General features: G+C 40.3%; 1 protein-coding gene across 1 annotated transcript; it reads right to left on the bottom strand.

The window, feature by feature from the left end:
- Positions 1–21,717: 21,717 nt before the first annotated feature.
- On the bottom strand, positions 21,718–50,408 carry LOC129558961 (hepatitis A virus cellular receptor 1-like). The gene is made up of 8 exons (XM_088838356.1): positions 50,363–50,408; positions 48,029–48,361; positions 36,060–36,395; positions 32,875–32,970; positions 27,679–27,734; positions 24,954–25,062; positions 24,044–24,080; positions 21,718–21,820 (listed from the first exon to the last, which is right to left on the bottom strand). The coding sequence occupies exons 1-8, from the start codon at positions 50,406–50,408 to the stop codon at positions 21,718–21,720; spliced, it is 1,116 nt and encodes a 371-aa protein (XP_088694482.1).
- Between the last annotated feature and the right edge of the window lie 21,681 nt (positions 50,409–72,089).

Below are 72,089 nucleotides of genomic sequence, written 5' to 3'. Positions count from 1 at the left end.
CCACAGGACTAGAAAATGTCAGTTTTCATTCCAATCTCAAAGAAAGGCAGTGCCAAAGAATGTTCAAACTACCATGCAGTTGCACTCATTTCACATGCTGTTAAGGTCATGTTCCAAATCCTTCAAGCTAGGCTTTAGCAGTACATGAACTGAGAACCTCCAGATGTACAAGCTGGGTTTCAAAGAGGCAGAAGAGGCAGAGGAACCAGAGATCAAACTGCCAACTTTCCTTGGATCATGGAGAAATCAAGGGAATTCCAGAAAAACATCTGCTTCATTGACTCCACTAAAGCCTCTGACTGTGTGGTTCACAACAAATTGCGGAAAATCCTTAAAGAGTTGAGAGTACCATACCACCTTACCTGTCTCCTGAAAAACAGCAGATCAAGAAGCAACAGAACCAGACATGGAACAAATGACTACTTCAAAATTGGGAAAAGAGTACCTCAAGGCTGTATATTGTCACCCTGCTTATTTAACTTCAATTCAGAGTACATTATGTTAAATGTTAGGCTGGATGAAACAGCTGGAATCAAGATTGCCAGGAGAAATATCAACAACTTCAGGTATGCAAATGATACCACTCTAATGGCAGAAAGTGAAGAGTAATTAAAGAGAGCCTTGTTGAGGGTGAAAGAGGAGAGTGATAAAGCTGGTTTAAAAATCAACATTCAAAAAACTTAGATCATGTCATCTGGTCCCACTACTTTACGGCAACTAGACAGGGATAAAGTGGAAACAGTGGCAAATTTTATTTTCCTGGGCTCCAAAATCACTGTGAACAGTGACTGCAGCCATGAAATTAAAAAACACTTGCTGCTTGGAAGGAAAACTATGACAAACCTAGAAACAGTATTAAAAAGCAGAGATATCACTCTGCCATCAAAGCCATGGTTTTTGCTGTAGTCATGTATAGATGTGAGAGTTGGACCATAAAGAAGGCTGAGCATCAAAGAATTGATACTTTTCAAATTGTGGTGCTGGAGAAGACTCTTGGGAATCTCTTGGACTGCAAAGAAATCAAATAAGTAAATCCCAAAAGAAATCAACCCTGAGTATTCATTGGAAGAACCGATGGGGAAACTGAAGCTCCAATAGTTTGACCACCTGATGCAAAGAGCTGACTTGTTGGAAAAGACCCTGATGTGAGGAAAGATTGAGGGTAGGAGGAGAAGAGGGTGACAGAAGATGAGATGGTTGGATGTCATCACCAACTCAAGGGACATGAATTTGAGCAAACTCTGGGAAATAGTGGAGGACAGAGGAGGCAGGCAGGGTCCCAAAGAGTCGGACATAGCTTAGTGACTGAACAATGACAAAGAACCAATAAGGGGACGGTGAGGAGGAAGTCCTTTGGAAATAAGAAGTTGGAAAGCTGGGGTTGCCACACAAGGAAAAGAAGCCCAGAGGGCAAATGGCAAGGCTCCAGAAGTCAGGTCCTCCTTTCACAGCTGTGTCTTGGCTGACCGTGCATGCCCCTTACCGTAGGCATGAGGGTGGTACCCATGTGATACAGTCTGAACTGTGCCTAGGGTGCGGTGACCACCCAGCGTGTCTCAATCATGGTGGGGAGAGGCGGGCATTTGTGTGCTGAAGACTCCCTAAATCTCTGGGTTAAAAGGAGCAGTTATGTGTTGTTTTACATGTCATTTTTCATTGAGCCCAGGTTTCTGGGCTCCTAATGTTAGAACACCCTAAAGTCAGCCAGACATTCTGCATTTGAAGAAGTTATTCTGGAGGAGCTGAGGAACCTGCAGGAAGCCAAGATTTACATTCTCTTTATACCATTCTGTTTCTGGGGATGCTGTTTAAACATAATTTGCATTGGTTTAATATTAGGATTATTGTAAAGTAATGTATGATCATTATATCTCTCTGTTTTATTTCCTACAAATTAATACAGGACAAATAGCTAATGATCCCACCACTTGCAGATCCTGCCAGTCATAACCACCACCTATGCTCTAGTGACCAGCTTTTTAAATTTACTGCACTATGAACATGTTTCATAGTATCAAATTTTAAATCATCTTTTACTTCATATTTTTAATATTTTCAGGATTAGTTGCACACTGTAAGGATATGTTATAGCTTATTTAAATAATAAATAAGCCTTATTTACTGGATAGTTAGTCAATGCCTTCAAAGGTTTAGTTATTAATTTTAATAACACCACTTTTGAAATACTTTTAACAAAAATATTGATATTGGATCTAATCAAGCATTTAGTTCTAACTTACAATTTAAAGAGAATGAAACAATCTGAAAAGCCCACAAGGAAGAACATTTTACAGAACAACTCATCTAGTTTTTCAACAGATCAGAGGCATAAAAAAAGGGAGAGTCACTGCTCTCGATGTCAAGAAACTTAAAAGATTAAACAAAATGCAATCTGAGGGTCCTATTTGAGTACTGATTTGAATCACTTAATCACAAACAGATACTTGGGAGAAATAATTAAAGAAATATGGGCTGATATTAAAGTGTTACCACTAATATTTTAGGTGCAGTAGTGGTAACTGCACACACATTTTATTTAATATTTTAGAGATGTGTACTGAAATACTTAATAATAAGTAAATGCCATCATTTAAAGAAGTATCCTTGTCCCTAAAAATATCTAGAATTAAGAACAAATAAATGGAAATTACATAATTGAACCAAATGACAACCATGGGATTGAAAAATATGACAAATAAAATAGCTGAAATAAAAGCCATATGGATGAACTCAATATTAGAGTGGAGATAATAGAGGAGAGAAGCAGAGAACTTGAGAACAGATTAATTTACCCAGTCCAAGTAACACGGAGAAAATAGATTTGAAAAATATTTGAAAAATATCTCAGTGACCTGACTGATCACAATTACTTCTGTGGAATTTCAAAAGGATAGGACAGAAAGAGTGGAACTGAAATAATGGACAGAAGTAAAGGCCCAGTGACTTGCCTGGTGGTCCAGCAGTTAAGAATCTGTCTTCCAGTGCAAGGGTTCTATCCCTGGCCCAGGAACTAGAATCCTATATGCCTAGGGAACTAGGTCCACTTGCTGCAACTCGAGAAGCCTGTGTGCTGCAGGTACTAAGCCTGTGCACTCTAGAGACTGAGGGCCACAGCTAGAGAAAGTCTATGTGCTGCACAAAGACCCATAGCAGCCAAAAAAAAAAGTAATGGTCCAACTAGGTGAAAACATAACCTTGCAGATTCCAGTAACTGAGAAAACCTCAAAGAAGGGAAATAAAAAATACAATTCCACACCAAGGAAAATCAACTCAAATTTCCAAAATTATGAAGAAAAGATCTTGAAAGCAGCTAAAGAGATATGATGCTTATTTATGGGGAAACATAAATTTTAGTGACAGTGAATTTCTCATCTGATACCATGGAGACCAAAAATAGTGGGACATTTTGAAGTGACAAAAAAACAACTGTCAAACATGAATTTGGTATCTGGCAAAAAATACTTACAGGAACAAAGGGGAAAAGAAATACACTCTAAAATGAAATAAAATCTGTTGCTAGCAGATCTATTAACAGAATGACTTAGGAAGTTATCTAAGCAAAAAGGAAATAATAAATGAAGGAAAATCAGAGAGAAGAAAGATGTTAACCAAAAGTATTGATGAATATTCTGTTGTTTTACAATTTATTGAATCAAATTTATAACACTATCTGCTGAGGTCCTTCGTTAATGTAAAGGAAATCTTTCAGACAATCATATTAGAAATAGAAGGTTAAGGAAGTTCAGGTTTCTACACTTCACTCAAATTGACAAAATAAGGACAACCGTAGACTGCCATAAGTCATGCATGCACAATGCAATACATAGAGAAACCAGTTAAACTTTATACAAAGAGATACACTCAAAAATGCTATAGATAAATCAATTCTAGACCATGCTCAAGTAATCCACAAGAAGGCAAAAAAAGAAAACAGAGAGAAAAAAAACAGAAGAGAAGGAAAACAAATACAAAATTTGAGATTTAGGCTTTAACATATCAATAATAACACTAAGTAAAAATGGCCTAAATACATATTTTTAAAAAGAGAGATGAGAAGAGAGTAGATTTAAAAAGCAAGACCAGTTTGGAGACTTCCTTGGTGGTCTAGGGATTAAGAATCTGTCTTGCAATGCAAGGGACATGGGTTAGGTCCCTGATCAGGGAACTAGGTAGGATACCACATGCCAAGGAGCAAGTAAGCCTGAGCACAACTACTGAGCCCATATGCCACAATTAGAGAGTCCACATACCAAAATGAAAAGATCCCACTTGATACAACCCAACGTAGCCCCCGCAAAAAGATTTTCTTTAAATATGCTGTCTATACTTCAAATATACAAATATAAGCAGGTTGAAAATAAAAGGATAAGAAAAATACACTGTTATTTGCTGCATTGTATTACCACCTAAGTTAATGTTGATGTTTTAATCCCCAGAATCTCAGAACATAAGAGTATTTGGAGATAAGGCCATTAAAGAAGAAAACTAAGTTTAGAGGATCCGCAGGATTGACCCTCACCCAATATCCTTGATATCACAAAAGGGGGGTTAGGACACAAAGATTCACAGAGGGCAGATGGAGTGAAAACACAGTGAGATCTGGCAGCTATCTGTAATCAGAAGAGACCTCACAAAGCAAAGCTGGTGCTGTCTTGTCCTAGACTTCTAGACTCCAGAATTGCGAAAAATAAATAAATGAATATTTTTTAAGCCACCCAGCCTATGGCATTTTGTTATGACAGCTCTAGCAAATGAATAAAAATATGTATCAAGCAAACACAAATCTAAATGTTAATCAAGACAGAAAGTACTAATGCTTATATTACCATTATATGAGTAGACTTTTGATCAAAGATTACCAGACACACAAAAAGGACACTATATAAAGATGAGAAGACCAGCTCAGCAAGATATAAAAATCTTAAATGCATATGCATCAAATAACAGTGCTGCAAAATATGTGAAGCAAAAACTGACTGAAAAAAAAAGAAAAAGAAAATTTCACAATTCTAGTTGGAAAATTCATCTCCCCTCAGTAACTGAAAGTGAAGAAGAACTATAGAGCCTCTTGATGAAAGTGAAAGAGGAAAGTGAAAAAGTTAGCTTAAAACTCAATAGTCAGAAAACTAACATCATGGTATCTGGTCCCACCACTTCATGGCAAATAGATGGGGAAACAGTGGAAACAGTGTCAGACTTTATTTTTGGGGGCTTCAAAATCACTGCAGATAGTGACTGCAGACATGAAATTAAGAGACATTTGCTCCTTGGAAGAAAGTTATGACCAACCTAGACAGCATATTAAAAAACAGAGACATTACTCTGCCAACAAATGTCCATCTAGTCAAAGCTATGGTTTTTCCAGTAGTCATGTATGGATGTGAGAATTGGACTATAAAGAAAGCTGAGTGCCAAAAAATTAATGCTTTTGAACTGTGGTGTTGGAGAAGACTCTTGAGAGTCCCTTGGACTGCAAGGAGATCCAACCAGTCCATACTAAAGGAAATCAGTTCTGAATGTTCATTGGAAGGACTGATGCTAAAGCTGAAACTCCAATACTTTGGCCACCTGATGCGAAGCGTTGACTCATTGGAAAAGACCCTGATGCTGGGAATGATTGAAGGTAGGAGGAGAAGGGGACAACAGAGAATGAGATGGTTGGATGGCATAGCCAACTCAATGGACGTAAGTTTGAGTAAGCTCCAGGAGTTGGTGATGGACAGGGAGGCCTGGTTTGCTGCAGTCCATGGGGTCGCAAAGAGTCGAACACGACTGAGCAACTGAACTGAACTGAAGAATAGCTTTACACAGATGAACTAGACATTACATGAAATGGACAAATTCCTCAAAAAACATACTATCACAACTCACCCAAATTGGAATCGATAATTTGAATAACTCCACAGCTATTATGGAAATTGAATTCACAATTTTAAAATGCCTCCAAAAGATCTATAGGCCTAGATGATTTCACTGGAGAATTCTTTTTTTTTTTCTTTCTGTTTTTTTTTTCTTTACTTTCTGTCTTTTCAATGGAGAATTCTATCAAACACTTAAAAAAACAGTAACATTAATTCTACATGAGCTTTTCTAAAAAATGAAAGTAGAGAGAGCATCTTCATTTCGTGAAGTTGGTATTGCCCTGATGCCAAAGCCAGGATAAAGAGTACAAAAAAGACTACACTCAAGATTATAGATACATAAATTCTTAATAAAATATTAGAAAATAGAATTCAGCAACATATAAAAGCAATTATGCACTATGACCAAATAGAGTTTATTTCAAGGGTGCAAGGCTGATTCAACATAAAAAATCAATTGGTGTAATCCATCATATTAAAAGGCTAAGGAAGAAAAATCATAAAATTACATCAATTGATTCAGAAAAAATATGATAAAATTCAACACCCATGTATGAATAAAGCTCTCAGGTAGGAATAGAGAAGAACTTACTCAGCGTAGTAAAAAGCATGCGCAAAGGAAAAGAAGTCCCTACGAATAGCATCACAGTCATGGGGAAAGAGTGGGAAGGAGGGAAAGACGCCTGCTCTTCCCATTCCTGTGCTACACGGAGCTAAAGTCCTATCCAGGCGATAAAGCAAGACAAGGAAACAAACAATACACAGATCTGAAAGGAGGAGTGAAAACTGTCCCGATTTGTGGATTATGTGACTGATTGTCTATGTAGAAAATCCCAAGGAATCTTAAAAAAGAAACCTCCTAGAACTCAGAAGTGAGTTCAGCAAAAATGAAAAATACAAGATAAAAAATACAAAAATTGGTTTATTTCTATGTGCTAAGTCACCTCAGTCGTGTCCAACTCTGTGCGACCCCTTAGACGGAAGCCCACCAGGCTCCCCCGTCCCTGGGATTCTCCAGGCAAGAACACTGGAGTGGGTTGCCATTTCCTTCTCCAATGTGTGAAAGTGAAAAGTGAAAGTGAAGTCGCTCAGTCGTGTCCGACCCTTAGCGATCCCACAGACTGCAGCCCACCAGGCTCCTCCATCCATGGGATTTTCTAGGCAAGAGTACTGGAGTGGCTTGCCATTGCCTTCTCCATTATTTCTATGTACTATTTTATTTCTATATACTAGCAAGGCACACAGAGACACCAAACTTTAAAACTGCTCAAAAAAAAGGAATAGGGGCAAATATTATATATATACATATATATGGCAAATATATGTGTGTGTATATATATATGATGAAACTTTATTCATACATGAGTGTTATATATATATATATATATATATATAGTACTTATATGCTGAAAGCTCAAAATGCTGAGGAAAGTAATCAAAGAAGATTTAATTATATTGAGTCATATTGTGTTAATGAGTTGGACAACACAGTAAAGATGTTAATTCTCTTTCCCCAAATTGGTATAAGTTTAATGTAATTCTTATCAATATCTCAGCAAAATTTTTGTAAAAATGAAGATTATTCTATTCTCTCAAATCATTCCACCCTCACCTTCTCCCAGAGTCCAAAAGACTGTTCTCTACCTCTGTGTCTCTTTTGCTGTCCTGCAAAAGGGTCATTATTACCATCTTTCTAAATTCCATATATATGCGTTAATATACTATATTGGTGTTTTCCTTTCTGACTTACTTCACTCTGTATAAACCAATACAACATTGTAAAGTAATTAGCCTCCAATTAAAATAAATAAATAAAAAACAAAAAATGAAGAATATTCTAAAATTTACATGGAAAGACAAAGGAACTAGAATAGTTGAAACAATTTTAGAAAAGTAGAACAAAGTGGGTGGAATCAGTCTATCCAATCTCAGGATTAATTACAAAGCTAAGATTGTGCAATGTTGACAGAGGGCTAGAAACACAGACCACTGGGATCATATAGAGGCCTCAGATATCTGATAAGGGGTTAATATCCAAAATAGATAAAGGACACATAAAACTCAATAGCAAAAAAACAAATTTTTAAATGGCAGAGATCTTGACAGACATTGTTTTCAAAAACACCCAAATGGCCAACAAGTAGAGCAAAGAGGATTAACATTACTGATTATCAGAGTAATGCAAATCAAAACCACAGTGAGACATAGCATCACACCTTATTATGGAAAAGATAAGAAATAACAAGTCTTGGAGAGGATGTGGAGAAAAGGAAAATCTTGAGTACCATTGGTGGGAATGTAAACTGGTGTAGCCACTATGGAAAACCCTTTGGAGGTTTCTCAAAAAAAAAATAATAAAACTACCATATGATCCAGGAATTCCACTCTGGGAAATTATTTGAAGAAAATGAAAGCACCAATTTGAAAAGATATATGCAGCCCGGTGTTCACTGCAGCATTATTTTCAATAGCTAAATTATGAAACAACCTAACAGTCTATCTATAGAAGAATGTATAAAAAGATATGATCCAGGGCTAAGAATCCATGCTCCCAAGGCAGGGGGAGTTCCCTGGTCCAGGAACTAGATCCCACCTGCAGCAACTTTGAGTTCTCATTACACAACTAAAAGAACCTACATGCTGCAATGAAGATCAAAGATTCCATATGCCCCAACTAACACCAGGTGCAAGCAGATACATAAATATTAGATAAATAAAGTCACCTGAAAAGTAAATGATCTATCTGTGTGATTTACACTATACACACACAGACACACAGAAACAGACTGGAATACTATTCAACCGTAAAAAAGAAATAAGTCTTGCCATTTAGAACAATATGGATAGAACTTAGAAGTATTATGATAAGTGAAATAAGTCAGAGAAAGACAAAGTATGATCCCACTTATACGTCAAATTAAACAGGAAAGATAATAGATACAGAGAAGATTGGTGGTTACCAGACATGGGGGTTAGGGGACAGAAGAAATGGGTAAAAGTGAAAAAGATACAATACAAACTTCCAGTTACAAAATAATTAAGCTATGGGGATATAAAGTAAAGCATGGTGGCTACAGTTAATAATATTGTACAGGACATTTGAAAACTGTTGGAGAGTAGATCCTAAAAGTCCTCTTCACAAGAAAAAATTCTTTTCTAACTGTGTATGCCATTTTGCAATATATAGAAATATTAAGTCATTATCTTGTACACCTGGAGTTAATATAATCATATGTTAACATTATCTCAAAAAAATAGAAGACCTAGAAATAGACACACACGGATAAGCCCAATAGAGCTGGAAAAGCCCAGTCAGAAGTTCACAACTGGGCCTAAAGCTCAGGAGAGAGATATGACTGTAAAAGAGATTCAGAGACCTCCAGCAAAGAGGGAGAAGATAACAAGAAAGAAGCAAGTAGTGGATTGAGTTCTGGGGATACTAACACTTTGTGAATTAGAGAAAAAGGATCCAGCCACAGGTAGTAACAACAAACGCATAAAGGTAGGAAGAAAATCTGGATAAATGGCACCACTTCCTGAAAGCAAAGGGAAGAGAGACTTGTGAGAAGCATGGCTTGGTCAGTAGGGTCAAATGCTACAAAGAGGTCAGAAATGGTGAGGATTGAGAAATAACCACTGCACTTACACTGAACTTTTGCTTGATGGCTTCAATGGAGGAGTAGAGTCAGAAGCCAAGTGCATTAGCTTAAAAGTAAATGGCAGGCAGGAAAGTGGACATTTGGAACAGAAAAGCTGGCTCAGATATAAAGGAAAGAGGAAGGGCAGTAGCTAAATATGGTCAAAGCATCAAATGGTCAAGGGATACTTGTTAAGAGCCTTTGTCATGCTCACAGCAGAGGGGATGATTCCAATAAAACACAGAAGGCTAGAGATACACATGAGACTGGATTGTGCACATGAAGATATCTTATAAAGTTCTCATAGTCATGGCTTTTGTTCAAAACCTGAACAAGGTGTTTTTCCATTAAGTTAAGAAACAAGGTAAGGTTATCCGCTCTTCTTTTCAACATCATACTGGATATTCACGCTAATGCAGAAAAACAAAAAGAGAAAATAAAGGGTATACAGATTCAGAAGAAAAACAAATCTCTCTTTGTTCACATATAATATGATAGCTGGTATAGAAAACTCCAAAGAAGTGATCAAATAATCCCTGAAACTAATAAGCAATTAAATCAAGGTTATAGGACACAACATTAATGTCCAAAGTCTGTTGCTTTCCTATATAACTGCAATGAAAAATTAACAATTGAAATTAAAAATACAACACCACTTATATTAACAAACACAGAAATACTTAGGCATAAGCCTAACAAAATATGTAAAAAATCAACATGAGGAAGGATACAATACTCTGAAAAGAAATGAGACAATTATATAAACAGAGATCTGTTCCATGTTCATGGATCAGGAAGCCCAATACTGTTAAAATGTCAGTTCTTCTCAACTTGATTTAGACTCAATGCAATTTCAATAAAAATCCCAGAAAGTTATATTATTGATAATAACAAACTGATTCCAAAGTGTATATGGAAATGTAAAAGACTCAAAATCAGTTCAGTTCAGTTGCTCAGCCATGTCTGACTCTTTGCGATCCCATGGACTGCAGCAGGCCAGGTTTCCCTGTCCATCACCAACTCCTGGAGCTTGCTCAAACTCATGTCCATTGAGTCAGTGATGCCATCCAACCATCTCATCCTCTGTCGTCCCCTTCTCTTCCCACCTTCAATCATTCCCAGCATCAGGGTCTTTTAAATGAGTCAGTTCTTAACATCAGGTGGCCAAAATATTGGAGCTTCAGCTTTAGCATCAGTCCTTCCAATGAATATTCAGGACTGATTTCCTTTAGTATGGACTGGTTGAGTCTCCTTGCAGTCCAAGAGACTCTCAAGAGTCTTCTCCAATACCACAGTTCAAAAGCATCAATTCTTCAGTGCTCAGCTTTCTTTCTATTCCAACTCTCACATCCATATATGACTGCTGGAAAAACCATAGCCTTGACTAGATGGACCTTTGTTGGCTAAGTAATGTCTCTGCTTTTTAATATGCTGTCTAGGTTGGTCATAACTTTTCTTCCAAGTAGCAAGCGTCTTTAAATTTCGTGGTTGCAGTCACCATCTGCAGTGATTTTGGAGCTCAAAAAAATAGTCTGCCACTGTTTCCACTGTTTCCCCATCTATTTGCCATGAATTGATGGGACCGGATACCATGATGTTAGTTTTCTGACTATTGAGTTTTAAGCCTACTTTTTCACTCTCCTCTTTCACTTTCATCAAGAGGCTCTACAGTTCTTCTTCACTTTCTACCATAAGAGTGGTGTTATCTGCATATCTGAGGTTACCGATATTTCTCCCAGCAATCTTGATTCCACCTCGTGCTTCATCCAGTCCAGCATTTCTCATGATGTATTCTGCATATAAGTTAAATAAGCAGGGTGACAATATACAGCCTTGACATATTCCTTTCCCGATTTGGAACCAATCTGTCGTTAGATGACCAGTTCTAATGGTTGCTTCTTGACCTGCATACAGATTACTCAGGATGCAGGTCAGGTGGTCTGGTATGCCCATCTCTTGAAGAATTTTCCACAATTTGTTGTGATCCACACAGTCAAAGTCTTTGGCATAGACAATAAAACAGAAATAGATGCTTTTCTGGAACTCTCTTACTTTTTCAATGATCCAGTGGATGTTGGCAATTTGATCTCTGGTTCTTCTGGCTTTTCTAAATCCAGCTTGAACATCTGGAAGTTCACGGTTCACATATTGCTGAAGCCTGGCTTGGAGAATTTTGAGAATTACTTTGTTAGCGTGTGAGATGAGTGCAATTGTGCAGTAGTTTGAGCAATCTTTGGCATTGCCGTTCTTTGGGATTGGAATGAAAACTGACCTTTCCCAGTCCTGTGGCCACTGTTGAGTTTTCCAAGTTTGCTGGCATACTGAGTGCAGCACTTTCACAGCATCATCTTTCAGGATTTGAAATAGCTCAACTGAAATTTCATCACCTCCGCTAGCTTTGTTCGTAGTGGTGCTTCCTAAGGCCCACTTGACTTCACATTCCAGGTTGTCTGGCTCTAGGTGAGTGATCACACCATCGTGGTTATCTGGGACATAAAGATCTTTTTCATATAGTTTTGTGTGCTGTTGCCATCTCTTAATATCTCTGTTGCTGTTAGGTCTATATCATTTCTGTCCTTTATTGTGACAACACAATTTTGAAGAACAAAGTCTCAAGATTGAATTTACTCAATTTTAAGATTTATTATAAAGCTACAGGAATCAAGACAGTATGCTGCTGGCCAGAGAATAGAAAAATACATCATTGGGACAGAATAGAGAGCCAAAAAAGAGAACAACACAAATAAAGTCAAATTATCTTTGACAAGGACCAAAGGGAATTCAATGGACAAATGACTGTTTTTTTCAATAAATGGTGCTGGAATAACTGGATCTCTACATAAAAAATAAGAGTCTAGATGCAGACCCTACACCTGACATGGATTATAGTCCCAAATGTAAAAGTTAGATTATAACACAGGAGAAAATCTAGATGACCTTGTATATGACAATGGCTTTTTAGGTCCAACACCAAAGACATGATCCATGAAAGAAAAAATGGTAAGCTGGACTTCATTAAAATTAAAGACTTCTACTCTGTAAAAGACACTGTCAAGAGAATTAGAAGACAAGCCAGTGATCAGGAGAAAACACTTGCAAAAGATCATGTCTGATAAAGGACTATAAAGTAAACTATTGGGCTTCCCAGGTAGTGCCAGTGGTAAAGAATCCACCTGCCAATTTCCAAGATACAAGAGACTTTGGTTTTGATCTCTGGGTCAAGAAGATCCCTCGGAGTAGGCCATGGCAACCTACTCCTTTATTATTTCCTGGAAAATTCCATAGACAGAGAAGCCTAGCAGGCTATATAGTCCATGACGTTGCAAAGAATCAGACACGACTGAGCACACACGTCTCTATCTCTGTAATGTAACATACACAACAATGTTTAAAACTCAACAATAAGAAAATGAACAACCTCATTAAAAAAATGGTCAAAAGATCAAAATAGATATGTCGCCAAAGATAAAAAGAAGGCAAATAAACATAGAAAAACAGGCTTAATATCATGTGTTATTGGGAATGCTAATTAAAACAATGAGAGGACATCCCTGGGGGTCCAGTGGTTAAGAATCCACCTGCCAGTGTAGGGACACAGGTTTGATCCCTGGTCCAGAAAGATTCCACAAACCATGGGGCAACTAAACTCATGTCCACAACTACTGAAGTCTGTGTGCCCTGCAATAAGAAGTCAGTCACCATGATGAGAAGTTCATGAACTGCAGCTAGAGCATAGCCCCTACTCACTGCAGCTAGGGAAAGCCTTCACACAGCAACGAAGACCCAGCACAGCTAATAAACAAAACAACAACGACAAAAATTGGACACTGCCACATACCTATTGTTATTAGTCAGTCGCCAACCACATGGACTGCAGCATGCCACATTTCCCTGTCCTTCACTATCTCCCAGAGTTTGCTCAAACTCAAGTCCAGTGAGTCTGTGATGCCATCCAAACATCTCATCCTCTATTGCTCCCTTCTCTTCCTGCCTTCAGTCTATCCCAGCATCAGGGTCTTTTCCTATGAGTAGGCTCTTCATATCAGGTGGCCAAACCTATTAGAATCATTATAATCCACCACCAATTGCTGTCAAGGATGTGAAGCAACAGGAGTTCTCATTCATTGTTCATAGGAAGAAAAAATGCTATTTTGCTATTTAGCAATTTTGGAAGACACTTGTGTAATTTCTTACAAAACTAAACACTTAACATACAGTTCATCGAACATGCTCATTAACCTGAACATGAATGTTTATAGCAGCTTTATCCATAGTGACCAAAATTGGAAGCCACTAAAATATCCTTCAATAGGTCAAAAAAGTGACCTATTTGTGTATAGTTTATACACAAACTGTGGTATAAACTATAAAATATTATTCACAATAAAAAGAAATGTGCTATGAAGCCACAAAAAGAAACAAAGGTAACTGAAATGCATATTGTTAACTGAAATATGCTTTTGAACTGTGGTGTTGGAGAAGACTCTTGAGAGTCCCTTGTACCGCAAGAAGATCCAACCAGTCCATTCTAAGGGAGATCGAGCCTGGGTGTTCATTGGAAGGATTGATGCTAAAGTTGAAACTCCAATACTTTGGCCACCTCATGCGACGAGTTGACTCACTGGAAAAAACTCTGATGCTGGGAAAGGATGGGGGCGGGAGGAGAAGGGGACGACCGAGAATGAGATGGCTGGATGGCATCACCGACTCTGTGGACATGAGTTTGAGTGAACTCTGGGAGTTGGTGATGGACAGGGAGGCCTGGCGTGCTGTGATTCATGGGGTTGCAGAGAGTCGGACATGACTGAACGACTGAACTGAACTGAACTGAAATAAGTCAATCTGGAAAGGCTTTATACTCTATAATTCCAACTATACAAAATCTTGGAAAAGTAAAACAATAGAGACAATTGAAAGGTCAGTGATAATCACAGGTTTGTGGTGAGGAACAAATGAATGGGTGGAACCTAGAGGAATTTTAGGGCAGTGAAACTATTCTGCATGATATTGTAATGGTGGATACAGGTAGTGATACACTTGTCCAAAACTGTAGAATACATCTCACAAAGTGAACCCCAATGTAAACTATGGACTTCAGTTGATAATGGTGTGTCAATATTGGTTTATCAATTGTACCAGACGTACAAGGCTTGGGAGAGATGCAGATGGTGGGGAGGCTGTGTATTCTGAGGAGAGGGAGGCAGGCATATGGGAACTCCCTGGACTTCCCGCTCAGTTTTGCTGTGACCTTAAAACTGCTCTAAAAAATAAAGTCTATTGAGAAATATGTGAATCATTTATTACCCAAGTATTTTTTGGCTCCAACAGGTGCAGAAACTGCCAGACAGAGCACACCCCATCTCAGCAGTCGACAGCACAAAACACAGAAGGTTACCTTAGAGCACTTCCTCACAGGCCAAAGGGGACTTTCTTCTTTGCTTGTTTTTACAACTAGTGAAAGAAAACATTCAGTTCTTCAGAGGCCCAGGGACGGTCAAAGGAGACAGCTGTAGGCCAGCTTCCTAAGAAGCCTTACAAAAGCATGGCAGCATCCAGACTTTTGATCCACGGCTGCACCAGCATCACGCCATTGCCAAGGAAGCCACATGGAGGACAGATCTGCTGTCGCAAGGTGTCCTGCCCTTTCCCTACTTGATGACTCACCTGTCCCGGACCAGGCCAGTATTGATGCACTCCTGTTTAGTTTGTATCTTTCAGGCTTTTCTAGAGTGCTTGGCACAATAAGAAAATATGCTGTCATCTCCCTTTTCCAGTCAACTTCAACTACACATTGAAATCATCTTGGAAGACTGAAAAGACTAATACTACCTGGGCCCCACCTGCTGAGATCCTAATTTGTTTGGTCAGGGCACGGCTTCCCAGGTGATTCTAGTGTGTAATCAAGGTTGAAAATTACTAGTCTCAGAGTCCAGTGGAATTCACACAAACTCCTACACTCCAGTCAGTCATAAAGAGGGGTAGTTTCTAGTTTTGAGACACTCTTCCACTCTCATCCCAGCCCCAGAACACACAAGAAGTTTCTAGGAAACATTATTTCAGTCTATTCTATTCTATTCACTAATTGTCATGAATAAGTATCGTGTAAACTGGATGCTAGGAAACTACATACACTTCTCTCAAAAAGCTCAGTATAAAAAGCATCATCAACCTGAACACCTCTCATACACAGGACTAGGTTACAGGGTCACTATTTATGGTTACAGTTTGTAGAGACTCTATTTGACAGGTCTCTCTGCCTTGGCTCCAGAGCTCTATCAGGCAGGAGGAGGAGGCCTCTCTGTAATTCACCCCTAGGTGCAACACAAGTTAGGTGGGTGCTGGCCTCCTGCAGAGGGGCCTGAGCTAGGCACTGGCACCATGCCTGGCACATGGGAGGTGCCCCATATTATTTAGAGAGACTAAAATGGGCTGCACAAAAGTGTTCGGAGGAGGGGATCATTCTATCTACAGGGATGAGGTGAGAAAGTGTGAAGAGGTTAAGGCTGAGATGAACCTTGAGGGATGGCACGCCTGGTGGAGAGACAGGAGACAAGCATCTCCCCAAAACATGCTGCCCTACAGAGTGGAGAGTGGGTGTGTGAGGCATTTCTATCTGCTGGAGGACCGCGTGGAGGGGCTGCATGAAATGGACAAGGGGGAAACTGTGGGGGCTTGTGATGGAGTAGGGACTCACACCCACTGGGGAGCAGTGGGAGGGCTTTCAACTCCCATAGCACAATTAGATCCTGGTTCCTTTGATTACACTGGTGGCTGTGTGGAAAAAATTTAGGGGATATTGGGATCACCATAAACACCAACAGAGTTGCAAAACTTCTTAGGTTCTTTGAGAATTGCCAAGGGAAGTTTACAGTTAGATCCTTGGGAATTCTAGTGTTAGAATTATTCCTCTTGCAGCCCCGTATCCACCCTGCTCACATTCTACACCAATGCTACTAAAGGCACTCTGAATTTTTCTCAGCTGTCACTACCTTTGCAGTAGGTGCAGCAATGACTTTGTCTTACTTCTTCAGATCATCTGATGTAATCAAGAATCAAAGAAGAAACAAAGTCTAGAGAAGCTTTGTATCCTAAGACTTCCTCCCTCAAAGCTGTCCACAACCAACTGCAAAAAGACTGGTCAGACAGAGAACAAAGGATTAACTGTTATTCCTTCTAGAGAGTACTAGGAACCTAGAAGAAATAATTCTGCAAACCTAGGCTATGAAAACCAGAGAGAAAATACGCTTCCCCTACATTGTTAGGGTGTTCCTAAATTTTAGGGACTTGGAGCAATTTCTTTTACCTTCTAAAGTCCATCAGAATACCCACTCAATCTAAATATAAAGGGTTCATATACATTTCCTGAAATTTACTGTTCAAATAAAGTAGAAATAAAGGATTATTGCATGCTCTACTGTATATTCTTTCATGAAATCTGAATGTTTTTGTAAAAATGTCAAAAAAATTTGTAGACACTTACATTCTGTAATTTAAACAAACAAAAAACAAATTCCTAGGTCGCATCTCTCTTACTGAATCAGAATCTCTAGGAGCAGAGACCAGGAATCTGTATGTTAATGAGCTCCCAGTTGATCTAACTCATTGCCTCTCTGACTTCAAACATCTACATAACTTTTGCCATACTCACATTGTCCTTTTGCCTTTGTTCACTCAAGTTGTTTTAGGTTTACTTTAAAATTGTAGTCATCCTAAGTGATGTCCACTAAATCATAGTTTTGAAGCATTGTTTTCTAAAAATGCATGTTCAAACACAGAACTATTTAAAAAATCCACTGTGGACTAACTGAAGGTAGTACATAGTCCACTCCACTGATTCAAAAGTTGTAAGTTTGGGAAGAGTGGGTGTAGCTGCTCCTGGGTCCCTTTGATCCAAACTGTGCCTTCTTATTTCGGGGCCTACCTTCCTAGGCCTGGGCGCCCTCACACAGCTCTATGGATAGCGCCTCACTGCCAGGACCCTACCCTCTCTTTCCACACGTACTCTCTCCTGTCACCCCAACCAAACTGGATTTTTATATCTGAACTAAGGACAGTATCACTAAAGCACATCAATAAATGTTAAAATATAATCGGCAGGTTTAACCCTTGATAGCAAAAATGCTTTGATTTTCAAGAATGGGATTCTCCTCATAGACATTCACACAGCTCTTTGCATCAGCCCCTGAAACAGCGTACATTTCTGCAGCTTCATTTCTTTACAATATTCCTCACTCACTCTGCCTCAGCCACACTGGAGTACACCTTACTTTCTCCCTCTTAATATACAAGCTCTCCTACCTCAGGGCCTTTGCACTTGCTGGATTTCTTCCACATGTCCCGCCACCTATACATTACTTGGGTTTCAACTCAAAATCCCTACTTTTCGAGAGGCAGCTCCTAACCAACCCAGTTAAAGCTATACCAATTGCCCACACCCCATGCCCTCCAGGCATCCTCTGTCACAGCAGTTTTTAACCAAGGGTATTATTTCCTCTAAGGAGACACTGTGAAGAAGGCTGATCGCCGAAGAATTGATGTTTTTGAACTGTGGTGCTGGAGAAGACTCTTGAGAGTCCCTTGGACTGCAAGGAGATCCAACCAGTCCATTCTAAAGGAGATCAATCCTGGGTGTTCATTGGAAGGACTGATGCTAAAGCTGAAACTCCAATACTTTGGCCAACTCCTGCGATGAGTTGACTCACTGGAAAAGACTCTGATGCTGGGAAGGATTGGGGGCGGGAGGAGAAGGGGACGACAGAGAATGAGATGGCTGGATGGCATCAGCGACTCGATGGACATGAGTTTGTGTGAACTCCGGGAGTTGGTGATGGACAGGGAGGCCTGGCGTGCTGTGATTCATGGGGTCGCAAAGAGTCGGACACGACTGAGCGACTGAACTGAACTGAAGTGAACTGAAGGAGACACTGGTAATGTCTACAGACATTTGCAGTTGTCACTATGTGGTTGGGTTGGGGGGAACATACAAATATCCTCTAGCAAATAGAGGCCAGTTATGTTGATAAGCAATCCTACAATACTTGCACGGTGCCCTGCCACAATGCATTATCTGGACCCAAATGCCACGTTTGAGAAATTCAGCTCTGTCAGTGTGTTATGCTTTTTCCTTCTCATCAGGACCAGAGCAGATGGTGCTGGGGTTTCCTTCCTTCTGAAGGGTTGTTCCTTGCTCCACTTCAGTACCTAGAGGAGTGTCAGGAACCTTGACTCTCAAATCTGGCCTCATTTGCCCTTGTCCTGAGAGCCCACAGCAAGTTGAAGTTGCCTGGCCTCAAGTAAATGGTGAGGATAAGAAAATATGTCACTTTAGAAAATGAAAACAAAAATGTGTTCAATTAATGAGTGTGCATACAAATGAAACTTGTGATGAGGAGTCCCTCGTGATTTCAAGGACTGACAAAATTACCTTTGCAGCCATCACTGAAAGACTGGTTCTTCTGCTTTTAAAGAAGAGCAAAATTTCCTAAGTTCAAACATATGGTTTTAATTATACCAGTGTCTTAATGTCCCTAGACCAACAGGAGAAAATGGAATCTCAATGTTCTCAAAAAAAAAAAAAAAAGTTCAATACATTCTATTTGATTGGCACTTTTAAAGGAAAGAATTTAATGTTAACTTAGGATGGCATCACCGACTCTGTGGACATGAGTTTGAGTGAACTCTGGGAGTTGGTGATGGACAGGGAGGCCTGGCGTGCTGTGATTCATGGGGTCACGGAGAGTCGGACACGACTGAGTGACTGAACTGAACTGAACTGAATGTTAAATACCCCCCTTCCTTCCCTCTAATCCATTCTCCCCCTCAGTTATTGACAAATTTTTCTATAGCATAAAATGATAGCCAAATTACCCATAGAAATTTTTCTAGAACAGAACTGTTATTCCGAAAAATAATAAGAGGGACCATATAATGAGACACCTGTGAACGCAATACCACTGAAATTCTTTATTGAGCACTGATGTTAGGTTTCACATCACGAGAAAGTCTATAAACAGAAGAAAACCCGTTGTATTTCTGAAGTGATTTTCACTTTCATTTTTTCACAAATATCATGTCATTGAAATTACCACTATACACCAATGTGAGTGTAGGAATAACTCTCGTAGGTGCAAAAAAAACACAAAACCACAACATTGTAAATCAACTACACTTCAATTAAAAATATATTAAAAATTAGGCATAAAGAATGATTTACTCTAATGTCATCCAATGTTCCTGATGCAATTTGGGATTGGAGCTCAGGGCCTGTCTCTAATTCTGAGTTCCGCCTGCTTTCTCCCATGCTCCGGGTCTTGTTTCACAGAACGCTACTGGGTATGCCAGTAGTCACTGTGCTCAGGGGATTCCAACAAATTTTGGAAATGCTGGATTAAACAAAGTCAATAGATTTCCAGAACTTGTATTGTGCCATCACAAACTTTAGGAAGGACTTGGAGAAGAGAGCACAAATCATAAATTCAAAGCCCCACAAGTAACAAAGCAGGTAACAAACGTGAAGCTGCAGGCAAGGCAAGGGCTGAGGGATGTGGTGCCATCTAATGGGGCCCTGGCTGCATAGGGATGTTGCCCAATGTTGTTAGGGCTTTCCTGACAAGTTACAAATCTGGGTTTTAATTTAACATCTTCATGTTTGTGCATGATGTCTTGAATTAAAAAAAAAAAATCATAGTTGGAATAGAATTTTTTAAACCAGATCAGTGTGGTTCCATTTACGAAAACTAGTATGCAATGTTTAGCCATCTTCGTTGCCTACGCATACATATTATTAAGTTACTTCAGTCATTTCTGACTCTTCACAACCCTATGGACTCTAGGCCGCCAGGCTCCTCCGTCCATGGAATTCTCCAGGCAAGAATACTGGAGTTGATTGCCATGCCTTCCTTCAGAGGCATGTTCCCAACCCAGGGATTGAACCCACGTCTCTTATATCTTCTGCATTGGCAGATAGGTTCTTTACCACTAGCACCACCCCTTCATTGCCCACATAACCTTTATTCAGAGGTCCTATTAATTTTCTACGACTCTGCGGAAGTTTAAAAAACATTGCCTTCCAAAACAACCATCCAGCCCTCATGGACCACTTTGGTGTGAGCCGCTCTGAACACCACTACCCTTCCCCCCACCAAAAACAAAACCAAAAAACTCAAGAATGAGTTATTTCAGGGTTTATGCAAAGTGAAATTAATTTTCAGCCTTCTTAACTTTTCATGCAGAAAGACTTCAAAGTGACTAAAACCAGCCTTACTTTTTGTCTTTGACTAACTCTTCTGGAAAAAACAAAAATGTAATTGAGTTGTAAAAAAGATATAACAGAGGAACTGATTATATATGGAAAAGACTCTCTTTCCGATATAATTTTAAGAATTGAAGTGGCTTGAGGACGATTCAGCTTTTGGTGGAAACTGATGGCATGATCAAAGAAGACTATTATATTTGCAAACTGGCTTTTCCAAAACAGAAAGCCTCTTCTGTTACTCCCCCCCGCCTTTTCTTTCCTTGCATTTATTTCTGCCCTGCCAAATTCTTAAGATTCCATCAGAGCCTGCCAGTTGTCTACATAAACACCTAGAACCGCAGCACCAATGCAGCAGAAACAGCGTAAATCATATGACAATGGATTTTCTTCCCCTGGTGTCTCCATGGATCACTCATTACCCTACCTTTCTAACTGCTAAAACCATTCTGGTCCCAGGGAAAGCACTTAACGCTGTCTATTTCCAGAGCCCTGAGAAACCAGATCTACCTTTAATGGCAAAATCACATTCACTTCTATTTTCCCAATGGGTAAATAGAAAGCTGTACACTCCCATGATTTGAAACCCTTGATGTCCTAAGGAATATAACATTTGGAGTCAATTTTAAAAAATCATTAAATACTTCCATGTTAAGTCCTTTAAGTACCAAATCAAATTTGCTGATTTTAAGTTGTGGTCAGCTCCTCTCCACAGCTTTATTAACCAAGATCGAAGTGTGTTTTCTGTCTCCCCAATGAGAATTCTTGATGGATAACAGGGTTCATAGGGTCTAAAGAGAAAGTACAATTTGCACAGATGATCTAGACTCACTCTGCCCAACGTTCGTGACTCCTTGGAATGAAATCAGAAACTGACCGAAAAATTGTCCTGCTGCTTGAAGGATTCTGACATAGTGATATCTGGGCACTGTCTTCTACATAATGCCTTAGAATCTGGGCCCACGACTTAATGAGAGTCATCAACAATGTAGGCATTATCTTCTGCTTGGATAGGCTTCAGAGCTGCATGTTTCAAAGCTCCAATATGAGACTCCTTCAAGGGAATCACACTGTAGAAAGAATAACATGATTAAGAGAAAAGCACTTCTCAAGGATGAACAGCACAGTTCTTTATGCTCAGGCAATCCTGGGTATTTGCATTTCGTAGGGCATCATTCAGACAGCCTATGAAGTCAATAGAAGCTTCCAGATTTTGTGAATATGAAGTTTTAGGCAAGTCTGTTTAATAAAGTGATAGAAATCCTCAGTAGTCATTTCAAAATCTCAGACTTGTCTCCTTCAAGAAATTTTTGTAACAGAAAACAAAAATTGAAAATGTAAGAAGACAAACATCAGACATCAAGATAAAGTACTAAACTAGGAAGCACATTCACAAAGATGGCCAGGGAATGGTTTGGTTGGTGTTTTTCTGAAAGGAGACTGTGACCCTTTAGAGAAGGCTAAATTAAATCCATTTAGTGGTCTATATCCTATATTTAAAATAAATATATATCAGCATATAAAAGATCAGAGCACACTGGATACGTTAAAATAGCATTGCTTCATCGAAGTATGTACTAGATCATGGAGCCAAAAATCTTACTGTGTCTTAATGGTCAAAATTGGAAAGCTATGAGTTAGATGAGTTTTATAGCTTGTACACTCACATATCAAGGGTACAAAAAGGTAATTTGTGGGGCTTTGATACAGTTACTTTCTTAGAACTTGTATGCAGTCACTATTTTCATTACCTAAACCTGCCCAGAAATGATATGAAATGCACTGAATCTTCACTCACTTCTGATTTTTAAACAGACTAGTCACATATGTGTGGGAACAGTTTAGGTGTCTGTGGTTCAAAATAAGTCAGTGTGATAAATTAATAGCTGCCCCCAAAATAACACGATGAGGAAATGCTCAGCTTTTTTTTTTTTCCTAAGGTATTTTTCTAAAATAAATATTTTCTTTTCTAATTAGGAGATAAAAAGAGAAAATTTTAAAAATCTGAACAGTGAAAAGACTAAGAGGATGCTATTTTCCATTCTTTTCTGCCTATAGGGAGTACTTATTTTTCTTACATTTTTGGAAGCAGTCAAAAACTTCTATAAGTCTGGGTTTTGGACTGTAGGAGACCTACAATGGAGCCTTTTAACTGCTGTGTGATGTGACTTTCAATATTACTTAACATCGCTAAACCTGTTTTCCAAACTGTAAACTAAGACTAATACTAGTGCCTGTCTCACAGGTTTATTGATGTGAAGGGCATGCCTACAATAATAAAAGTCAACATTTATGGAACAGTTGCAATGTGTTCGTCATTGTTCAAGGCATGTTCTGTGGACTGGCTCATGTGATTAACTTAGGTATAGGAAAGACTGTGTACAAACATCCAATAAAAGAGAACTAGGAATAATGGATGGTGGCTTAAGAGGGATGGATTTTATTAAAGAAAAATTTGGCCTAAAGCCCAAGCTGGACCAGATGCAGCAGGCTATTTGGCTTTGGAAGTAGGTAGTGGTTTCCCACCTTTACAGATGTTTGGGCAAATGACTACAGGGATGCTTACAAAGAGGATTTAACTTTTTACTGGGCAGTGGGGTAGATTTACACAACTGTAAATTCAGATGGTTTTGAGGCCACACATCTAATATAATTGAGCACAGCAGGCTGGGTATGGAACAATAGGGGATGGTGGGACCGTGGAGAGGTGGAGGCACGTCCCAGCTTTGTGGGTCTTCAGCCTGGAGGTGTCCTCCTCCAGATCTTTGCAGAGCTGCCTTCTGCTCCTTTGGGGCTCACTCACATGGCCTATAGCCCTGCTCTGTATTCCCTATGGTATTTCTCTGGAAGTTCTATAAGTGCCCTGCTTATTCATTTACATGTTTCCAATCTGTTCTGCTCATCTCTTCAAAATATAATAGGGATTCAATAGACATGCAATAAACAAAGCAATGAATGAAATCAAATAACAAACCAAACAACCTACTCAAATGGCCCATGAAACAAAATCTGCAGTTTAGTTCTCTTGCTGTAAAAGGTCTGGTTTCAGGTGCTGTTTCTGTACACTTCTAGCACATTTGCAGAAAACACAGAGATGTGTTCTCATCACATCACTAAAATCATTACTGGAAGGTTGGACAGCAATGGAGATTCTCTATATACTAGATTTTTCAGAATCCAGAGTATAAAATGGAGAACTCGGAAGGAAAAGAGGAGAGGGACAGAGACATTTTCCTTATTTTTAGTAGAATAAGAACATCAAAAGGCATTGATGCAAACTCTTTCAAACTTACCGTAGTAGCTCCACCTTGTTACCCAGGCAAAGATATTCTAAATTGGACAAGAAATGAAGAGAAAATGAAACATATAAGCTAAAAAGTTCATGAGATTTTTTTTGCAATAAGTATATTATTACTTTTATTACCTTAATATGAGAAAAATATGTACAGATATCAGACACTGAAAAAATTAATTAAGAGGAAAGAATATTTTTAAAATGAAGGGGAAACAAATCAATCTGGGCCCTTCCCTGATAACTTCAGATAACTTTTCTTGAATCTCTAGGAGCCAAATAAACCCCTTAGTGGAAAGTATCTTATGATTATCAGGTTTGACGCATTCACCCACATGCTCTAGCTTACTTTAATATAATCATATTTCACTGTAAAAAAATGGGAGGTTGTGTTTCTCTTATTGATAACAGGTTTTACACAAACACACACAGAGAGACAAACACACACTGGTGGAAGGACACCAGGAGGCCCTGGGTGACTGTCTTGTGAAACCCTTTGTTCTCTTCTTAGCCCTGAAATCGTGTATCCTCCCAATGGCTCATTTGGTTTCTCTGTTAAGTGGGTGTTGTAAAACTCTCAGCAATTTCACCCCCTATAGGAACAAAAACTGGTTATTGAAGGAAGGGGAAAAGGAGAAGTGAACAAATCTTGTATATTACACTGGTTTGTTGATATCCAAATCCCAACTCTACCTAACCAATGCTTAATTCTCCATATTTAATTTCTCCCATGGAGGACTTAAGTATCATGTTTCTCTTCACTGGGAAGATAATTTTAAGATAAATAAAAATAAAAAAGAACAAGGTAAGAACCAAGGAAGTTATGTGAAACCAAAATCATCTGGAATGTAGGGGCTACATGTGGTTTGGCTCAAGAATACTCCTGTGGGCACAGTCCTGAGGTGACTTACTTTTGTTAATCCAGAATCCCACAAACATGAGCAATACTACCAAGACAGCAACAGAGATTCCAATGAAGACTCCCTTGTTGGTGCTCATCCATGAACCTTGTACCAGCCCCTAAAGAAGCATCAGCAGATCAAAAACAAAATAAAAAACAACAAAGTAAAACCATATTATTAGAATTATGGGTAGAACACACTTCCTAAAATAAATTACCCAGATACATTTATTAACATTTAGCTGGTTCTTTATCATGAGGGGTGAGACCAAATGATCTGAAGTTATAATCATATGGTGATTATATTCTAAGACAATTTAAAATTCAAATACATTTGGGGATGTTGGAAATGTATAGCTTGCTTGTGATGGTTTTTATAAAGGTGTATACATTTGTCAAAACTCAAACTGTACATTTCAAATGAGCCTGTTTTATAATATGTAAATTACAGATACTTTTAAAAATGAATAAGGTATTCCCGTATATACTATTCTTATGATACAAAAACAAAAAAAAATTTTTTCTCATGTAAGTTTGACACATTTTTTAGTTCTGATATATTTTTTAGTTCTGATATTTTTAAAAATATATATACACATTTTTTAGCTGTACTGCACAATCTGTGGGATCTAGTTCCTCAGCTAGGGATGGAACCTGCAAACCCCTGCATTGGAAATGTGGAGTCTTACCCACTGGACTTCCAGGGAAGTCCCTATATTATTTTAAAAGTTAGTTTTTCACTTGTCAATTGACACTGTCTTTTCATGTCAGTAAGTACACTGCAGTGCCAACATTGTTAATGGCAATAAGTGGGCATGTTTAACTGACTAATTAATCCCTATTATTGAGTATCAAGGTTATTTGAAACATTTTTATGATTATAAATAGCAGCAAAGAACATCTTTTCTTATACATCTTCATGTATTTGTTCAATACTCTCTTTAAAGTAGAGTTCAGAAAATTGATTTACTGCTAGGACAAAATATATGTTCCTTGGTTTTCAGGATACCTGGGAGACACTGTGACATCTTCAGAGTAAAGACACAAAAAGCCCACAGTTTTGCTACTGCCTATTGTGGACTTGCTTCTATAATGATTCTGCTGCTGCTGCTGCTAAGTCACTTCAGTCGTGTCCGACTCTGTGTGACCCCACAGACGGAAGCCCACCAGGCTCCCGTCCCTGGGATTCTCCAGGCAAGAACACTGGAGTGGGTTGCCATTTCCTTCTCCAATGTGTGAAAGTGAAAAGTGAAAGTGAAGTCGCTCAGTCGTGTCCGACCCTTAGCGACCCCACGGACTGCAGCCTACCAGGCTCCTCCATCCATGGGATTTTCTAGGCAAGAGTACTGGAGTGGCTTGCCATTTTCTACTTGTTGCTAAACATACCTGTCCTAAAGGTAAAAAAAAAAATCCCACTATTTGAATATTTGTTTCTTTTTTTAATCCAGCATAAATTTAACTGTATAACAATATTGCAGTCATTTACACAATGGCAGTTCTGCTATTTAAGAGATATAAACAAATTCTATCCATATTCATCAGATCAATTAGTGCCCATAGCTGACTGGTGAGAGTGGCTAAAATCTTTCATATCATTCCTGTATGGTAGTGTTATCATTGTCACTAAGGTATACAACATAAAGCCATCTGATCTCACACTAAATAACTTCAGTTTTCCTGAGCTTGACTTTCTCTTACAAAGGCCATGTTGCAATTTCTCACCATTTGCAATCAGGATTACTCTCATACCTAAACTCTTTTTGTTTGTTGCTTCTAAGAGTTACTTGCACATAGTAAAAAGAAAAGATTTTAACCAAGTGAGCCAAAAGAAGATTCTATTGATAAATGCTTCTAACTTACAAAGATCAGACTTTAATGAACATCATCAGACTACAGCTCCTTATATTTTTTCTCAAACTATGTATGAGAATATCCTACAAAATCACAAAGTTGTTCAAGACCTTAGGACCTTAAAAAGTCATCATATGGGGAGGATCAGGGCTTCATTAGTGGTTCATTGGTAAAGAATCCGCCTACCAAGCAGAAGTCATGGGTTTGATCTCTGGGTGTGGAAGATTCCCCGGAGAAGGAAATGGCAACCCACCCCAACATTCTTGCTTGGAAAATTTCATGGACAGAGGAGCCTGCAGGTTACCATCCATGTGGTTGCAAAGAATCGGACAAGACTTAGTGACTAAACACCAGCAACAAATGGGGAGGATTACATATAGAAAGACTCAGCAGTGGCCTCAAAATTTCTCAATAGGAGGACAATTGGGTTGGAAAAAGATATTAGGGGGGCTAAGTTTAAGCAAGCACACTTTGATTTGCATAATATTTTTGTTTGGGATGGCCCCCATTCCACCACGTCAATTCAACGCATGCTATTTCTCTAATGATGATTGAAGTCTTCCTTGATATGTACTGTTAATCCACTGTCCTTGAATTAATTCACTCTTTTTTCTAATTTTATGGCCAGGAGACATTTTGTAGAGTGTTTGTGTGGTGTATAATGTCACTTTTTGGATATTTCTAACAAAATAGTGCATCTATATAAATTTTTTAAATTAATTAAAACATCCTTATTTAAGAGTCAAATTCTTTTCTTCCTTTATTTTATGAATTAGAAATAATCAACTGTGAACAAGACTTATAATAATACTCTCTAATGTAACTTGCTTCCAAGGAAACATACAAGTGAATCAGGCTAATAAAGTAGGAAGGAGTATGCTTACAACTTGAGAGCTACGCCGAAGGGGATCTGGAGACTCTGTCACACTGTCATTCCCATCTGCTCAACAAGAAGGAAAATTTATTAGAATTATAAAAATACTGAATTTTCATTGCAAATACCAAATATATTCATATTGCTTTCTGGTAATGAATAAAAACTTGAATAATCATATGGCCAAATGCTGTAGGCACTGCAGGAGTTAAATCAAATAACTAACATTATTTAATTTAACCTGTAACCCATGCTTCTTAACCATTTTCATCACCCACCCTTCCAAAATGGACCCCCTTTTTTCTATCTATGGAAACAAGTATATGTTCACAGAATGTTTACCTACAATTTTCGAGAAGTTATAGTGGCCCATTCTCAGAACTAGGTTAAAGATTACCACTTACGGTAGGTAACCAGTTTTTTCATGACAGCTATGAAACTGCCAGTGAGTACTCAGAGGCCACTGCACACCAAACAGCAGAACCACCCTTTCCAAAACAGGTGTTACATTGGCTTTGCATTTAAAATGTGAGTGAAATGCATTAAGATATCCCAAACAGGTGGCATCCAACTCCTACGTTATGGGCCAGTGTGCCCAGATATTGATCCAAAAGAGCTTTAGAAAATATGTTACATCAGCCCCAAAACTAATGTAATATGAGGATATATGCAGAATTTCTAAGGATACTATATAGGCTTCCCTGATGGCTCAGATAATAAAGAATCTGCCTTCAATGCAGGAGACCCGGATTCAACCCCCAGGTCAGGATAATCCCCGGGAGAAGGGAATGGCAACCCAATCCAGTATTCTTGCCTGGAGAATTCCACAGACACAGGAGCCTGGTGGGACCATCCATGGGGTCACAAAGAGCTGGACACAACTGAGCAACTAACACATACAGAAACACACACACACACACACACAAGGATGCTATGTACCTAAAATCTTGATATAAAAGAATATTATGCTTTAAAGCTTTGAATGTTCAAGTATTTTGAAATATGCCTTTTGTTACACAGAACATATACTATTGACCTTCCTAAGCAACCTATCTGACATATAGGTCAGACACAGGATTCTTTCTTTACTGAGTATCTATTATATACCAAGACCTTTATATTCTTATACCAATTTTCTTAATCCTATTTTACAGTTGAGGAAGTAGTCCTGACATGGTTGAAGTTTCCAACTATAGAACGGGACAAGAGCTTCAGTTCAGAACCACTATACAAGTTACATTCTCATCCAATGAAAATATTGAAGGTCTTAGAAAATCCTTAACCACCGCAAACTTTTGTCATGTCTTTTTGCAATGGCAGTGAAAATAAATCCACCAAATCCCCTCTAAAGTTTTACACTTTACATTACTGTGTTTACATTTTAATTATTCTGACAGTACTTCTTGGAGAGCCAAAGACAATATCTATAGTCTAAGTTTGTGCATGACTTGTATTATAACCTTAGGTAAGTGTTTCAGGTATAGAATGGGTGATTTTGTAAAAGCAGCATGGACTTGAGTAAGATAAAACTTGACTTCAGTGTTGACAATGTCCCTCAACAATATGACCTCGATCGAGGTCCATATACACATTTATGTATGCATGCACATAAATGTATATATTTATGTTTCTAGCTAGGGTAAGAGTTAGAACTACAAGCTGTTGATAGCACCCATCTCATAAAGCAGTTGTATTAGATGATGCATATAAGCTGCTTAACACCATGTTAGACAAATATCAGCTATTACTATTATGTTATTATATAACAATAGGAACAATGTGGGGAGAGACACCATGCAATGGACTTTTCAAACATCTTATTTTTCATTCCTCACAGACTTGCAGTGAGGAATGCAACATCTTGCCCATGGTGCACAGCTAGTAACTGGCAGCTGAACTGAAGGCTGTCTGTCTCCAAAACAGAACTAAACAGGCTCCTTAGTCTGGCAATGGCAAGAAATAAACCTGCCCTGAAAGAATTAAGTGAAATAATGTATGACAGTTTTCTTTGCATTGTTCGTTTAAGAAGGCCTTCTTAGCCTTCCTATCCTTATCCTTCAATCCTAGCTTATCCTATCCTATCTTATCCTTCTTATCCTCCTTGCTATTCTCTGGAACTCTACATTCAGTTGGATATATCTTTCCCTTTCAGTTGGGTATGTCTTCCCTTTCTCCATTTCATTCAAGAATGGGCATGATAAAGGCCAGAAATGGTAAGGACCTGACAGAGGCAGAAGAGATTAAAAAGAATTGGCAAGAATGATGAATGATACAAAAGAAGAATGATACAAAAAGTCTTAATGACTTGGATAACCCTTTCACAAGCTAACAAGGTTATGCTCAAAATCCTTAAGCTAGGCTTCAGTAGTACATGAACTGAGAACTTCCAGACGTTCAAGCTAGGTTTTGAAAAGGCAGAGGGATCAGAGATCAAGTTGCCAACATTCGGTGGATCATGGAGAAAGCAAAGGAATTTCAGAAAAACATCTATTTCTGTTTCATTGACTATGCTAAGCCTTTGATTATGTTGTATTGTTCAGTCACTAAGTCATATCTGACTTTTTGTGATTCCATGGATTGCAGCATGTCAGGCTTCCCTGTCCTTCACTATCTCCCAGAGTTTGCTCAAACTCATGACCATTAAGTCAATGATGTCATCCAACCATCCCACCCTCTGTTGTCTCCTTCTCATCTTGCCCTCAATCTTTACCAGCATCAGGGTCTTTTACAGTGAGTCAGCTTTTCACATCAGGTGGCCAAATTATTGGAGCTTCAGCTTTAGCATTAGTCCTTCCAATGAATATTCAGGGTTGATTTCCTTTAGGATTGATTGGTTTGGTCTTCTTGACTTCTTTGATTGTGTAGATCACAACAAATTTTGGAAAATTCTTAAAGAGACAGGAGTACTAGACTACCTTATCTGTCTCCTGAGAAATGTGTATGCAGGTCAAGAAGCAACAGTTAGAACTGGACATTGAACAACTGAAGGGTTCATAATTGGGGAAGAAGTATGACAAGGCTACATATTGTTATTCTGCTTATTTAACTTGTGTGCAGAGTAAATCATGTAAACTGCCAGACTGGATGAATCACAACTTGGAATCAAAATTGCCAGGGGAAATGCAACAACCTCGGATATGTAGATGATACCATTCTAATGGCAGAAAGCGAAAAGGAACTAAAGAGCCTCTTGATAATGGTGAAGGAGGAGATTGAAAAGGTGGCTTGAAATTCAACACTTGAAAAACTAAGCTCATGGCATACAGTTCCATTATCTCATGGCAAATAGAAGGAGAAAAAAGGGAAGCAATGACAGATTTTATTTTCTTGGGCTCCAAAATCACTGTGGATGGTGACTGCAGCCATGAAATTAAAAGATATTTGCTCCTTGGAAGAAAAGCTATGACCAACCTAGACAGCATATTAAAAAGCAGAACACCTCTTTGCTGACAAAGGTGAGTAGAGTCAACACTCTGGTATTTTTCAGTAGTTATGTATACATGTGACAGTTAGACCATAAGACTAGCACTAAAGAATTGATGCTTTTGAACTGTGGTGCTGGAGAAGACTCTTGAGAGTCCCTTGGATTACCAGGAGGTCAAACCAGACAATCCTAAAGGAAATCAATCTTGACTATTCATTGGAAGGACTGAAGCTCAAATATTTTGGCCACCTGATGTAAAGAGCCAGCTCACTGGAAAAGACCCTGATGCTGGTAAAGACTGAAGGCAAAAGGAAAAGGGGGTGACAAAGGATGAGATGGTTGGATGGAATCACTAACTCAATGAACATGAATTTGAGCAAACTCCAGGAGATAGTGAAGGACAGGGAAGCCTGGCATGTTGCAGACTATGGGGCCACAAAGAATCAGACATGATGCAGCTAATGAACAACTACAAGTGACAGTTTGCTGGTACATCTGTCTGTCAAAAGGTGGGTGGCAGGCCATATGATGACCAAAATTCCTTCCATACAAAAATTCTTTGTTTTTTGAGGCTTTAACCCACTGAAGTCTGACTTGGGCATTGTGAGGATTTGTCTGGAGAACCTTAGAGACACTGCCAAGATGGCAGAAGTCACAGAAGTTGTGGGGACACAGCTGTTACAATGTCTGTTCCATTCTGAAAATCTCTACCTTGACCAGGTTTTAATGACATATTTTACAGACTGATTCCCAATTGAATTGGTCCCTCTGTGCATCCTACTGCAGGTCCATTTTCTATTAACCAGCTTCCAGGGATGATTGGCAAAAGGTAGGCCATACTGGGGGTCTGCTACAGATTGGCAGCTCCTGAACATGATATGCATGAGGAGTCTTGAAAAGCCTGACCTTGTTTGAATGCTTCACAGGCACAAGGACACATAAGCCAGCTCTGCATTGCAAAGGAGTTCAGCATGTGCCACATTCCCAAATTTACCACCACAGGTAGCAAGTTAGCTGGGAAAGATGACAGGATTCAGCATCACCTTTCGCCATCACAGAAAAGACAAGACAAATCTTACATCTGAAAAGAATATGAATCTTCCAAAATCGGGGAGAGCAGGGAGACTTATCTGGTGGAATAGCCCAATCCTAGTAGGGCATGCCTCTTTGGTTCTCCTGTCCATGTTCTCAACCCATCTCAAAGTGTCCATGTGAAATGAAAGCTTAACAAGGCAGCAGGAGGGCCGTGTGGCTCTATGTAGTTTCTGGAGCTTAGGAGAAACATATACAAGTGACTAGTCTAGTCTGGACCAGCTTAATTTGGATTTAAGCTTTTTAAGGCTCTGTCCAGAGGATTAAACCTACTAATAAGTTTAAAGAAAAGGCTGGATCATTTAATTTAGAGAAATGCAGATACACATGTGGATGTTCCCAAATCTTCCAAGCTATCTTTGTTGCTCAGGTGTGCATATTTCTGGACATGCTAAGTGACAGTCATAGTTGCCACTCTATATATCACTTACCTTTTAACTATGTTCCAATCTTTATCTAATTTAGTCCTTGAAAGAATTCTACATCAGTAAAATTCCATCCATTTTACAAAGGATAAACACAGATTCAAAGAGGGACAGACATTTGTTCAAGTCGTATAGCTAATTGGAGTAGACTTTGTAAATACTCAAGTCAGACCTGTGTTATTACAGCATATGTGCTCTTAACAGTGTGCTAATATTTATCAAAATGTGAAAGCTCCCAGGCTTTCAGGAAAGAAAACGAAGTTACCTGTTGAGCAAGAGTGTGATGCTGAGCAAGTTTTATTTGCTTCATGTGGGGTGGCGGGCTTGGTTTCTGCAGTCTGCGTTGGAGACGATGAAGGTACTGAAATGATAAGAACGGAAGAATGTTCAATTCATGGAGGAAAATTTCAAACTCCAGCAAAAAATAGCAAACAAAACTAAAATTAGGAATTACCCTTTGACTCTTTCTTAGAGAAACATTCAAGGATGGCCTTGAGGCATTACCCTGCCATATATATATTTCATTATCATGAATAAATATTACCTGGATAATGATCTGAAGAGCTTATCAATAGATAGAATCATTTCTCCTTTTATACTCTTAGTATCCTCTTGAAACCTATCAACAGAGCATCTTATATAGAACACTCAATTAAGCTTTTATTCATACCAAACTTTTATTCATACCAATGACATTTCAATTCTGTGGAGCATGGCCTTGGGGCTGGCACTAATCCACCTTGTTCACAAGAATCCTGATCTTGATTTCCTGACCTTATTCAAGTTCCTAATTATCCATCTACAGCTTGCCAGGGAGATGTACACATTGACCAGTACAGAAAATGTACTGAGATTATTCAATTTCTTGAAGTCACTTTATGGAGACAGTACTGTCCACTGTCTGAGTCTTGGTAATAAGCCTCAAAGCAATGTTCCTGGTACCCTGGCTCCTTGTGCAGTTGTGTTCTGGCCACTCCTTTCATAAGACTGATTTCATATGTTATCTGACTCATCTTCTATTTCTCACCAGAAAGCTTTACTGAGAATTCTCGGGGCTAAGTTTCCTTTTTCCTTTCTTGAAATCTCTCCTTTATTTTCTATCAAACATCTCACCTGGCCTGCAGAGTTGACCGGTTGCCTCTTAATAAGATTTTTATATCCCTTCCTCTGAGAGCATCATAGAATTTTAGAGCAAGGCAGTGGTGTTGGCTGAACAAGAGTTCCCAAACCTAGGCTTTCCCTATTGCCTCTCATTGGTCGTTCCACTTTCTCGCCATGACTTCACATTTCAACATTACCTGTTCTCTTGTTCTGAGCTATCTTTTGTTTTCTGTGAAAATTTTTGGTTTTATGGGAGTTTTTTGGTCATTGTTGTTGTTGATGGATTTCTCTTTTTTTTTTTTGGTTTTGCTTTTGTCTAATGCTCAAACTTGTAGCAGGAGATGGCTCTCTTTAGGAATTAAGAACAGGACAATAAAAGAATATCAAATGATCACAGTCTTCATTCAACTTAAATCTGTGTGGAAGACCTGTTGATCTTAACTTCTTTCTGTAGTTTTGGTCTTTGTGGGCATTTTTCTGTTCTCCTGTTCTACTTGGACTTTACTTCTAACCAGTTCAGGAGTATTCTAGGCGACTAGCATGGACAGGGGCACAGAGCACAGAGGGGGCATGAATGGAAACACAAATCCCCCTGCTATAGATCTGTTCCAGTGCTAACATCCTTTCTATACCATAAAGTTCAACTCTAAACTCAAACTCACTAGGAAACTATCAGGACATGTATGCTGCTGCTGCTAAGTCACTTCAGTCATGTCCGACTCTGTGCGACCCCATAGACGGCAGCCCACCAGGCTCCCCCGTCCCTGGGATTCTCCAGGCAAGACCACTGGAGTGGGTTGCCATTTCCTTCCCCAATGCATGAAAGGAAAACTGAATGTATAAGACTCAACTAATACTACCTCTAGGAGGTCACAAGAACATACGCACCAACACTTTCCTTCTGAACTTCTGCTTTAAACAAAGGCCAGAACTTAAACACGTCCCTCAAAACAGGAGCTCTAATCCATCCACCTCAGCAAGCAGAAACTATTAAGCTAAATCAATATTGAAAAAGTCAACAGATGCTCTAGTGCATTTTTCTTGCAAACCTTTATGGCTGTAAAAATCCCACTTTCAACCTAAAGACCTCCTTCCAAATTCAACTTGAAGAAAATCCTTCAGATCCCTCCTCACTGAATACATACATGGATCAACAGGGGTGAAGGGAAATCAATGTGTTCCCTCAGACATTTTGGCTAAGAGTTTGTGGTATTTCTGTTACTCTTCAGTTCCAGAGCCACTTCAAAGTGCCAAAGGGTTGTGGAGGCTTTGAGAATCTCCGCATTAAAAGTTATCCTTTTAATCCTAAAAGGAGAAAGTTTGAACCCAAACATGTCCTCAGAATGATAAGTTATTTCCCCACCTATAATTAAAAAATGTTCTCCATTTACATTAAACCTAAACTATTATCTAACAGAAATTTGAATTATGAACACTGTAGCCTGAATTGAAAAAAGAAACAAATGTATGCATTCTAAATTGCATAATACTTAAATCTGATATTTACTTTGTCATCAGTATAAATGGCATTCCTCTGATACATGAACAAAGGAGGTTAGAAGCAAAATGTGTAAGTCACTGACACCCTGAAAAAGCAGGGTAATTATATCAAAGCTTTCCCAGTGAGGATGTCAGATCAGAACAAACTCATCCAAACATAAACTCTATGTTCAGTATAGAATTCAGTGAAGGCCAACATTCAAATTAATGGACACAATCTAGACTCAACCACTTTCTATTCATATGAATGAACAGAAACAACAAAGAACGCAGACTCTGTGCCTCAGTCCTCAGGAATATAAAGTAGGATTGAATCACACTGACAATGGGTAGGGTTATCATGAAAATTAAGTGGCTTAATAGTTGTAAAGCAGTTAGCATGTTTCCTGACACAGGAAAAAGAGTATCATTAACTTCACCAAAATCTTATCCTCATATGTTGGGTTAGGCTGCAAAATGAATTAAATGATCTCTATTCAGAGCTCCTTGAAAGGGCAGAATCTCATTCACCAGGCCCTGTTCTGGCATCCTTATTTTTTCCTCATAATTCTGTGTTCAAATGAGCCATTCTCCTAAGATGTCCAAGATCAGTAGTCTGGGTTTTTTTTGTATTAATGAATTTCTTGAGAGTCTGATAAAAAGCCTTAGGTCTCCTTCACTCTGTAAATGCTTGTGGATATAAAAGGTGAATATAACAGGGGACAGGGGATTCACAGACTCTGTAGAGCCTGATTTGGAAGCCTGTTAAGAATCCTTACCCTGTATTGTACATCTGACTTAACACAGTGCTCTGCATAGTCAATATCCTCTCCTTTAAAGCCTTCTAGGATCAGAAGCACATCTGCTTACCTGGCTGGAAGTCGTCTGTGGGTGTTTCCATTGGAAGAGCAGAGGTAGAAGCCTTCGTTGTCATTGGAACAGTGGTGATCATCGTGACTGTTGAAGTAGTGGTGGTAGTTGTTACTGGAGTAGCAGTGGCAGTCGTTTTTGGAATAGTGGTGGCTGTCACTAGAGTAGTGGTGATGGTGGCTGGTGAAGTAGCAGTTTCTGTTTGATTAGTTTTGGTCGTTGTTGGAGTCATAGCCTCGGCTGTTTCTCTTCGAGGTGTAGTCATGGTCATTGTTCTTTGAGTAGTGGGAGTGGTGGTAGTTGTTGGAGTAGTGGTTGTTGTTGTTGTAGCTGGAGCTAGAAATTAACATGAAAGCAAGGATTCAAGAAGCTGCAGGTAACAAGAGCCGTGTGCTGGGCCTGTGCAACAACGTGACCAAGGAGACTGTCCCCAGGTAGAACTCAGTATTTATTTCCGAGGAACTCCAAATTCTCATCATTGGTCAGCTAGAATCTATGACAAACAGGGAGTGAAGACATGGTCACAGCAAGGAAACAGCTGCATTGAAAGGATGAAATTTCAGGGGGTGTCGAAAGAAAAACAACTGACATATGGGATTTGTATTGAAGCACTTTGTAAAGACTAGTTGTGCATACCAAATCTACGTATCTTCAGAACATCTGTGAGAAAGAGAAAATGTCTAGAACCTGAAACCATCTTTACACTGTCAGTGGTGTACACCTAGGACCTAAATAGTAGTTCCCCAAAACCAAAATATTTACCAGATAAACAGCATTTAGTTCGATCAGTCCTAGGAGTACTCTCCCAACAGAACTACATCTTAAATGCAGATTAATTTAAACCATTAACATATACTCAGTAACACAAATGCATTTTGAATCTGGTTGGAAGAGAGACAAGATGTTTTAAAGTTCCTTTCTACCCAAGAGATAATAACAACATGTGACATCTTTGACTCTTTCCAGAGTCAGAAATGGTATAGGATTCCAAACCACTTACTGAAGTCCTCAGAGTTACCCAGAGAAAGAACTGAAACTAAAATTAAATCAAAATACAGTGCCTGACACAAAAGCAGAAATTGTAGGGTTGAATAAAAAATAAGCACTTTTTTTTTTTTTTTCTCACCAGGCATCTTTTTGCACAGAAGTTTTCTTAAATTTCAACTCTACTAACTATGAATTGGAACCTCAAGTCACTTAAATAGGGGGAAATTGGTGTGAAAACTATTTTGAGGGATTCAAGTCAACTTAATTTGGACACTAGTTAATTTTTGCCTTAAAAAAGAAAAACTGTTTTTCAACAGGTATTTGTGAGTTCTATTATGTATAAGGCATTAGTAAATGATTTAGGCTTTGGGGGAGTCCCAAGATCTTGGTGGTAATTGCTCTAATCTGTCAGTGTGAAAACAACCATAGACACAATATAAACAAATGGATGCGGCTATGTTCCAATAAAACTTTATTTATAAAGCTGTTGGTGAGTCTGTTTTATAATCTGACCTGGCCATGGAGCTACAGTTTGCTGACTCTGGTCTAACAGTGTAGTCACAGGTTTTGATGAAGGGAGCAATCTCAATCCCCTCCGTTCCGTCTGAAATCAAATCTAGACACAAAAAAAGGAAGTATGCAAAAATTCTGATAAAGGACTGTAACAAGGAGTAAACTGAATTGGCTTGTTTAACTACATGTCTTCCTTGATTGTAAATATTTCCTGAGGAAGAAGCTAGGAAGCTAAGGGTAGAAGATGCTGAGGAACAGAAGGAACCTAACAGAAGTTTGGAAAGTAAGCTCATTCTGTGAAAAGTGCAAGAAAAATTAAGCAAATAATTGAATTGGAGGTGGAGTCATTTTGGCTCAGTTATGGACCAGTTTCCCACTGTACAGGGCAGTGACTTTAAATATTCATCTATTAAAGAATATCTAAACACTATAAAAGTCCCCTACTAATTTTTTTCTGTATCATTGGAAAAATATTCCACCAGACCAATCATACAATTTTACAACTCTAAAAAAACCTCTTCTCCACATGCAATCTCCTTACCTATGTTTCTCAGTTCAGTTCAGTTCAGTTCAGTCGCTCAGTCGTGTCCGACTCTTTGCAACCCCATGAATCACAGCACACCAGGCCTCCCTGTCCATCACCAACTCCCGGAGTTCACTCAAACTCATGTCCATTGAGTCGGTGATGCCATCCAGCCATCTCATTCTCTGTTGTCCCCTTCTCCTCCCACCCCCAAACCTTCCCAGCATCAGAGTCTTCCAGTGAGTCAACTCGTCTCATGAGGTGGCCAAAGTATTGGAGTTTCAGCTTTATCATCAGTCCTTCCAATGAATACCCAGGATTGATCTCCTTTAGAATGGACTGGTTGGATCTCCTTGCAGTCCAAGGGACTCTCAAGAGTCTTCTCCAGCACCACAGTTCAAAAGCATCAATTCTTCAGCGATCAGCTTTCTTTATAGTCCAACTCTCACATCCATAAATGACCACTGGAAAAACCATAGCCTTGACTAGACGGACCTTTGTTGGCAAAGTAATGTCTCTGCTTTTTACTAGCACCAGCCTATTTTCCTTAGATTACCTCCTAGATGTACTTTCCTCAGAGTCAGCTATTTGTTGTATCAAACTTGACCTTATTTTACTTTCCTTCAAGGACACAAGCCAAGCACAAAAGATGGGAGATTGTAATGTAATATCAAGCTCATTTAAATTAAACAAGAGACATAGCTCAAGAAGGCCAGGGGCATTGGGTTCTGTGAAGACCTTAGTGGGAGAACATTTATTAGGAAAGAGCACCAGAAACTAGGAAATCCTGAAGAACTTGATCCTTTCATTAAACAGTAAGGAAAATTAGAATGTCTACCTCAGGATGGAAAAATGTAAACTTCCTAGTTTTTTTAATTTCACGAAATTTTTAAAAGCCCCAAGTCAACAGCAATTTAGATGCAAATGTTCTCACAGAGCAATAGGCTATTTTAAATTTAAAACTAGCAATTTAATGATAAGGGGTGAAACCTGTTTCAAAAAATCCAAGACAGAGCAGAGGGAAGGAGTGGAACTATATAGGCTGATACATTGTGGCTCATCTGGTAAAGAATCAGCCTGCAATGTGGGAGACCTGCGTTTGATCCCTGGGTTGGAAAGATTCCCTAAAGAAGGGAAAGGCTACCCACTCCAGTAGAGCAGTGACTGCCCAGTGCTGGAGCAGCTTCAAGGAGATACTCCACTTCCAAGGGCAGAGAAGTCCCATCAAGATGATAGGTGCTGGAGCAGTGGCTGCGTGGCACTGGAATGACTTTGAGGAGATACCCCATGTCCAAGGGCAAAGGAGAAGCCCAAGCAAGATGGTTCAGTTCAGTTCAGTTCAGTCGCTCAGTCTGTCCGACTCTCCGCGACCCCATGAATCACAGCACGCCAGGCCTCCCTGTCCATCACCAACTCCCGGAGTACACTCAAACTCATGTCCACAGAGTCGGTGATGCCATCCAGCCATCTCATTCTCCATCGTCCCCTTCTCCTCCCGCCCCCAACCTTTCCCAGCATCAGAGTCTTTTTCAGTGAGTCAACTCGACACATGAGGTGGCCAAAGTATTGCAGTTTCAGCTTTAGCATCAGTCCCTCCAATGAACATCCAGGATTGATCTCCTTTAGAATGGACTGGTTGGATCTCCTTGCAGTATAAGGGATTCTCAAGAGTCTTCTCCAACACCACAGTTCAAAAGCATCGATTCTTCGGCAATCAGCTTTCTTCACAGTCCAACTCTCACATCCATACATGACCACGGGAAAAACCATTGCCTTGACTAGACGGACCTTGGTTGGCAAAGTAATGTCTCTGCTTTTTAATATACTATCAAGGTTGGTCATAACTTTCCTTCCAAGGAGCAAGCATCTTTTAATTTCATGGCTGCAATCAGCATCTGCAGTGATTTTGGAGCCCAAAAAAACAAAGTCTGACACTGTTTCCACTGTTTTTCCATCTACTTCCCATGAAGTGATGGGACCAGATGCCATGATCTTTGTTTTCTGAATGTTGAGCTTCAAACCAACCTTTTCACTCTCCTCTTTCACTTTCATCAAGAGGCTTTTGAGTTCCTCTTCACTTTCTGCCATAAGGGTAGTGTCATCTGCATATCTGAGGTTATTGATATTTCTCCCAGCAATCTTGATTCCAGCTTGTGCTTCTTCCAGCCCAGCCTTCCTCATGATGTACTCTGCATATAAGTTAAATAAGCAAGGTGACAATATACAACCTTGACGTACACCTTTTCCTATTTGGAACCAGTCTGTTGTTCCATGTCCTGTTCTAACTGTTGCTTCCTGACCTGCATACAGGTTTCTCAAGAGGCAGGTCAGGTGGTCTGGGATTCCCATCTCTTTCAGAATGTTCCACAGTTTATTGTGATCCGCACAGTCAAAGGCTTTGGCATAGTCAATGAAGCAGAAATAGATGTTTTTCTGAAACTCTCTTGCTTTCTCCATGATCCAGCGGATGTTGGCAATTTGATCTCTGGTGCCTCTGCCTTTTCTAAAACCTGCTTGAACATCTGGGAGTTCACAGTTCACATATTGCTGAAGCCTGGCTTGGAGAATTTTGAGCATGACTTTGCTAGCGTGTGAGATGAGTGCAATTGTCCGGTAGTTTGAGCATTCTTTGGCATTGCCTTTCTTTGGGATTGGAATGAAGACTGACCTCTTCCAGTCCTGTGGCCACTGCTGAGTTTTCCAAATCTGCTGGCATATTGAGTGCAGCACTTTCACAGCATCATCTTTCAAGACTTGAAATAGCTCAACTGGAATTCCATCACCTCCACTAGCTTTGTTCGTAGTGATGCTTTCTAAGGCCCACTTGACTTCACATTCCAAGATGTCTGGCTCTAGGTCAGTGATCACGTTATCATGATTATCTTGCTCGTGAAGATCTTTTTTGTACAGTTCTTCTGTTTATTCCTGCCACCTCTTCTTAATATCTTCTGCTTCTGTTAGGTCCATACCATTTCTGTCCTTTATCGAGCCCATCTTTGCACGAAATGTTCCCTTGGAATCTCTAATTTTCTTGAAGAGATCTTTTGTTTTTCCTATTCTGTTGTTTTCCTCTATTTCTTTGCATTGATCACTGAGGAAGGCTTTCTTATCTCTCCTTGCTATTCTTTGGAACTCTGCATTCAGATGCTTATATCTTTCCTTTTCTCCTTTGCTTTTCGCTTCTCTTCTTTTCACAGCTATTTGTAAGGCCTCCTCAGACAGCCATTTCACTCTTCTGCATTTCTTTTCCATTGGGATGGTCTTGGTCCCTGTCTCCTGTACAATGTCACGAACCTCCGTCCAGAGTTCATCAGGCACTCTATCAATCAGATCTAGTCCCTTAAATCTATTTCTCACTTCCACTGTATAATCATAAGGGATTTGATTGAGGTCATATCTGAATGGTCTAGTGGTTTTCCCTACTTTCTTCAATTTAAGTCTGAACTTCGCAATAAGGAGTTCATGATCTGAGCCACAGTCAGCTCCCGGTCTTGTTTTCGCTAACTGTATACAGCTTCTCCATCTTTGGTTGCAAAGAATATAATCAATCTGATTTCGGTGTTGACCATCTGGTGATGTCCATGTGTAGAGTCTTCTCTTGTGTTGTTGGAAGAGGGTGTTTGCTATGACCAGTGCATTCTCTTGACAAAACTCTGTTAGGCTTTGCCCTGCTTCATTCCGTGCTCCAAGGCCAAATTTGCCAGTTACTCCAGGTGTTTCTTGACTTCCTACTTTTGCATTCCAGTCCCCTATAATGAAAAGGACATCTTTTTTGGGTGTTAGTTCTAAAAGGTCTTGTAGGTCTTCATAGAACCGATTAACTTTGGCTTCTTCAGCATTACTGGTTTGGGCATAGGCCTGGATTACTGTAATATTGAATGGTTTGCCTTGGAAACGAACAGAAATCATCCTGTCATTTTTAAGATTGCATCCAAGTACTGCATTTCGGACTCTTTTGTTGACCATGATGGCTACTCCATTTCTTCTAAGGGATTCCTGCCCACAGTAGTAGATATAATGGTCATCCGAGTTAAATTCACCCATTCCAGTCCATTTTAATTCACTGATTCCTAGAATGTCGACGTTCACTCTTGCCATCTCCTGTTTGACCACTTCCAATTTGCCTTGATTCATGGACCTAACATTCCAGGTTCCTATGCAATATTGCTCTTTACAGCACCGGACCTTGCTTCTATCACTGGTCACATCCAGAGCTGGGTATTGGTTTTGCTTTCGCTCCATCCCTTTATTCCTTCTATAGTTATTTCTCCACTGAGCTCCAGTAGCATACTGGGCAACTACCGACCTGAGGAATTCCTCATTCAGTATCCTATCATTTTTCCCTTTGTTACTGTTCATGGGGTTCTCAAGGCAAGTATACTCAAGTGGTTTGCCATTCCCCGCAGACACGATGCGAGAGACGCCGGCCCCGGCGCAACGAACCACGCAAAGAGGTGCCGCCGTGAGGAGCTACCCCACGCCTGAGGCCAGGGCCGGCGGCCGAGAGGAGCTACCCCACATCCAACAGGCAGTGCCCACGCGGGCGCAGGAGGGCCAAGAGGAGCTACTCTGCATTCAAGGTCAGGAGGGGCGGCTTTGAGGAGATACCCCTCGTCCAAGGTAAGGTACAGCGGCTGCACTTTGCTGGAGCGGCTGTGAAGAGATTTTCCACGACCAAGGTAAGAGAAACCCAAATAAGACGGTAGGTATTGCTAGGGGGCACCAGAGGGCAGACAAACTGAAATCATAATCACAGGAAACTAGCCGATCTGACCACATGGACCACAGCCAAATGTGGTCCACTGGAGAAGGGAATGGCAAACCACTTCAGCAAGATGGTAGGAGGGGTGAAATCTCATTTAGAATAAAACCTCATACCCGCCAGAGACGCTCAGAGGGCTCAAACAAACCTTGTGGGCATCAGGACCCAGAGACCCCACAAAGACTGAGACAAAACTGTGTTTGAGAATCTCCTGTAGGACTTCCCTGGTGGTTCAGACGGTAAAGTGTCTGTCTACAATGCGGGAGACCCAGGTTCGATCCCTGGGTTGGGAAGATCCCCTGGAGAAGGAAATGGCAACCCACTCCAGTACTAATGCCTGGAAAATCCCATGGATGGAAGAGCCTGGTAGGTTACAGTCCATCGGGTCGCAAAGAGTTGGACATGACTGAGCGACTTCAGTTCACTTCTGTAGAGGTATGGGTCAGCAGTGGGCTGCCGCAGGGGCAGGGACTCTGGGAGCAGCAGACTTGAGAATGGCATAAGCCTTCTTGGAGGAGGTCACCATTAACCCCACCATAGAGCTTCCAGAACTTACACAGGACTGGGAAATAGACTCTAGTTTGGAGGGCCCAAACAGAACCTTGTGTGCACCAGGACCCAGGAGAAAGGAGCAGTGACTCCACAAGAGACTAACCCAGACTTGCCAGTGAGTATCTAGGAATCTCCAGGGGAGGCGTGGGTTGGCAGTGGCCTGCTGCAGGGTTGGGGGCACTGAGTATATCAGTGCATGCAAGGGACCTTTTGAAGGAGGTAACCATTATCTTCATACCTCCACCATAGTTTGCCCCAGGTAATTAACAGGGAGGGAACACAGCCCCACAACATCAATAGAAAATTGGATTAAAGATTTACTGAGCATGGCCCCGCCCATCAGAACAAGACCCAGTTTTCCCCTCAGTCAGTCTCTTCCATCAGGAAGCTTCCATAAGTCTCTTATCCTTCTCTATCAGAGGGCAGGCAGACTGAAACCCACAATCACAGAAAACTAACCAATCTGATCACATGGACCACAACCTTGTCTAACTCAATGAAACTATGAGCCATGCCATCTAGGGCCATCCAAGACGGACGGGTCATGGTGGAGAGTTCTGACAAAACGTGTTCCACCAGAGAAGGAAATGCCAAACCACTTCAGTATTCTTTCCATGAGAACCCCATGAACAGAATGAAAAGGCAAAAAGATAGGACACTGAAAGATGAACTCCCCAGGTCAGTAGGTGCCTAATATGCTACTGGAGAAAGTGGAGAAATAACTCCAGGAAAAATGAAGAAATGGAGACAAACACCCAGCTGTGGTTTTGACTGGTGATGGAAGTAAAGTATGATGCTGTAAAGAGCAATATTGAATAGGAACTTGGAATGATAGGTCCATGAATCAAGGCAAATTGAAAGTGGTAAAACAGGAGATGGCACAAGTGAACGTCAACATTTTAGGAATTAGCGAACTAAAATGGACTGGAATGGGTGAATTTAACTCAGATGACCATCATATCTACTACTGTGGACAGGAATCTCTTAGAAGAAATGGGGTAGCCATCATGATCAACAAAAGAGTCCGAAATGCAGTGAAAGTGAAGTGAAGTCACTCAGTTGTGTCCGACTCTTTGTGACCCCATGGACTGTAGCCTACCAGGCTCCTCCATCCATGGAATTTTCCAGGCAAGAATACTGGAGTGGGTTGCGATTTCCTTCTCCAGGTACTTGGATGCAATCTCAAAAACGACAGAATGATCTCTGTTGTTTCCAAGGCAAACCATTCAATACCACGGTAATCCAAGTCTATGCCCTGACCAGTAACGCTGAAGGAACCAAAACTGAATGCTTCTATGAACACCGACAAGACCTTCTAGAACTAAAAGCGAAAAAAGATGTCCTTTTCATTATAGGGGACTGGAATGCAAAAGTAGGAAGTCAAGAAATACCTGGAGTAACAGGCAAATTTGGCCTTGGAGTATAGAATGAAGCAGGGCAAAGGCTAATTAAGTTTTGCCAAGAGAATGCAATGGTCATAGCAAACACCCTCTTTCAACAAGAGAAGACTCTACACATGGACATCACCAGATGGTCAATACTGAAATCAGGTTGATTATATTCTTTGCAGCCAAAGATGGAAAAGCTCTATACAGTCAGCAAAAACAAGACTGGGAGCTGACTATGGCTCAAATCATGAACTCCTTAATGCCAAATTCAGACTTAAGTTGAAGAAAGTAGGGAAAACCACTAGACCATTCAGGTATCAGTTCAGTTGCTCAGTCGTGTCCAACTCTTTGCAACACCATGAATCACAGCATGCCAGGCCTCCCTGTCTATCACCAACTCCCGGAGTTCACACAAATTCATGTCCATCGAGTCGGTGATGCCATCCAGCCATCTCATTCTCTGTCGTCCCTGTCTCCTCCTGCTCCCAATCCCTCCCAGCATCAGACTTTTTTCCAGTGAGTCAAATCATCACATGAGGTGGCCAAAGTATTGGAGTTTCAGCTTTAGCATCAGTCCTTCCAATGAACACCCAGGACTGATCTCCTTTAGAATGGACTGGTTGGATCTCCTTGCAGTCCAAGGGACTCTCAAGAGTCTTCTCCAGCACTACAGTTCAAAAGCATCAATTCTTTGGCGATCAGCTTTCTTCACAGTCCAAACAGGTCTAACCTAAATCAAATCCCTATGATTATACAGCGGCAGTAAGAAATAGATTCAAGGGATTAGATCTGATAGAGTGTCTGAAGAACTATGGATGAAAGTTTGTGACATTATACAGGAAGCAGGGATCAAGACCATCCCCAAGGGAAAAAAAATTCAAAAAGGCAAAATGGTTGTCCGAGGAGACCTTAAAAATAGCTGAGAAAAGAAGAGAAGCAAAAAACAAAGGAGTAACGGAAAGATATACCCATTTGAATGCAGAGTTCCAAAGAATAGCAAGGAGAGATAAGAAAGCCTTCCTCAGCAATCAATGCAAAGAAATAGAGGCAAACAATAGAATGGGAAAGACTAGAGATCTCTTCCAGAAAAGTAGAGATACCAAAGGAACATTTCATGCAAAGATGGGCACAATAAAGGATGGAAATGGTATGGACCTAACAGCAGCAGAAGATATTAAGAAGAGGTGGCAAGAATACACAGAACTATACAAAAGAGATATGCACGACCCAGATAATCATGATGGTATGATCACTCACCTAGAGCAAGACATCCTGGAATGAGAAGTCAAGTAAGCCTTAGGAAGCATCGCTGCAAAACTAGTGGAGGTGATGGAATTCAGATGAGCTATTTCGAATCCTAAAAGATGATGCTGTGAAAATGCTGCACTCAATATGCCAGCAAATTTGGAAAACTCAGCAGTGGCCACAGGACAGGAAAAGGTCAGTTTTCATCCTAATCCCAAAGAAAGGCAATGCCAAAGAAGGCTCAAACTCAATGCACAATTGCACTCATCTCACACACTAGTAAAGTAATGCTCAAAATTCTCCAAGCCAGGCTTCAACAGTACATGAACTGTGAACTTCCAGATGTTCAAGCTGGATTTAGAAAAGCCAGAGGAACCAGAAATCAAATTGCCAGCATCCTTTGGATCGTCAAAAAAGCAAAAGAGTTCCAGAAAAACATCTACTTCTGCTTTAACAGAACATCTATTATGCCAAAGCCTTTGTGGATCACAACAAACTGAAAAATTCTTCAAAAGCTGTAATACAAGACCACTTTACCTGCCTACTGAGAAATCTGTATGCAGATCAGGAAGCAACAGTTAGAACTGGACATGGAACAACAGACTGGTTCCAAATAGGAAAAGGAGGACATCAAGGCTGTACATTGTCACCCTGCTTATTTAACTTATATGCAGAATACATCATGAGAAACGCTGGGCTGGAAGAAGCACAAGATGGAATCAAGATTGCTGGGAGAAATATCAATAACCTCAGATATGCAGATGATACCACCCTTATGGCAGAAAGCTAAGAAGAACTAAAGAGCCTCTTGATGAAAGTGAAAGAGGAGAGTGAAAAAGTTGTCTTAAAAGTCAACATTCAGAAAACTAAGATCAAGGCATCTGGTCCCATCATTTCATGGCAAATAGATGGGGAAACAGTGGAAACAGTGACAGACTATTTTGGGGGGCTTCAAAATCACTGCAGATGGTGACTACAATCATGCATGAAATTACAAGATGTTTGCTCTTTGGAAAAAAATTTATGACCAACCAAGACAGCATATTAAAAAGCAGAGACATTACTTCGCCAACAAAGGTCTGTCTAGTCAAAGCTATAGTTTTTCCAGTAGTCATGTGTGGATGTGAGAGTTGGACTATAAAGAAAGCTGAGCACCGAAGAATTGATGCTTTTGAACTGTGGTGTTGACAAAGACTCTTGAGAATCCCTTGGACTTCAAGGGGATCCAACCAATCCATCCTAAAGGAAATCAATCCTGAATATTCATTGGAAGGACTGATGCTGAAGCTAAAACTGCAATACTTTGGCCACTTGATGCGAAAAGCTAACTCATTTGAAAAGACCCTGATGCTGGGAAGTATTGAAGGTGGGAGGAAAAGAGAATGACAGAGGATGAGATGGTTGGATGGCATCACCGACTCAATGGACATGAATTCGAGTAAACTGTTGGAGTTGGTGATAGACAGGGAGTTTTGGCATGCTGCAGTCCATGGGGTGGCAAAGAGTTGGACACGAATGAGTGACTAAATTGAACTGAACAATGTATATGCAACAAGACTGTGTTGACTGTTGTCAAAGTATCTATTTCATATATGTGAAATTCTCTATAAGTCTTAATAGGTTAAGAAAGAACTTTAAAAATTCTTTTAAGATATGATCTAGAGAAAAAAGCAATTCTTCAAGTGGAATAAATTTAGCTCCATAGAAATGTTCACTATACCTCAGAGTGCATTTTTAGTAAGCAACTAGAACTCCTGAAGCACTGCTTTAGGAGATGCTGACTGGAAAGATCCTCTAGCCTATGATCCCGAATCAAGATTAGTCTTAATATTTAACTCCACACAAATACAAGTTATTCTACTGAAGAGTTATTAGAAAACAAAACTATAAGAACCTCCTGTTTCCCTATTTAAGGAAGAGGAAGTTAATACCAAACAGAAAACTCTTATCTCTGGGAACCTATACTAAGTGATAGAAGAAAGTAGGAAGACAAGCTCACCTGGCCTTATACTCAACTCTTGAATGATTTTTATATCATTGAACCACCCTCTTTTCTCAATACGGCAGCAATACAAGCCACTGTCAGATGGGACAGTATTCTCTATGGTCAAAGACAAATCCCTTTCACCAATATTTCCTTTTAGCTGATAACGTCTGTCCCTCTGAACAGTGACTTTGTATCCATCAGTCCAGATAATGTCATCTCCGCAGCTCATCAAAGAACAGGCCCCTCGGCCCCAGCATGCACTTGTGATTTCTCCAGTGTATGAGCAGGGTAGCCTGACAGACTGACCCGCTACTCCAGTCACTCGATGGTAAGAGCTTACACCATCTGTAAATACAGAGAAAACAGAGCATGAGAACATGAGGTCTCAATATTTTTATTTTAATAATTTTTATTTTTTCATATAGCTTATTGGGTTTGAAATTATGTGACTGTGTCTTGAGTTTTTAGAATTTAGTATAAGCAAATTTCCATGTTAACATGTTCTTCAGCAGCATCACTATTTACTAGATATGATTGAAGATGAAAGATCATATAAACATTTTTCTTGATTGATGAAAATATCCTATGCTTCCCAATAGGACAGATTTTCTAGAGATAATATCAGGACAAAGGTCAGATATATGTTCAGCCTTTTTGGTGAATATGATCAAACTTTTCTCCAAAAGATTTGATTGAAACAAATGACATCTAGTAACGCATGAGTATGTCGATATTCATCCTGTTTTTGACAGGTATCTGTTTATTAAATATGTAAAACACACTGGTGGCTTTTCCTTTCTCCTAGATTCAATCACTGTCTTAACTGAAATCTGGTTTAAAAACTCTGTTGTATTCAAAGTTTTGATTTTCAATTTTTATTTGAATTTTCCAATGGCCATTTAACATAGTCACTGCATAATACCCTCTCTTATTTAAATTTTAAAAAATAGGTCTAATATTTTGTTAAACATCATTGACTAGAAGGCAGAAGTCTTGTAAACTCTTTAGAAGTCAGTTTTTAGGAAAATGGGTTTATAATACTTTTAGGAGAAATCGAGTCTTAAGGGCTTTGGGGTCATTCCAAAAAATTCAAGCATGGATCCTTTCTTGAGCTATGTGCAATGAATCACAGTCCACTTACCCAGGCAAAACCAAAAAATTGGAGAATATTCAGTAAATAACTAAATTTTGCCTCTTAGAAACAAACAGGCAGGAAAACTCTCACCTGTGGCAGTGGCTTAAAAACCGTGCATTGGCAAAAAGTTCCTAAAAGAAATATGAGATTTAACAGCTAATCATAGTCAGGACTTCCCTAGTGGCTCAGATGGCAAAAAGCATCTGCCTACAACGCAGGAAACCTGGGTTCGATTCCTGGGTCAGGAAGATCCCCTGGAGAAGGAAATGGCAACCCACTCCAGTACTCTTGCCTGGAAAATCCCATGGACGGATGGAGGAACCTGATAGACTACAGTCCATGGGGTCTCCCGACAGGACTGAGCAACTTCACTTTCACTTTTCATAGTTAGGACTGGGCTGTGAGTCTGGGAAGTGATTTGGGAATAAGACACTCATTGTTACATAGTATAAGAGTATTTTCTTCACTGGAAATCTGATAATATTTAATTTTGCTTAATATCATTTTGGGATCACAAAGCTTTACATATTAATTTTTAAAATTTGTTATAGAAGTATAATTTTAAATTGTACTTTTACTCTACCTGTAAAGATTGTTTTTAAATTTTAGGATATATCTATCACTAATTTTCTCCCCTCTCTCACAGAAAGTTTTGAATTAAAATATTTATCTATTAAAAAAATTTTCCTATACAGCACAGATGGGGAATCTTAGTTCCCCAAAGAGGGATGGAATCCACACCCACTACATTGGAAGCATGGAGTCTTAAGCCACTGGAAAAGAGGGAAGGTAAAATATTTTCTTTTTAAAGAAATGGTTGCATATGGTTAAAAAAAATTAAAAAGCACAGAATGGTACAATAAAGAATTCATCTCCTTCCCATCCATCCCCATTTCTTCTTCCCGTTCCCTTCCATGACAACAATGGTTACTGTTTACCACATACACATGAGAAGTTCATGCATACACATGAACAACACAAATGGCATATGCATATGTATCATGCCTTGTTCATCCAGCTATAGATTTCATAATTCTTAATGTTTAAGCAATTTCTTTAGCTTAAGGTTTCAGCCTTGTTCTTTGCTCACTAGTTGACCCCATTATTTTTAAACAACACCCTAGAAATCTACCCTGCTTGACCATACCTACATATCTGCTACATTCCCCCATCCTCAGGGCTTCCAAAGCACAGCCCACCTGTTCACCTACCTGTCAGAAGGAGTAGGAGGCCCAGGATGGCTACCCAAGGGTGCATGATGCTATTGGCCTGAAGGGAAGTGAAGGTTGACTGGTTTGTACGCTCGCAGGCAGATGGTATTAGATTGGACACCACTAGGTTTCAGGGGTTCCAAATAGCTCAGTTTCCTTATGCCTCAACACAGAAAAAATTGAGCCAGAGCCTGAGGAGTGACAGATGAAAAATGATCCATTAAAATAGGATGCGTGTAAGACTTACAAGGAGACAGGTGAGCACTGTGCTGCCTCAAGTACTTAGTGGGTTACATTTGTATAATCAAAGGAAGAAAGAGAGGGGAGAAGACCACCTTCTTTTTCACTGTTGATCTTCTTGGATGGGAGAACGTTTGATCCTGTATGGTGCATCCGGCACTGTCATGGCACTATGGAAAAATTATTCCAGGTCTCAGGACAATGAGGGTTGTTCAGTTTGAAATGTCACATATCCAACTCTGGCAATGTTTTAATCTCTACAAATATCAGTTTCTTCTCCTTTATAATGAATGTAATAATAGAATCACCCCAAACATTTGGACAAGGGTTCACAATAAGATAATGCTCTGAAAGCATCAAACCCAGCCCTTTCCTATAATAAGCACTTCCAATTGAGCTATTTCAAATCCTGAAAGATGATGCTGTGAAAGTGCTGCACTCAATATGCCAGCAAATTTGGAAAACTCAGCAATGGCCACAGGACTGGAAAAGGTCAGTCTTCATTCCAATCCCAAAGAAAGGCAATGCCAAAGAATGCTCAAACTACCGCACAATTGCACTCATCTCACTCGCTAGTAAAGTCATGCTCAAAATTCTCCAAGCTAGGCTTCAGCAATATGTGAATCGTGAACTCCCAAATGTTCAAGCAGGTTTTAGAAAAGGCAGAGGCACCAGAGATCAAATTGCCAACATCCACTGGATCATGGAGAAAGCAAGAGAGTTCCAGAAAAACATCTATTTCTGCTTCATTGACTATGCCAAGGCCTTTGACTGTGTGGATCACAATAAACTGTGGAAAATTCTGAAAGAGATGGGAATCCCAGACCACCTGACCTGCCTCTTGAGAAACCTGTATGCAGGTCAGGAAGCAACAGTTAGAACTGGACATGGAACAACAGACTGGTTCCAAATAGGAAAGGGAGTACGTCAAGGTTGTATATTGTCACCCTGCTTATTTAACTTATATGCAGAGCACATCATGAGGAACTCTGGGCTGGAAGAAGCACAAGCTGGAATCAAGATTGCTGGGAGAAATATCAATAACTTCAGATATGCAGATGACCCCACCCTTATGGCAGAAAGTGAACAGGAACTCAAAGGCCTCTTGATGAAAGTGATAGAGGAGAGTGAAAAGGTTGGCTTAAAGCTCAACATTCAGAAAACAAAGATCATGGCATCTGGTCCCATCACTTCTTGGGAACTAGATGGGGAAACAGTGGAAACCGTGTCAGACTTTATTTTTTTGGGCTCCAAAATCACTGCAGATGCTGATTGCAGCCATGAAATTAAAAGACGCTTGCTCCTTGGAAGGAAAGTTATGACCAGCCTAGATAGCATATTAAAGAGCAGGGACATTACTTTGCCAACCAAGGTCCGTCTAGTCAAGGCTATGGTTTTTCCCGTGGTCATGTATGGATGTGAGAGTTGGACTGTGAAGAAAGCTGATCGCCGAAGAATTGATGCTTTTGAACTGTGGTGCTGGAGAAGACTCTTGAGAGTCCCTCGGCCTGCAAGGAGATCCAACCAGTCCATTCTAGAGGAGATCAATCCTGGGTGTTCATTGGATGGACTGATGCTAAAGCTGAAACTCCAATACTTTGGCCACCTCATGTGACGAGTTGACTCACTGGAAAAGACTCTGATGCTGGGAGCAATTGGGGGTAGGAGGAGACGGGGACGAAAGAGAATGAGGTGGCTGGATGGCATCACCGACTCTGTGGACATGAGTTTGAGTGAACTCCGGGAGCTGGTGATGGACAGGGAGGCCTGGTGTGCTATGGTTCATGGGGTCTCTAAGAGTCGGACACGACTGAGCGACTGAACTGAACTGAACTATTGTTTATTATCAATGACTCCAAGAATAATATCAATAGCCTGGAATGCTCCCCTATGAGATGATACATAAGAAAGCTTTGGTATAGTGGCAAGTCCCTATTCAGCACTTACACTGTATCATCACAGTAATGATTATTTGATCAGAGGGAGGTGCCAGTCATCAGACACCAATCCCCACCGAGGCATCTGTAGGTCCACCCAGTCCCACATGTCCAACTTCCTGTTAGACATCAGCCAGGGCACTTACTTCAAACTCAAGATCACCCAAATAATTTTCATTCTTCCTTCTGGGGTTCCTTTACCAGTGAACCCATCACATCACCTACAATCCCAAGTACAGAGAATCAGTCATCCTTCCTTTTTACTCCAGTCACCAGCTCCTCTCAATTCCAAGTCCTAAATGCTCTGACTGTCCCTTCTCTGCTGTTACTACTGCCATCATTAGAGTTGACACACTCCTCTCCTGTCTGAATAACAGCAGGGAGCCTCCTGGGGAGTCTCTCTGCCTCCAGGTTTACTCCTTTCCAAAACAGCTTCCACAGTCTTGCCAGCACAATATTTACAAAAACAGAGCTGAAAGTGCCATTCCCTTCTCTAAACAGTCCATCAATCAAAGCCTTTAAGAACCTAGGCTACTCCTAGTTTCCTGTCTCCATTAGATTAAACTAGACTCTTAATCACAGAGACTCCATGCTCCTATAAGTCACCCTATCTCTGCTCAGACTGTTACCCTGCCTGTTCACTCTGCTCAATTAAATGCTCTCATCCATGAAGAGCCAATTCAAGTATCTTTGAGAAAAATCATTCTGGCCCTTCTTTCCCAGTTAGAATCCTTTTCTCCTTCCTTTGGATCCCCAGGGCACTTCTTCACACTTCTACCCCCAAACAAAGCCCACTGAGTGGTTATTTGCTCCACCCAAGCCTGTGTATCCCATACCTTTATGGACAGAGGTCAAGATTTCCTCTTTTTGATATGTTGTGGTCCCTGCATAGAGAAGCAACCAGGTAAGCCATGCTTAATGAATCATAGACTTGAAAGGCATTTACCAAGTATCATGCTACATATTTCTATGTATCCAAATGAAGTCCCAAGAAAAAGATATAAAATCTCATCTCCAACCACTTTTCCCTCTAAGAATCCCTTGATTTATAGGAAAGGCCAGCTTGTTTAGACCGTGGAGCTTCATCTGGTTTTGTAAAACAGAGAGATACGGTAAGAGAACAAATGCTCCTAAAAGTTCCCCATGTGCACTTTTCCACCATCCAACCCTGAGACCAAGAAAAACCTATTGTAACAGACAGAGTGCCTAATGAACTATGGACGGAGGTTCGTGACATTGTACAGGAGACAGGAATCAAGACGATCCCCAGGAAAAACAAATGCAAAAAAGGAAAATGGCTGTCTAAGGAAGTCTTACAAATAGCTGTGTAAAGAAGGGAAGCGAAAAGCAAAGGAGAAAAGGAAAGATATACCCATTTGAATACAATAGCAAGGAGAGATAAGAAAGCTTTCTTCAGTGATCAATGCAAAGAAATAGAGGAAAACAACAGAATAGGAAACACTAGAGATCTCTTCAAGAAAATTAGAGATACAAAGGGGACATTTCATGAAAAGATGGGCTCAATAAAGGACAGAAATGGCATGGACCTAACAGAAGCAGAAGAGATAAAGAAGTGGCAAGAATACATAGAAGAACTGTACAAAAAAGATCATCACGACCCAGATAATCACAATGGTGTGATTACTCATCTAGAGCCAGACATCCTGGAATGTGAAGTCAAGTGGGCCTTAGGAAGCATCACTACGAACAAAGCTAGGGGAGGTGATGGAATTCCAGTTGAGCTATTTCAAATCCTGAAAGATGATGCTGTGAAAGGGCTGCACTCAATATGCCAGCAAATTTGGAAAACTCAGCAGTGGCCCACAGGACTGGAAAAGGTCAGTTTTCATTCCAATCCCAAAGAAAGGCAATACCAAAGAATGCTCAAACTCAGCGCACAATTGCACTCATCTCACATGCTAGTAGAGTAATGCTCAAAATTCTCCAAGCCAGGCTTCAGCAATACGTGAACTGTGAACTTCCAGATGTTCAAGCTGGTTTTAGAAAAGGCAGAAGAACCAGAGATCAAATTGCCAACATCTGCTGGATCATGGAAAAAGCAAGAGAGTTCCAGAAAAACATCTACTTCTGCCCTATTGACTATGCCAAAGCCTTTGACTGTGTGGATCACAATAAACTGTGGAAAATTCTGAAAGAGATGGGAATCCCAGACCACCTGACCTGCCTCTTGAGAAACCTGTATGCAGGTCAGGAAGCAACAGTTAGAACTGGACATGGAACAACAGACTGGTTCCAAATAGGAAAAGGAGTACATCAAGGCTGTACATTGTCACCCTGCTGATTTAACTTATATGCAGAGTACATCATGAGGAACGCTGGGCTGGAAGAAGAACAAACTGGAATCAAGATTGCTGGGAGAAATATCAATAACCTCAGATATGCAGATGACACCACCCTTATGGCAGAAAGTGAAGAGGAACTAAAGAGCCTCTTGATGAAAGTGAAAGAGGACAGTGAAAAAGTTGGCTTAAAGCTCAACATTCAGAAAACAAAGATCATGGCATCTGGTCCCATCACTTCATGGGAAATAGATGGGGAAACAGTGGAAACAGTGTCAGACTTTATTTTTTGGGGCTGCAAAATCACTGTAGATGGTGACCTCAGCCATGAAATTAAAAGATGCTTACTCCTTGGAAGGAAAGTTGTGACCAACCTAGATAGTATATTAAAAAGCAGAGACACTACTTTGCCAACAAAGGTCCGTCTAGTCAAGGCTATGGTTTTTCCAGTGGTCATGTATGGATGTGAGAGTTGGACTGTGAAGAGGGCTGATCGCCGAAGAATTGATGCTTTTGCACTGTGGTGTTGGAGAAGACTCTTGAGAGTCCCTTGGACTGCAAGGAGATCCAACCAGTCCATTCTAAAGGAGATCAATCCTGGGTGTTCATTGGAAGGACTGATGCTAAAGCTGAAACTCCAATACTTTGGCCACCTCATGCAAAGAGTTGACTCATTGGGTAAGACTCAGATGCTGGGAGGGATTGGGGGCAGGAGGAGAAGGGGACGACAGAGTATGAGATGGCTGGATGGCATCAGCGACTCGATGCACATGCGTTTGTGTGAACTTCGGGATTTGGTGATGGACAGGGAGGCCTGGTGTGTTGCGATTCATGGGGTCACAAAGAGTCAAACACGACTGAGTGACTGAACTGAAGTGGATGCTACCAGAAGACTGGGAGGGAAGAGGACTAGATGGGGATATTATTGAGGTAGTAAACGTGAGGCTGAGGCATAAATACAGGGAATTTAATCTCAGGCCCCTGGATTTTGTTTAGGAAATGACAGTGATGTGGGTCTCCTCATGCTGGCTTCAGGCTCCTGACTCAATAGAGATGTTGGGTCTGTAGGAAACAATTTGGGACCATTTCGCACATCCTGCGGCCACATGACAATTGAAATTAATCCTCAGGCTCAATGGAATGATCTGAGTTCCCATCTAACTGAGATGTAACAGTTCATATTCCCCTAACAGACTGCATTTACCTTAGTCTCGGAAACCTGTGAGAATGTTAATTGTGTTGTTGTTATTGCTGTTTGTGTTTGAATTAGGTTTCTAATCATTTGGGGCTTTGCAGAATTTTTGGAGAATCTAATAAGAGTTCTAGACTTTCATACATACAAAATTATATGTATGTGTGTTTATGTCTAAAGTGGCCTTCAGCTAACCACTTGCCACCCAAAAAGTAAATGAAGAAACTAGGAAGGAATTGGGAATATTTAGCCAAGGCAAGAAAAATGCCACAGAGGCATGCAGGTTCTCTGAATAGGTTGAAATATTTTTATGCAAATGAAGAGGTTTTATTCAATAAGTGGTTCCAGCAGTTAGATGGGGCAGGGACATTGTGGCATAATGTCAGAATGGCACCAGAATCGAGCAGATGAGTTAAATCAAGGTCTATCATCTACCAGACAAATTGTATAACCCTCATGGATTCTAAAACGTAAATGATAATGATATCTATCTCATAATATTTTGTGAAAAACCAAATGAGCTAATACACATAAAATGTATAATGTTGAAACAAAGACAGACTTCAGTATGTGTTAGCTTCTCTAATAAACTCTTTGACTTTCCATATCTTTACTTCTAAAATGGGAATAATATTTGCACTTGGCTAGTAGGGCTTTGTGAGATGTAAATAAGAGAATACATGTTAAAACCCTTATACAACAGCTAACACCTACCTAAACATTATAAATGTTTCATTACAAATACCATAGGGGAAAGGAAGGTCAGTGACAAAAACATGATGCTTTATTTTAGACTGGAAGATAAGGCAATATAAAATAATATCTAAAAGTATGGAATCAGAGCAAGACTTCCTGGATCTGGCAACAAAGAGCTATGCAACCTTGAGAAAGTTACGTCAAAGAGAGACAAAAGCATTGCCAAGAGGGATTGAATGACATGGCCCCTGAGAACAGTTGACCCCACACCAGCACATGATCTGTGCTCAGTAAACCTTGGTTGAGGAGATGTCACAAAGGGACCAAGAGACCTCCTCTTCAACAGTGCCACCTATGGGTATGGTCACAAGTGTTCTTTCTCCCAGGGTTTATCAAGTGAAATCAGGAGAAAAATTTTATAAAAGATATTAAATTTAAAAGCACACATTTCTTTGAACCTAGCATTTCTCCTTCTTGGTCATTGCCCTAGTTGAGAGACACTTGCTTAATCACTTAAAGAGATACCTACAAGGATGCTCAGTGCAAATTATTTAAGAATGAAGCTTTGGAACAACTAAGTGCCCCTCAATGGGCAATGGATACTATAAGTATTCATAGTAAAAAAAAAAAAAATGACCTGGGTGACACAGCGTGCCTGCCCAGTTGCTCAGTCCTGTCTGACTCTTTGCAATCCCTTGGACTATAGCCCACCAGGCTCCTCTATCCATGGGATTTTTCCCAGCAAGAATACTGGAAATGGCAACCCATTTCCTCCTTCAGGGGATCTTCCTGACCCAGGGATTGAACCTGTGTTTCCTGCATTGCAGGTGGATTCCTTATTGCTGAGCCACCAGGGAAGTACAAAAGACTACACAGCAATTTAACATAGTGATGAAAATCTACATGGACCAGTAAAGAAAGTGGTCCAATGTATAATGTTAGGTGAATAAACATGCAGAAGGCTGAAAGTATATTTCAAAACTTTATATATAATGCTGTATATTTCTATAACTCCATACATAAGGGACTAGGAAAAGATCTGAACAGTGATCACCTTCAACTAATATCAATCATTAATCTGGGGAGGAACTGAGATTAAAGACAGGGAGTCAAAGAGCATGCTATTTCTACAGTAAAAAAAAATTATCTCTAACAAAAATACATTTTTGAATTGTCCGTATAATTTAAAATAAATTAGTAACATTTTGAAAGATGAATGTGGGTTTTTTCTACTAGCAGTCGTAGCTTTAGATCCCAAGACTGGTTTCAGAAATGAGGCAGAGAAGGGAAGGAGCCAGCGCTGATGCTTTTAGTCTGTTTCACTCTCATCCCAGCTTGCAGGGGGATATAGGCCGTGACCACAGTGCTACCCAAAGAGCAGAATCCTAGACAAGCAGGCAGATGACAGACTGTTCCCACAGCCAAAGGCAAATCCCTCACAGCAGCACAGTCCTCCTATGTCCTGACTCAGAAGTCACGAAGACATACACTTGCTGCATTAAAGTCTGGGATTTCAATTGAAGAACCCAAACTTTAGACACTGGGGGGGAAAAGAAAAGGAGAAAACAAACAGGTAAATGCCTGTCTTCCTATCTGGGGGGCCCCACAATTGCCATAAACTGACTTCTGTCATTAAAAAAAAAAATAGAAGAGCAAAGGTTTACTGAGTAAACCTTTTATTTAGTACATGGCAGACACTGTTCTATGTGATCTACATGCATTCTCTCATCTAATCCCCAGAAAGAGATAAGGATTGGGGTTTCATTATTCCCATTTGACCAGTGAGGAAGCCAAGGCCCAGAGAGATTAAGGAACTTTGCCAAAATCACACAGCAGACAAGAGGCATCATGAAGTGGACACCTGAACACACACATGAGCCATTCTATTTCACTGCCCCCCCACAGTCCACTCTCACAAGCATTGATTTACTTACCTCATAGAAGTCTGTTTTCCTCTTCTTGATTATAAGCTTCACTAAGATGGGGTTGCAAAGAGTCGGACACGACTGAGCGACTGAACTGAACTGAACTGAAGGTAACAACTACCTTTTGTATGTCTACTAGCTAGCCAGGCACTCATCTAAATTTTATGTGTGTGAGGTTACACAACAGAAGCCAGAGACCCCTAGGGAAAAGTAGTAGCAGCTGATAATCAAACCGAGGCAGTCCCCTCTAGCACCTCCAAGGATGTAAATTATTTTCAGGATATTCTCTGCCCCTGGCCCTAGTAAACACCTAAAGAATTCTGGCTAGAGGGAGGAAAGGACAGGTGAATGCAAGAACGCTCCCTCCACTATACAGAGTCAAGGAGTCTAGTGAGTTCACCCTCTGGGGCTTCCAGTGTATTTGGAAATGGGATGAGATAGCGGAGTTCCACCCAGCCTCAGGTGGACAGGCAAATATTCTAGAGATGATCTACCATGGAGAACTGCACAAATGAATCAAGGTCAATGGTCTCTCTTACTCTCTAAAATCCATAGGGAGGAATGAGCCACAAACACAGTCCTGACACCAGTGTGTCTCAGGTGGGCTTCGTGGCTCACAGGACCCAACAGTCGTCTCTAGTCATCTGACTCCATGACAGTCGGTTCAGTGTTCCCCCTCAATCTAAGGGGCGAGGAAAGAAAGAGAACTGCATCCACATGCCCTTGGATGTGAGCAAAGCAGTGTCTCCTGAAATCACCTCTGAGAGGTCCTGGGGAGGACACTTTCTGATTCTGGATGAGAGAAAAGTTTGATAAAGGTAGTTAAAAAGAAGTATTTGTGATGAGTGGTGGGATTTCGAACTATTTTTATAGCTGTCTTTTTACTCTTCTATGTTTAATTTTTTTCCCAATGATTTTAAATAATTTTTAGAATCTAGGTGAAAAACTGCAAATGTTGTATTCTAAGATGATGATTTTAAAGACCAAAGGAATTAAATTTACATATAAAAATTAGCTTAGGGTTCATGGACCTTAGGTCATTACTCATAGTATAATGGAATTAGCCAATTCATTTTTTTAATAGGTCATTTTTATTTAATTAAGAAATTTGTACTTTAATGGAGACAATGATAAACTAGAACGCATCCGCAAGAAGACAGGATAGTGAAACCTCTAGAAACTACCTTCAGTAAAACAGCTGAAGAATTCAATCAAATATTTATTGAACAAAGGCAGAATAAATGAACTAGGGGGTGGATTTAACCTGAAGATACAATACACAACTTCAAATATTCAGAGGGTTGTCACACACAAAAAATGAAAGACTTGTTCAGTATTTCTCCCATGGGCAGAACTTGACCCAAGGGATAAACATAAGCAACTGATAGGCTGCAGACCAGTTGTACAAAGTGTATCATGTAATAGCTTCTTTCCCCAACAATGCATTCCACACCGACATCTCCTTTCTTCTGAAAGGAAATATTACAACTTCATACTTCTCACGAAAGTCTTAAATAAGTTTCATTTTCATCGCAAGCCCTCCACCGGCAGCAATGGATATACTCACACTCTCAGAAAAAAATCTGAAGCAAACTGGTTTACCAGGGAAATGGTCTTGTTCCTCAGCTCGGGCTCAGCTTTTTGTGAGTCTCAGGTGGGCAGAGGAAAAGAGCATGTTCTCCAAAGAGGGTGTGAACTACCATCCCCAGCAATGCAGACGCTGCCTCTGAGGTGTCCTCCTCACACCCCAATGCATCTCACAACTGTCAACCCGTGGTGCAGGTGGGAGGGAACAGAAAAAACACTTGACAACCACTGTTTTACGAGAAGCAGGAGGGCTCTATTTTACGAGTCACTGTAGGCGGCAGTCCGTGGGGTCGCTAAGGGTCGGACACGACTGAGCAACTTCACTTTCACACATTGGAAAAGGAAATGGCAACCCACTCCAGTGTTCTTGCCTGGAGAATCCCAGGGACGGGGGAGCTGGTGGGCTCCCGTCTATGGGGTCGCACAGAGTCGGACACGACTGAAGTGACTTAGCAGCAGCAGCAGCAGGAAATATAAACTGACTGCATAATACTGACGGACTCCAAATTGTCAAACATTATAAAATGAGAAATGTTTCAACAACCATTCAGCATGTTTTAAGGACAATATATATATATAATATATATATATATAATATACTTGATGTTATATATGTATTTTATCACATACTCAGTAAAGTATGTCGAGGTGCTTCATCCATCCAATAAAATTGAAAATAAAAATTTTACATTTCTCTACTTGTCAGTATTCAGGCTTCTGCAGATGGATCTTGAACTCAAAATGGTCAGTTTTCGAGGAAAGCCACATAATGGGTGAGTCTGGCTAACTGGTGCTCGTTGGGGCTGGGTGGAACAGGGGCGGGCTCTGATAAGGGAATAAACCTGTTAAAGGAAACATCCAGGGCCCCTGCAACTGGCTTCTTGGGCACGACCATCCTTGTGGTGGTAAACTTTTGTTGTTTAAGCTGCCCAGTCTGTGGTGTTTGTTAGGACATCCCTGGCAAACTCGTACACATATACATACACACATAGACCTACAGCAGGTTGCTGAGCTGCCCCATTCAGTAGGAGAAACTTCTTCCAAGGGATCCAAGGTACATCTGAACAGCAGAAGGAAAAGAATGGCTAGGTGAGCCAGGCACCTGCGGGGAGAATGGGCCCTTCGGTGGAAGGCTCCAGGGTCAGCAGGGTCATGTCTTCCTCAGGAAGGGAGCTTGTCAGAAAGCATGTGGAGGCCGTGGCTGCGAGCACAGCCATAGTTCTCATCTGAAGTGGTTTGTGGTCGTGAGGTCAGGTGTAGTCATGTCTGTTGTTGGAAACACAGCTGTGGGCATCATCTTGGCACTGGCGGTGGCCAAGTGGGTGGTGGTTGTGTGAGTGGTGTAGGGGCTGTAACCAATAGAAGATATGTCTGGTACCAAGTGGAGGTGGAGGAAGAGGGAAGCACCACAGATATAGCTGGCAACCATCCAATTCTCTGTGTATTTGCTGCTCATCTGGTCCGAAACTTGGACCTTTAAATGTTCATGAAAACTGGGTTTCTTAATTCTAGTCTTGGCCTATCCAACTTATTCTTCCCAGAGTGGCTAGAGTAATCTTTGAAAGTGACAAATTATTATATAATGTCTGTTTCTCCTAGTATATCGTAAGCTCCATGAGAAAAAGCTGGAATTTATGTTGTTCTCTGCTACTAATCTTATACCTACCACAGTGTCCTGTAATTATTCCCAAAATCAACATTAATGAGTAAATGAACAAGCCCACTAAAGGTGAGTCTAAACATAATATTTAAGTTAAGCAAGATGAATAAGCTCTAGTAATTTGCTGTACACATTGTACCCATAGTTATCAATAGTTTATTGTATAGTTGATAATGTGTGAAGATAGTTGAACTTATTATTGGTGTTCTTTCAACAATAAAAATCAAAATCTAAAAACAGCAAGCTCAAAGACTATAGCATAGGGTGAAAATGTAGTCTCTTTCAGATATTAAAGATTGATTCATGTCAAAACCACTCACCCCCTAAACATCTGAATTAGCATCACTACATATACCACCCTTTCTTACATATGCCAAATCTCCATTAATTCTAATGGACCAGAAACTTATCATTAGTTTCAACTGAGCTTAGAACTCATAGAGTATTGAAGTCAACCAGTATTTTATAAAATAATATCACTAGCTGGTTATATTAGGCATGAAAAGCAAAGACTTGGATTGGCATGATTTATCTTCATCAAATCCAAATAATACCTTCTATCTCACAAAGTTACTTTGAGAGAAAAATACTGCAAGCATTCACATCAGTTCTTAAATTTTAGAGTGTATGAAACTCACCTGAGAAGCTTATTACACATATGGCTAGCAAGACCTTGCCTCCTGAGATGCCAGTCCCATTAGGGAGAGAGACCAAGGATCCTCAGTCCCTGGTGCAGGCTAATTTGACATCATTCAAGAGCACTCTCACCTCTGATGCTTGATGAGTCTTAGTAGTCACTGACTTCAAAACCCGTCTTTTAGAAAAGGCACCAAATAAAAACAGTCATCAACCAGGCGCTGCCTTTCAGGTAGGGTTGGAGAAGCCCATTTAATCAGTATCCAGCCAATAGCAGGGAAAGGCAGCCATATGACTATCTGCATCACAAAACCCTTCACACCTCCAGCTCAAGAACAATATATAGACCAGGAAAATCAGTGGTAAAGAAAGTGACAAGAATTTCTTTCATTCTATTAATTCCCATAGGGTGTCTTAGAAGAGAGGTAGTTAAAGGAGTAATTACTATGGGGCAACAAGTTCTCTAAAGTGGGGGACTCCAGGGAGGACAGGAACTCACAACAGAAACATTTAAACCAGTCTGGAGACTATGGATGGTCAGGAAAAGCCTGACTTAGGTGGAAACCTCGGGATGCATAAAGTTATAGAGGAAAGAAAGGCAGAGAGAACTGTAGGACAAAGTCTAATTTTTCTTGGACTACAGGTGTTTTCTCATACAGCACATCTGAAAGATTCATATGCAGAAACTATGAACTGTTTAAACTGCAAGAGACATTAGATACTGTCTAGTCCTAGGGTCATGGGAGAAGGCAATGGCACCCCACTCCAGTACTCTTGCCTGGAGAACCCCATGGACAGAGGAGCCCGGTGGGCTGCCGTCTACGGGGTCTCACAGAGTCGGACACGACTGAGTGACTTCACTTTCACTTTTCACTTTCATGCACTGGAGAAGGAAATGGCAACCCACTCCAGTGTTCTTGCCTGGAGAATCCCAGGGATGGAGGAGCCCGGTGGGCTGCCGTCTACGGGGTCGCACAGAGTCGGACATGACTGATGTGACTTAGCAGCAGCAGCAGCAGTCCTAGGATCATGGATTGCTAAAACTGGTCCTATCCAGGTCCCTCCTTTCTTACCTGGAAGGGCCATAGTCATCAAAGGATAATAACCAAGATGGGACTTCAGCTCAGTCCAGTGTATCCCGCCCTATAGCATCAGGATGTGAAGGTCTGCACCAGTCCACACTGAATGTGTACATTTGTGCTGTCCAAAAGAAAACATAAAGCTCACCTTGAATCCTGACATCTGTGAAAATAAAACAAACCAAGAAGCAAATGAAAATTCCTATAAATAAAGAGAAAATAAAGATTATAGTAAGAGCTCTTAGAATAAATTCCTCTGCTAGAACACTCTGCTAGTAACACCTGCAAAGGACATGTCTTTTCTCCGTGTTGTCTGACCCCTTATCTCTGTGTCTTAAATTACCATTTCTGCTACGAACATAAATATCACCACCCTAAAATTCCCAGATAAATTTATCTGGGCATGACCCAGATAATTGCGATGGTGTGATCACTCACCTAGAGCCAGACATCCTGGAATGTGAAGTCAAGTGGGCCTTAGGAAGAATCACTACGAACAAAGCTAGTGGAGGTGATGGAATTCCAGTAGAGCTCATTCAAATCCTGAAAGATGATGCTGTGAAAGTGCTTCACTCAATACACTAGCAAATTTGGAAAACTCAGCAGTGGCCACAGGACTGGAAAAGGTCAGTTTTCATTCTAATCCCAAAGAAAGGCAATGCCAAAGAATGCTCAAACTGCCACACAGTTGCACTCATCTCACACGTTAGCAAAGTAATTCTCAAAATTCTCCAAGCCAGCTTTCAACAGTACATTAAGCATGAACTTCCAGATGTTCAAGCTGGTTTTAGAAAAGGCAGAGGAACCAGAGATCAAATTGCCAGCATGCATTGGATCATCAAAAAAGCAAGAGAGTTTCAGAAAAACATCTACTTCTGCTTTATTGACTATGCCAAGCCTTTGACTGTGTGGATCACAGCAAACTGTAGAAAATTCTTAACAAGATGGGAATTCCAGGCCACCTGACCTGCCTCCTAAGAAATCTGTATGCAGATCAGGAAACAACAGTTAGAACTGGACATGGAACAACAGACTGGTTCCAAATAGGGAAACAAGTACGTCAAGGCTGTATATTGTCACCCTGCTTATTTAACTTATATGCAGAGTACATCATGAGGGATGCTGGGCTGAATGAAGCATAAGCTAGAATCAAGATTGCCAGGAGAAATATTAATAACCTCAGATATGCAGATGACACCACCTTTATGGCAGAAAGAGAAGAAGAACTAAAGAGCCTCTTGATGAAAGTACAAGAGGAAAGTGAAAAAGTTGGCTTAAAGCTCAACATTCAGAAAACTAAGATCATGGCATCTGGTCCCATCACTTCATGGGAAACAGATGGGGAAAAAATGGAAGCAGTGACAGACTTTATTTTGGGGGGCAAGAAAATCACCACTGATGGTGACTGCAACCATGAAATTGAAAGATGCTTGCTCCTTGGAAGAAAATTTATGACCAACCAAGACAGCATATTAAAAAGCAGAGATATTACTTTGCCAACAAAAGTCCATCTAGTCAAAGCTATGGTTTTTCCAGTAGTCATGTATGGATGTGAGAGCTGGACTATAAAGAAAGCTGAGCACGAAAGAATTGATGCTTATGAACGGTGGTGTTGGAGAAGACTCTTGAAGGTCCCTTTGACTGTAAGGAGATCCAACCAGTCCATCCTAAAGGAAGTCAGTCCTGAATATTCATTGGAAGGACTAATGCTGAAGCTGAAACTCCAATACTTAGGCCACCTGATATGAAGAACTGACTCGTTGGAAAAGACCTTGATGCTGGGAAAGATTGAAGGTGTGAGGAGAAAGGAATGACACAGGATAAGATGGCTGGATGGCATCACCGACTCAATGGACACGAGTTTGAGTGAACTCCTCTAGTTGGTGATGGACAGGGAGGCCTGGAATGCTGTAGTCCATGGGGTGGCAAAGAGTCAGCCATGACTGAGCGACTTAACTGAAAATTTCCAAACAAGTCTCAGGAAAAGCCCTGTGTTACAAATGAGAGGGATCATCCATGGAAATTCATCACAGGGAGCCAAGCCTCCAGGGACTCCTGATGGGAGGACTGAGAACTCTGACTCAGACAAAGCTGCCTGAGTTCAATTACCAACCAGAGAATCAGAGGCCTTTTGAACATGTTGGCTGTTGGCAGGCCCCAGGAGTCTGTTTTTCTGTCCAAATTCCATTTCTTACACTCCTGTTAATGCTGACAGGGCAGGACCTTGAAGTTTCATTTCTCTTTTTGCCTCATTATCTTCCCTTTCCCTGTCCTGAATGGCCTTCCTCAATCTGGGATGTATGGTGAAATGTGCTAAGCAGTTTTCTCCTGGTTATTATTATGTGTAACACACACACATGGAGTGGTGGTATGGACGTGTACCTGTCCACTCATGTAGTGGGTTTCCACACGCACGTGAGAATCTGTGCAGTGTATTTGCACACTCACAAACTGCCTCACTCATGGTCTCCATGGCTACTGTGCATGCAATTAACTGAATGCAATTAACTCTCCCCACTGGCAGGAGTCCACACACAGACTCCTCATGACAGTCAAAAGGAAGTTAGATGGGAATTTGGGTCTGCTATCATCCTGAGTTCTCCCTCACCCAGGCCCTTGGGCCCTTTGACCTGATAATAGAGAAATAAAAGCACAGCTGCCATCAACCATCCCATAAGCCAAAAACACCGTTAGAGTTTTTGAGCAAGAAAAGAAGAGGTTCAATAGAGGAAGCATATGGTGATAGCTACCAGGCAGCCTCAGGTGACAAACAAGCCCAAAGTCTGGGCCCATTTCCACCATTCCTTTGTGAAACAGCTTGATGGGGAAGAGCATACAATTCATGAACCATATTTCATGGTTTAAATCTCATGATATTTCTAACCCTCTGGATTCTATGTATTCAACAATATATCCAGGATCACCGAATCAGTTAGATGAGGAATTAAATCAATGCTCACCAACCAGATGTGTTTTCTAAAGCATATTTATCTCATTATCACTAGTTATTGAATGCTTAATTACATGCGTGGCACTCTAGTACATGATATAAGTATTATTTAATTCTCACAACCCTAAGAGATAACACTGTTTTCTCATTTAATAGATGCAGAAGCTAATGCTTAAAAGAGCCAAGTAATTGGCATTCATAGCAAAATTTTCAGAAACAGAACTCAAGCCAAGACTTTCTGATCCCAAAGCTCCTGATTTTAATCACTATACATTCCTTTGATCTGTGACCCTTAGGGCAATGCACCATGAGACCAAGTATATCAATGGCAGGCAGCTCCTATATAGCTATAGAGAAGGAATTTGTTCAGCTGCTAAGTCACGTCAGACTCTTTGTGATCCCATAGACTGCAGCATACCAGGCTTCCCGGTCCTTCACTATCACCAGAGTTTGCTCAAACTCACGTCCATCGAGTCGGTGATGCCATCCAGCCATCTCATTCTCTCTCGTCCCCTTCTCCTCCTGCCCTCAGTCTTTCCCAGCATCAAGATCTTTTCCAATGAGTCAGCTCTTACATCAGGTGGCCAAAGTATTAGAGATTCAGCTTCAGCATTAGTCCTTCTATTGAATATTCAAGGTTGATATCCTTTAGGATTGACAGGTTTGATCTCTTTTCTGTCTAGCAACAGCAAACCAGTCATCTTCAGCACCAGAATTTGAAAGCATCTATTCTTCCGTGCTCAGGCTTCTTTGTGATCCAACTCTTACATCTGTACATAACTACTAGAAAAACCATAGCTTTGACTATATGAATCTTTGTTGGCAAAGTTATATCTCTGCTTTTTAATACGCTGGCTACTTTTGTCATAGCTTCTTCCAAGGAGATAGTGTCTTTATATTCATGGCTGCAGTCACCATCTGCAGTGGTTTTGGAGCCCCCAAAAAGAAAATCTACCACTTTTTCCACATTTCCCCCATTTATTTGCCATGAAGTGATGGGATGGGATGCCATGATCTTCATGTTTTGAATGTTGAGTTTTAAGCCAATTTTTTCACTTTCCTCTTTCACGCTCATCAAGAGGCTCTTTCCTTGGAAGGAAAGTTATGACCAACCTAGACAGCATATTAAAAAGCAGAGACATTACTTTGCCAACAAAGGTCCGTCTAGTTAAGGCTGTGGTTTTTCCAATAGTCATGTATGGATGTGAGAGTTGGACTATTAAGAAAGCTGAGCACCGAAGAATTGATGCTTTTGAACTGTGGTGTTGGAAAAGACTCTTGAGAGTCCCTTGGACTACAAGAAGATCCAACCAGTCCATTCTAAAGGAGATCAATCCTGAGTGTTCATTGGAAGAACTGATGTTGAAGCTGAAACTCCAATACTTTGGACACCTGATGCAAAGAGCTGACTCATTTGAAAAGACCCTGATGCTGGGAAAGATTGAGGGCAGGACGAGAAGGGGACAACAGAGGATGAGATACTTGGATGGCATCACTGACTCAATGGACATGAGTTTGGGTAAACTCCGGGAATTGGTGATGGACAGGGAGGCCTGGCGTGCTGCAGTTCATGGGGCTGCAAAGAGTGGGACACGACTGAGTGACTGAACTGAACTGAACTGAGACCCTTTTGTTCCTCTTCACTTTCTGCCATTAGAGTGGTAACATCTGCATATCTATGGTTGTTGATATTTCTCCTGGCAATCTTGATTGCAGCTTGTGCTTAATCCAGCCCAACATTTCACATGATGTACTCTGCATGTAAGTTAAATAAGCAGGGTGACAATATACAGCCTTGATGTATTCCTCTCCCAATTTTGATCCAGTCTGTTGTTCCATGTATGGTTCTAACTGTTGCTTCTTGACCTGCATACAGGTTTCTCTGAAAGCAAGTAAGGTGCTCTGGTATTCCCATCTCTTTAAGAATTTTCCCCAGTTTGTTGTGATCCAGATAGTCATAGGCTTTAGTGTAGTCAATGAAGCAGAAGTATATGGTTTTCTCAATTTTCCTTGCTTTTTCTATGATCCAAAGGATGTTGTCAATTTGATTTCTAGTTCCTCTGCCTTTTTGAAAACCAGCTTGGACATCTGGAAGTTCTTGGTCACGTACTGTTGAAGCATAACTTGAAGGATTTTCAGTATTACTTTGCTTGCAGGTGAAATGAGTGCAATTGTATGGTAGTTTGAGCATTCTTTCACATTGCTTTCCTTTGCTATAGGATAAGAATGCACAAAAGTTCCAGCATTAAAAAAAAAAAAATCTCTTTTGATTGTAACCAACCAAATGAACCTTAACCCTTCAAATTTCTCACACTGAAAGATTACTGAAAATAGAAATCTTGGGTGAAGTTTGGACTCAGAGAAGCCAGAACAGCGAGGAAAGGATGGTCATAGAGTGATTCCGAGAAAATCTTTCTGCTGAATGCTCATTAACTGTGAGATCCTTTCCTACCCCATTTCCAGGAACCTGGGGAATGTATTCTCTGAATAAACTGAATGGTCTGAATAAAACACTCAAAGATACTGAGACTTCTGTGCCCCCCAACAATATCATCCAATCTCACTTCAATAAAGTCATCAGAGCATGAATCTCAGTCATGCATGCATCTGTCCTAATTAGTGTTTAGTCCATCACTTTATGATATGAACAGGCAACCAACGATCTCCAGACTTTTCAGGAAAATACTCAGTATGAAAAAGATAGAAAAAAAACAGAGGGAGCAGAAGAAACCAAGTAGACAAAGAAACAACCCAAAACTAGTCTCATTCAAGAAAAAAAGAGAAGGAACAGAGGAACTGTAACCTAGAGCCAGTTACACAGAGTGAAATTAAGTCAGATAAAGAAAAACAAACATCATATACTAATGCAAATACACAGAACCTAGAAAAATGGTACTGATGAACCTATTTGAGGGGCAGGAATAGAGATCCAGACATAAAGAATAGTCTTGTGAACACTTCAAGAGAAAGAGAGAGTGGGATAAATTGAGACAGTAGCATTGAAACATGTTCAACACCGTATGTAAAATAGATAGCTAGTGGGAAATTGGTGTATAATACAGGGAAATCAAACCTGTGCTCGGTGACAACCTAGAAGGGTGGGATGGGAAGTTGGGAAGGGGTTCAAGAGGGAGGAGCATATGTATATATATGACTGATTAACATTGGCAGAAGCCAACACATTATAAGCAGTTATCGCCCAATTAAAAATAAATTTTAAAAAGAAAAAAGTTAACTTAGAAAAAGAAAGAACTCTTAGAAATTAAAAAGTTTATACTTATCCCCAAATTTTATGGAACATTTGAAAAATAAAGGAAATTTTCTAGACAATATAACCCATCTATAAGGCCAAATGGCTAGGGGTGTTCCGAATATTAAAATAAAAAATACAGAAGAGGAAATTGTTAAAGAAATATTTTTCTTAATTCTAATACCCAAAAGACATGAGTCTACAGACTGGGATGACCAACCAAATGCTAAATTTCATGAATAAAAGGTGAAAGTGAAAGTCACTCAGTCATGTCTGACTCTTTGCAACCCCATGGACTGTATAGTCCATGGAATTCTTCAGGCCAGAATACTGGAGTGGGTAGCCTATCCCTGCTCCAGCGGGTCTTCCCAACCCAGGAATTAAACCAGGGTCTCCTGCATTGCAGGTGGATTCTTTACCAACTGAACTATGAGGGAAGCCCGCATGAATAAAAAGAACTGCACAAGAATAGTATGTTATCATGAAATGTAAGAATTTCAGAAATAACAAAAAAAATATTAAAAGTCTCCAGAGCATCTTGTAGTACTAGGAAGTAGGAAATGTTAAAAAAAAAATCCCTAATTTAACAATAGGATTATTAAAGGGACAGAGGAGACAACAGGAAGAGTTCCCAGTGACCAGAACTGGAACAATCTGAACAACAAACTAAAGTAGTACTGCATTATAACCCAAAGTAGACACTGTGTACTATGAGTCCATATTGATAAATAATTGAATCAACACATAGGTGGGGGAGAAGAGACAAATCTACTGCACTGAGAGTACCAAATAATTGATGTAAATACTCCCTGCTCAAAGAGGTGAAGCAAAACTCCCCTCCGCCTCAAATGTGGGCTGGGCACAGTGATTTTCTTCCCAAAAAGTGCTGCAAGAAGAGGGAGAAAAACATACTAACTTTACAGTGGAGAAACCTGGCAAACACTGCCAGAGGCAGACGGTCAAGATCAATATCAACAGAGGTAAGTCACATTGACATTTGAGAGATATGAGGTAAAAGGAGCTTTATCTCTGCAGTCTCCCCCTAGAACACACAACCTAGGTCTAGATAAGAGGAAACCATCAGACACAACCAAGTTGAGGGGTGTTCTAGAAAGTATCTGACAAACGTTTCTAAAATTTTCAAGGTCATCAAAAATGAAGACGGTTCAGGGTTTCCCTTGGTGACTGAGTGGTAAAGAATCCACCTTCCCATGCAGGAGACATAGGTTTGATCCCTAGGCTGGGAAGATCCCACATGTCTTGATGCATCTAAGCCTGTGCACAGAATTGAGTAAATTCAACAGATAAAACATGGCCCAACACAGCCAAAAATGTTTACTATTCTGTCTCAACAGTAAAGAATTCTCAACCTCTGAACTATATATCGAGTTCCTGCTTTGTGCCAGGCTGCAGTGTTACCCTAGCCATTCTTGTCTTCAATAAGCTCACAGGCTAGTGCTTCTTAGTGGGAGACAAGCAAGCTAACAGACACACAGCACACTGTGATAAGATGTGACAGGGAAAGGACAGGACACTGGGAGTGGCAGGAAAGAATCCTAGCCTAGTCTTAAAGGTGGAAGGAGAGTCAAGAACACTTTCTAAGTCTAGACCAAAGGGACATGGAGAGGACTGGGGTGGGGTAGAAAGAATTTCAAGTAGAAGGACGAGCTTATCAGTGGTGATAGCTGCAAGTCACCTCAGACTAACTAAAGAATTTCAGGTTTTCAGGTGTTTATATTATTTAAACCATTCGATACTTGTATTATACTATTTAAAAATAAAAGTAGACCTTAAATGTTTTCTACAAAAAGAAAAAGAACTAAAAATATAAAACAGAGCTATAGGTAGACCAATAATGAGATCATGCAGCGGTCCAAGTATTACAACTGATGGGTGTGTGTTTGTCACTATGGTTGGACTTGAAATCAGAAAGAAGTGGAAGTGCCAAGTGAGGAGACTGGAACATAGGCTGGGGTCAGGACACCAAGGGCCTGAAAAGCCATATGAAGTGGTACGGACAGTGTCAGGAGAGCATAGAAGAACTCATCATTTTTTCCTTTAATTGAAGTATTGTTGATTTCTATATTTTGGATATTATAATTGTACCTGAGAGTGTATCTTATTTAAAAAAAAAAAGAGAGAGAATCTCACATTTAGAAGAATTTTCAATAACTGACTAGTTGTAAGATCTCTAAATCTCTTCCAGCTTATACAGTCTATGACTCTTGAGATCAGGAAATGACTCTAACTTGAGAAGGGGCCTGTTTTTAATGGG

This window comes from Moschus berezovskii, chromosome 8, assembly GCF_049115385.1.
Source record: "Moschus berezovskii isolate FMDL1 chromosome 8, NW_MosBer_1.0, whole genome shotgun sequence".
NCBI classification, from domain to species: domain Eukaryota; kingdom Metazoa; phylum Chordata; class Mammalia; order Artiodactyla; family Moschidae; genus Moschus; species Moschus berezovskii.
The sequence above is the reverse complement of the archived record's forward strand: the minus strand, read 5'-3'. Positions and strand labels throughout refer to the sequence as shown.

Excerpts from the sequence above, each read along its gene's own strand:
- LOC129558961 (XM_088838356.1), bottom strand. The coding sequence starts at position 50,408 with ATGCACCCTTGGGTAGCCATCCTGGGCCTCCTACTCCTTCTGACAG. Across the intron at positions 32,971-36,059 it reads CACAGACGACTTCCAGCCAG|TACCTTCATCGTCTCCAACG; the intron begins GTAAGCAGATGT and ends TTATCATTTCAG. Across the intron at positions 27,735-32,874 it reads ATCACACTCTTGCTCAACAG|ATGGGAATGACAGTGTGACA; the intron begins GTAACTTCGTTT and ends CTTGTTGAGCAG.